General features: G+C 43.4%; 4 protein-coding genes and 1 long non-coding RNA gene across 6 annotated transcripts; 1 reads left to right on the top strand and 4 right to left on the bottom strand.

Annotated features, from left to right (window-relative positions):
- Positions 1–3,290: 3,290 nt before the first annotated feature.
- Positions 3,291–7,517, top strand: syt5a (synaptotagmin Va). Its single transcript, XM_061090381.1, has 9 exons — positions 3,291–3,447; positions 3,711–3,725; positions 4,131–4,312; positions 4,426–4,512; positions 4,721–4,888; positions 4,977–5,144; positions 5,733–5,850; positions 5,930–6,063; positions 6,818–7,517. Exons 1-9 carry the CDS (start codon positions 3,291–3,293, stop codon positions 7,025–7,027), a joined length of 1,239 nt encoding a protein of 412 aa, XP_060946364.1. The 3' UTR covers positions 7,028–7,517.
- An 822-nt stretch (positions 7,518–8,339) lies between these two features.
- tnnt1 (troponin T type 1 (skeletal, slow)) lies at positions 8,340–10,591 on the bottom strand. The gene is made up of 9 exons (XM_061090392.1): positions 10,545–10,591; positions 10,380–10,437; positions 9,997–10,113; positions 9,776–9,853; positions 9,549–9,662; positions 9,353–9,462; positions 8,852–8,942; positions 8,638–8,678; positions 8,340–8,536 (listed from the first exon to the last, which is right to left on the bottom strand). Exons 2-9 carry the CDS (start codon positions 10,431–10,433, stop codon positions 8,491–8,493), a joined length of 651 nt encoding a protein of 216 aa, XP_060946375.1. The 5' UTR covers positions 10,434–10,437; positions 10,545–10,591; the 3' UTR covers positions 8,340–8,490.
- A 5,856-nt stretch (positions 10,592–16,447) lies between these two features.
- pih1d1 (PIH1 domain containing 1) lies at positions 16,448–21,614 on the bottom strand. The gene is made up of 11 exons (XM_061090383.1): positions 21,402–21,614; positions 20,921–21,039; positions 19,630–19,687; positions 19,352–19,540; positions 18,578–18,639; positions 18,049–18,130; positions 17,847–17,943; positions 17,354–17,380; positions 17,059–17,137; positions 16,658–16,801; positions 16,448–16,547 (listed from the first exon to the last, which is right to left on the bottom strand). Exons 2-11 carry the CDS (start codon positions 21,035–21,037, stop codon positions 16,512–16,514), a joined length of 891 nt encoding a protein of 296 aa, XP_060946366.1. The 5' UTR covers positions 21,038–21,039; positions 21,402–21,614; the 3' UTR covers positions 16,448–16,511.
- A 1,454-nt stretch (positions 21,615–23,068) lies between these two features.
- Positions 23,069–28,829, bottom strand: LOC133023371 (uncharacterized). 2 transcript variants are annotated; one of them, XR_009683056.1, is made up of 6 exons: positions 28,793–28,829; positions 27,471–27,635; positions 26,504–26,527; positions 26,177–26,304; positions 25,765–25,860; positions 23,069–25,373 (listed from the first exon to the last, which is right to left on the bottom strand). It is a non-coding gene; the product is annotated as an uncharacterized LOC133023371 (long non-coding RNA). The 2 variants fall into 2 exon arrangements; XR_009683055.1 differs by having other exon boundaries at positions 25,765–25,836.
- Positions 28,830–33,315: 4,486 nt separating this feature from the next.
- cpt1a2b (carnitine palmitoyltransferase 1A2b) lies at positions 33,316–55,349 on the bottom strand. The gene is made up of 19 exons (XM_061090371.1): positions 55,290–55,349; positions 50,621–50,763; positions 50,216–50,355; positions 49,023–49,200; positions 48,822–48,923; positions 48,547–48,684; positions 48,353–48,430; positions 47,778–47,885; positions 47,302–47,389; positions 46,966–47,161; positions 45,099–45,287; positions 43,670–43,775; positions 43,433–43,549; positions 38,730–38,894; positions 38,328–38,456; positions 38,092–38,247; positions 37,240–37,353; positions 37,059–37,151; positions 33,316–36,338 (listed from the first exon to the last, which is right to left on the bottom strand). The coding sequence occupies exons 2-19, from the start codon at positions 50,759–50,761 to the stop codon at positions 36,231–36,233; spliced, it is 2,346 nt and encodes a 781-aa protein (XP_060946354.1). The 5' UTR covers positions 50,762–50,763; positions 55,290–55,349; the 3' UTR covers positions 33,316–36,230.
- Positions 55,350–63,646: the final 8,297 nt, after the last annotated feature.

The following is a 63,646-nucleotide window of genomic DNA, read 5'->3' as shown; positions in this document are numbered from 1 at the left end:
ACAACTTCACCACACGATGGCGACATTTCCTCTTGGCTAACCTGTGGTGACAGAATTCCAGTTTCCGAGCTTTGGAATTAAAATATCTTTATAAAAATCACTACTCAAAACAAAGTATCAAAGACCTTTATGAATAATAATAAATAAAATAACAATCACCAAAGGTCTGACAGAAACTGAAGCATGTCCCCCCCCCCATTTCAAAATAAAACTAGAAAGCTTTAAACCCAGATAAAGTGGTCGTATTAAAGTACATTTGAAGCTTGGATTATAAAGAAGCTACTGACACAACAGGTTGAAATTCAGAGCCTCGTCTCATAATCAGGTAAAATTCAGATGGAACCTCACACAATCAACTTATTGATATTTAACGGCTTGAGGTGGAGATACCAGATTTATCTTTCTTCTGTATAATAAGAAATATCCTTTTAAATAATCCATTTTCATTTATTTATTTAAACACCAAGGACCCAAAGACATGAACTTGGGAAAGATAAGTAGTGCAGATAAAATGTAATTTTGAAGCAGATAAAACAGGGGTATTAAAGAACTGCACTTTTATCAAGATATGATTTGTATTTCATTCACTCACAAGATGGATAGTGAAATAGTTTTGAGGCTGAAAGATTTAAAGTGTTTAAATGAGTGGAATCTTAAAGACTGACTGTCCTGAGGTGTGTGTGTGTGTGTGTGTGTGTGTGTGTGTGTGTGTGTGTGTGTGTGGACACTAAGTGGTTGGCAGTGAGGGATATTATAGAGATTAACACAGGGGGGAGGGGAGAGAGAGAGAGAGAGAGAGAGAGAGAGAGAGAGAGAGAGAGAGAGAGAGAGAGAGTTATCTCTTCAGTCAGTGTTGGTGAATTTGTCTGGAACTCGTTTGGATGCAGATTAATTACCATAAAGCAAAAGAAAGAAGCGACTGATCCAACACGGTGAGTCATGTCTTGTTTTTCAGAGTTTGTAATATTAGTAATTTTACATTTACAACCATGAAAGTTTCTCTTAGTTATCGCTGATAAATTCATGTTTAAATTGACTTAATTAAGTAAAAACGCTGAAAAACCAAAAATAAACTAATTGCAGCAAACATTTGAATTTAACAGGATTTTGAAATTGTGCCGTTAAGAAGCAGCTTCAGTCACAGAGAGCTTCATGTTCATTTAGTGGATTTTATACTCAATGTCGTTCTGTATCTCTTCATTTTAACTCTTCACCTTGAAAGTTTCTCCTGGAGAAAACAGTTATTTTACATATCGTGTGGGGGGGTGTTTTCCTACACGGGCAAAGCTTAGTTCAAGTGGATTATGGGATGCTAGTGCACGTCTGTTTGCACGGAGCGCTCATGTGAATTCACCTTTAACAGGTTCGTGGTGGAGGTTTGATTTCGAGTGTTTACATCGTACGCACCTTCTTCACAAAGCTGCAGATTCTGTAGCTGTAAACAACTCAGTGATACAGTCTCTGACAATAAGTATCATAATGAATCATTGTTGTTTGCTTGACTGATAAATAATGTTTCATATCATATTTCTTTAAAAGATTCCAGTCACTAGTGTGTGTGCATCCTGCAGAGAGTGATGACGTCTGGGTTCAGTTCAGAGCTTTGAGCTTTTAGACAAAATCCTGTGGCCGGCTGTTCACCTCCAATCTGTCTGCATGTGGATCAGAGAAAATGGACTAGTTATAGTTATAGTTGTTCAACTGGTAAAATGCTAAACCAGTGGGACCAAGACTCAAAGGTCCAGAGTAAGATTCAGGTGAAAGGATCTATTGGCAGAAACTGAATATAAAAATATGTGTTTCATGTAAATTGTGTGAATTGTTGTTTTCTTAACCCTAGAATGGGACCTTTATTTTTATATTATATAATAGTTTATATGTATATAGCTTATATTTAAATACTTGATATCTACATCAGGAGCAGCTCCTCTCTACGGAGGCTGCCATGTTTTTTACAGTAGCCTTAATTGGACAGACTAAACTAACGTCTCATCAAACTATAATCTAATATTCAACGCACTTAGCAGCTGTATTTTATTATTTTTTAGTATTATTATTCAGTATGACAGTATTTAATATCTCAGTGAGTGACCCACTCATCGGACAAATTTAATCAGCACCAGTTCTCTGTGTTGTTTTCGAGTCTCTCTCTATAATCCACTGCTTATTCAACGCAGGGGTCAACTGCAGTGAAACTCAGCCTGCCAACTACAGCAGATCTCATTATGGGAATGTGTGGTGTGGTGAGAGGGGGGGGGGGGGGTAGAAGAGGGAGGGGAGGGGGGGAGCGAGGGGGGGGAGGAGACCCGGAGAGGCAAACTGTCCTTTAATTTGTCTAAGCTGAGGATTTCTGGATTACCTTTGGCAATTAATCTTGTTACGTCCCTGCAGCGACAGAGGGTTTTCTGCTGGGGGGGGGGGGAGGGCGGTGTGAAATGCCAGGGTGTAAATCCCAGAGGACGGAGGGACGAGGGACAGACACAGAACCTGCAGCTTTTTATTCACATTTCACGAACCTTTTAACCCTGATTTACCTGAAACTGGCTCATGGAGCGTGGGAGGATAAAGATCTACAATCATATGAGAAGAAACGCTGACACCTGCTGGTCTGGTTGGTAACAGCGACTAACAAAAGGGATAAACGTTAATGATGACCACTTAACAGTAGATAAAAACTTGATTGTTAAAGTACACGGGTAAAGATCAAATCTAAATAAACAGAGGATTTGATTGAGGTTGTTAATGAGTGTTTAGTTTTTTGTTAAATCAGCGAAGGCCAAGTCGTGAGCGCCCGGAGAACCGATCAGAAAACAGTTTAGTTTCTACGTCATCGTGTCCAAACTTCTCTGTTTCTGCTCGTTCAAACTGAAACGCAGCGTCGGAGAGTTTTAAACTGAAAAGGGACGAACAGCTCAGCTGCTGTCAAACTTCAGAGCAAATGACGCGAGACGTTTCTGTGGCAGAGACGAGGTGTTGATGTGTTTTCTTTAATAAAAACGTGTGGACGTAGCTCAGTCAGATACTTGAAGGTGAGGAGTGAATGTGATGGTGGGAGGCAGGAGAGAGAGAGAGGATCAGAGAGATTACAGCAGGTCAAAGGTCAAACTGGAAGAAATATGAAAGGACACATGTGAAGAAGAAGCAGGAACAGGAAGTGTTGAGTTTCACTGTCACTGCTCAACCGGTGGATTATATTCACAACAATGAAGCATCTTTTAAAATCATGCAAGTAAAAATAATCCAAAAGATAAATGATCATATGTGTTTTCCTGTTTTGTCTCAGAGCAGCGATGCGATTGGTCGGCGTGGTGGGAGCCCGGCTCCGCAGGGCGGTCGAGAAGGAGGAGGAGAGGGAGCGGCCGGCGCCCCCCCCGCCCTCACACCACTCCAACAAGCAGTTTGAAAGCATGAAGAGCAAGTTCTTCAATGAGCTCACGCACCTGCCAAGTGAGCGCACACGCACAGACACACATGTAGATGTGACGTGCACATCAGACACACACACACACACCGACAATTCAAACACACAACTGAACCTTCTGCTGATTCACAATGATCCTTCATCTTCTGTTTCATATCGCACCATCGTCCTGTCATCTAACGTCCACCTGTCTTCATTCTGTCCTCCCTCATGTCCTCATGTCCTCATGTCCTCATGTCCTCATGTCCTCATGTCCTCATGTCCTCACGCTCCCACTCTGCTCCTCCAGATCATAAACTCAAGAGTAAGTCCATCTCCATCTACGTTTCTGTTGTGCTTGTTTTGAAGTCATACGTCTACCGTGGCAAGAAAATCCATAAAACTTGTTGAGGTGTAAAATAAAGATTTAAATTATGAGATAAATCCAAATCTGACTTTGAGTTAATGAAACAAACAATGACGAGGCTTCTTATCACAAAACCTTGTGAACTCTTAAGCCAAATAATGTCCAGCATGATATAGCAGATTTTTTTTATCATACAGTTTAAAGTGATTAAACAAGACAAGTCCTCAGTAAACGTGGCGACAGTATTTTTCACAGAAATTCCTCAGAAGTCTAGTTCAGTATTAAAATAAAACCTGTTCAGCCGTATCACAATGTTTTCTATCACCGACTGGCCTCTCTCTCCTCCCCCCCCACTTCCTCCAGTGCCCATGTGGGCAGTGGGAGCCATCGTGGTCGTGGTCCTCGCCCTCATCGCCTGCATGGGATTCTGCATCTACAGGAAGTGCATCAACAAGGGCAGCAAGCCCAAGAAGGTCCGCGAGAGGAAGGGAGGACGAGGGCGCAGAAAGAAGGATAAGGAGGGAGAGGATGGCGATGGGAAGAAGGTGAGGAAGGGGGGGCTGGGTCTGAGAGTTCATATCCTTTAACTTCTTTAACTGAAGCTCCGAGACTCGATGTTATTAAGAATCACAATGCTTCCCCTCTGTGTGTCTTCCAGGAAGGAGAAGAAGGAAAGGAGGAAGAGGAGAAGGAGTCCCTCGGGAAACTGGAGTACTCACTGGACTATAACTTCACTGATAACATGGTACACACAGCTCAACGCCGTATTCAAAGCGTGTCTTACTTTGGATTTGATAAACGGGACCCTTCAGTTTCTCACCCACTCTTCTCTTCTCTTCCTCCTCCTCCTCCTCCTCCTCCTCCTCCTCCTCCTCCTCCTCCTCCTCCTCCTCCTCCTCCTCCTCCTCCTCCTCCTCCTCCTCCTCCTCCTCCTCCTCCTCCTCCTCCTCCAGTTGATCGTGGGCATCCTCCAGGCAGAAGACCTCCCTGCTATGGACATGGGGGGGACCTCAGACCCTTATGTCAAAGTTTACATGCTGCCCGACAAGAAGAAGAAGTTTGAGACCAAAGTTCAGCGTAAGAACTTGTGTCCAGTCTTCAACGAGACCTTTTCCTTCAAGGTGCATAGACACCGACACCAGATGGTTATTTCACTTTGAGGTTTGGAGAAGCATCTGATTTAATGTTTGTTAATTCCGTCCTCTGCAGATTCCCTACACCGAGCTGGGTGGACAGACGCTGGTGCTGCAGGTGTTTGACTTTGACCGTTTTGGTAAACATGACAACATTGGCGAGATCAAGATCCCGATGAACAGCATCGACCTGGCACAGCCCATCCACGAATGGAAAGATCTGGTCGGAGGAGAGAAAGAGGAGGTACATGCCTGTTTTATTATGTCATCCACTAAAATATATGATGAATTAATGTCACAGTCGTTAATCTCAGCAATGTAATGAAGACGTGTTAGACCTCGTTAGAACGGGAAGAAGCTCGGCGTAATGATTCAAAACTACTTCATCCCGACAACACAAGCTGCAATTCAAATGAAAAACTCATAGTACCATCTGCCAAGTTTTATTTTGGTCCATAAGCCTGGAAAAGTTACTCAATGTCTGATGATTCCTGAAAGTCTTCAAGTTATTTTTCATTATTTCCAGGGGAACGCTTAGACTGTGATTTAGGCCCCACCCACATTTTAACAATTATGTCTTTGCTTGCTCGTGGTTGGCCAATGAGGCTGTTGACATATATTTGAATCAAGTTTTTTAAACGGACAAATCTTTAATTTATGTTCCATCTTCATTTACTCAGACCCAGTAACATCTGGTGTTATAGAGTTTATACAGAGAACAGGATTATTCATATACAGTCTGGAGATGCAGAGACTCGTTTTCGAGCAGCGGCCAGATTTCAAACATCTGAATTAACCAAAGCTCGTCTTTGAATATGTTTGTCCCTGACAGATAGAGAAGCTGGGCGATGTCTGTATTTCCCTTCGTTACGTCCCCACCGCCGGGAAGTTAACGGTCAACATCATGGAAGCAAAGAACCTGAAGAAGATGGACGTTGGCGGCCTGTCAGGTGAACGCAACACACTTTACCAACAGGCATCATTCCACTGAAGATCTTTCTCTGCTGACATCATGTCGCTCTGTCTCAGATCCCTTCGTCAAGGTGGTGCTGCAGCTCAACGGCAAACGCCTGAAGAAGAAGAAGACGTCTGTCAAGCAGAACACTCTGAACCCGTACTTCAACGAGAGCTTCAGCTTCGAGATCCCGTTCTCCCAGATCCAGGTTTGAATCGCTCCACTCACGACACAGTATGTTTTCACTTCTGTCCGATCGTTTCTTTGAAAGCAAGATTATGCAAAAGCTACAGATGAGCATGAAACACAGTGGAACGATGCTATGGTTCAGGGGAATCTTGCATGTTGTGCTTTTACGGGAACCGGCATCTTTTCCTCTGACTCGTGGCAAGAAACAGGAAGTACCGTGATGGAAATCTGGAGATACAAGAGGCTGGAAACACCAAAGTTATCCACGTGTATTTAATAAGGGGCTTTCTGCAGAAAGGATCAACACAGGGAAACCACAAGGGTCTCAGAGTGAAGATGCAGGACAGTCAAATACAAGGGTCTTATATAGGAGGACTGAGGGCTGTCTCTTTGAACCAATCCAGACTGGTTCTGTAGGCGCAGGGAGAGAGGTATCTCACACAGACAACTGATTTACATGTGTTTCCTTTGGACATAAGCACACATACATTCAGTTCTTTGGGGGTCTAAAGGGTCTAACAGTTTTCAGTTCATACACAGTTCAGACCCTTAAAACAGTCCAGGTCATAAACTATTTGATAGTTTGTATATGTATGTAGAAAGGTCATAAAAGCCTTTAGACAGAGCTACAAAAACTTACTTTCCAACTACAACCTAGGTTTCACATAATACTTAGTTAATTTTTCCATTACAGTACTTTCCCAAAGTTCCTCCATATTCTCCTGCTTTAACTCCAGTGTCGTCTTCTCTCTCTCTCTCCCGTCCACGCGCAGAAACTCCAGGTGGTGATCACCGTGTACGACTACGACAAGCTGGGCAGCAACGACGCCATCGGCAAGTGCTGGATGGGCTACGGCGCCTCGGGCGTGGGCCTGCGCCACTGGGCGGAGATGCTGGCCAATCCCAGGCGTCCTGTGGCCCAGTGGCACATACTGCAGCCGGAGGAGGAGGTGGATGCCGCTCTGAAGGCTCCGATTCGCTAAACACACTCACACCAACATCTGCAGAGGAGCCGTGTTCTTTCATCTGGAGAGTTTAAGAAAGGATCTGTAATCTTTCACACCTACATTGATGTTGTGTTCTCTTTGTATGACTACGTGTGTGTGTGTGTGCGTGCTTGATATTTGACTGAATGCATGAATCAGATTTATACAAACAACACACATTAAAGTGTTAGTTTGTCCTCCAGCTCAGATACGGACCAAACTCCACTTAGTGTTTGCATTTTAGATTCTTAGAGAGTGAAGTGCTAGAACTTCGTCTACTCTCTGCCAAGACAATAGAAAACTGACACAGATCTGAAGTGTGAATATTCTCATGTTTCCTCTCGTTTACCCTCAGAATCCTGTCGAATCAGTCGAAAAGTGTGTTTTCCTTTGAAATGTGATGCATCTAGTTACATGTGTTTACTCTTTGTGGCTCCGTCCGTGTTTGAATGAGAGGAGATCCTGTCTGGAGCAAATGGAACATTGAAATGTGTGTGTGTGTGTGTGTGTGTGTGTGTGACTGTGTGCGAGTGTGTGTGACTGTGTGCGAGTGTGTGTGTGAGTGTGAGTGAGAGAGAAAAGCTGTTATGACACTTTGTGACCATCCATTAAATAGCTGAATAAATAAAATGTTTCTGAACAATGACAGATGGATGGATTTATATTTGCACACAAGCAGGACACACACACACGCGCGCGCGCACGCACGCACGCACGCACGCACACACACACATTACTTTGTAATTAGAGGAACAGAAACATTGTTGTAAGGATAGTAAATCTTTCACTTTGTAATTATTGACGCCGTTTCTCCAACTGATCCAATCATGAATACAGAAAATATGTTTCTGAACAGTGACAGGAGTTCAGTGTGTGTGTGTGTGGTTAGAGAAAGGCTGGATTAACAGTGTGACCTCTTTAGTCCTTGTGTCACTGGGAGCCAAACATGTGAGGCAGGAATTAGAGAGAGAAGCGTGTGTGAGTGTGAGTGGGGGGGGGGGGAGACGTCTCAGCAACTGTTCACTGATATCATTACATACTTCAGATATCATGATAAACATCAGATATCATTTCATACATCTGATATCATGATAAACATCTGATATCATGATAAACATCAGATATAATTACATACATCAGATATCATGACAAACGGATCCCAGGTTGTGATCCAGAGAGAAGATTCATCTTAGAAACTCAATCTTGATGAAGTTTCCCTTGTTTTTCTATCCGTCCAAATAAAAATGAAACAATAACAAAACCAAGTCAACACTGAGTGCACATCATTTTATTATCAACACATCTAATCAAATCCATTCAGAATCTTTCTCTCGTCCAGGGAGCGTCTGAGCAGCGGCTCTGGAACAAGACGACCACGGAGACCAGAGTCATCCCCCTCTTCCTCTTCCTCTTCCTGTTCCTGTTCCTCTTCCTGTTCCTGTTCCTGTTCCTGTTCCTCTTCACTTCCAGCGACCGCCCACCTTCCCTTTGCCGTGGACCTTTTTACTGTAAGAGGAAGAAAGTAACAAGACGAAGGAGGTGAAGAAAGACGCAACAGGAAAGAGGAGATTTGTATTTTAACCATGTTTCCTGTTGAAGTCACTCACAACTTCTGAGCATGTTGGATCCGGTTGAGGAGCACAATGATCTGCAGGAGGAGAAGAGAACTGTTCAAGCTACATGACCTCAGGGGTCAAGTTAAATTAAGGTTTTATTTGAAAGGTTTTATTCTAAATGCAACAATTATGGCTAAAATCAGGTCATTTTAATTGGGACCCAGACCCCCTGTACTCTCCTGCTTCACTCCTGATATTGTCCTACCTCGTATTTCTGGTGTTTCATGTACTCTATGAAGTCAAACTTCTCCGACTCCAGCTGGTAGATCCAGTCCCACAGCTGCTGGGCCTGTTGCCTTGGAAACACAAAGGAAAAGGTGTCTGTGATTTGTCTCCACAGCGTGAACACAGAAACTCAGAGCGCTGGTTGGAAAGAGCCGACCTGGAACTCTGTGCTGGGTTTGGTTCGGTGTTGATCAGTAAAAACAGAGTTAAGAGTTAAACTGTTTGAGTGGCATAGCTAAAAAGAATAAACTGACTATTTGTATTTCAAATAGATGTATTTTGCTTGATCTCATATCAGTTTTCCAATTTTATCTTCACATTTTCAACCTGTATTTACCTTTTCAACTTTAAAAATACTTTGATGTGGTTTTTATAGTAAAATACATAATTTTCCAGATCACATTTCTAGGTTTTCTGGGTCTTATTTGTTGCAAAAGTGAAACCTTAGTGCTCTAGTAATAAAGTTATTGTTGTGACTCACTTGAGGGCGTCCTCCCTCAGGTTGTCCATGCTCAGCGGCTGCCGTCTCTCAGTCAGAGTCTTCTTCTTGATCTCCAGGCCCGTCAGACGCTTGCCCTTCCTAGTCTCAGCCTGCAGAACAAGGAACACAGTCAATCTCCTGTATCAATCATCCTCATCATCATCATCACTGAGTGGAAGAGCAGCAGGTGTCTGACCTTGGCCAGGAAGCCTCCGAAGTTTGCTCCCATACCAGACAGCACTTTCTTCTTCTTGAGGTCATCATCAGCCTTCCTCCTGGCATCCTCTTCCTCCTTCCTGTGACGCTCCTCCTTACAGATGGAGAGAAGCAGGAATGTCACATTTACGTGTTGAACTGTCGATTTAGAGCATGAGGTGGATGTGCGTGTATGTTTGTGTGTGTGTGTGTGTGTGTGTGTGTTACCGCAATCCTGTTTTGTCGGTCCTTCTCCTTCTCTGTTCGAACCCTCTGGATCTCAGCTCTCTCTGAACGGCGATTCTCCTGTTGGAGAGAAAAGCAAAGGAACCATTGATAAATTAACTGCAGAATTTTAATATCTCACTAAAATAAATCCACTAAACATCCTGGGTCAATTTCTGCATCACATTTCTGTATCCGGGCTGTTTTTGAAGATGTGATCTTACTATTCTGTCTTTAAGGCCGATCAGCTCTTCCTCGTCCTTCTTCCTCTGCTCGAAGTGGACATCGATCAACGTGTGCAGCTCAAGTAGATCCTTCTCCATGCGCTTCCTGTGGATGTCCTGATGCAAACAGACAATTTTCATTTACCACATATCAGGATGAGATCCTTTTAACTACGTTTACAGTTGATTTATTGGATTTGATCTTAACGACTATTTCAATCATTCCAGAATGTTTTCATGGATCTTGTTTTTACTCTTTTCTCGTCTTTTTCATTTTTCAACTCATAAAGCATCGTGCTACTGTGTTTTGAAAGGGTCTGAATGAATAAAGTTAATTATTAAGTAACAGAAAATATGGCTTAAAGTACTTCTTCAAAACTTACATCAAAATCCACCCTATCTCCCTCAGGGATCTTGGGGGCCTGCTGAGGAACCATCGGCCTAAAGAGAGGAAGAAGAGAGGCTGAGCGTCTACAACTGATCACAAATAAGATTATAGGAGAAAGAAACATTACAAATAAAAAATGGAACAGCTTGAAGGAACCTACTTGGGTTTGGGACGCTCCTCCTCTGATGACGAGAGAGAAAGAAAAGATCATGTTTTTGAATAAAAAAGGTTTCTCCTCAGACATGAAAGGTTAAAAAGTCTCTCAACGAGCGGAAACACACAACAAGCACTGAGGTCAAATGAAGCAGCTATTGTAGGTTATGAAAAACACCAAAGCAGCTTCCTAATCAATCCAATCAAAGTTTATTATCTATAAAATAAAGGTGTAGATAATACTGAAGGGTGGAGTTGAGCAGGAGGAGATAATCATGGGTTTTACTCTTCAGGAAACCAAAGAGTGTTTCTCACCTTCCTCCTGAGCATCTTGATCTGCTGCAGCGGCCAAACCAAGAGAGAGAGAACGACGGCAGGATGGAAATAAAAGTTATTAATGATGTGTGACGAGTACACGAGAAAAGGAAGGAAGGAAGGAAGGAAGGAAGGAAGGAAGGAAGGAAGGAAGGAAGGAAGGAAGGAAGGAAGGAAGGAAGGAAGGAAGGAAGGAAGGAAGGAAGGAAGGAAGGAAGGAAGGAAGGAAGGAAGGAAGGAAGGAAGGAAGGAAGGAAGGAAGGAAGGAAGGAAGGAAGGAAGTAAGGAAGGAAGGAAGGAAGGAAGGAAGGAAGGAAGGAAGGAAGGAAGGAAGGAAGGAAGGAAGGAAGGAAGGAAGGAAGGAAGGAAGGAAGGAAGGAAGGAAGGAAGGAAGGAAGGAAGGAAGGAAGGAAGGAAGGAAGGAAGGAAGGAAGGAAGGGAAGTTAAAGACAGAGAACAGTGTGATGAGAGAAGGAGAGAACGATGTGACATGAAGTCAGTTTCATGTGAGTCAGACATTAGAGAAGCTAAATCAAAGACATGTTCACAAATGCTACACTCTTGCTTTGAAAACTATCATTTCCCACCATGCAACGTGCCACACTGTTCACCATCGAACGTGGCCGCAGGGAAATGTAGTTCTTTATTACACAGTGCACACGTGAATCATTTCCTTCGTGCATATTATTTGCAACCTGTTTACACAGGCGGCAAATCAGGCAATGAAAACATTCACATTTCTGACAGAGGCGAGATCGTAGATAGATGCAAAGTCAAAATGCTTCGATAATACATGTGACCTGTATTTATATATATTATCTAACACATATTATATAAAAACATATTATAACCTTACCATGGAACTCCTCTTGCTCCACTGATCAGCAGCACCAGTGTTTTTTAGCCGATGGAAAGAAGAAGAGAGTTGACGGGTCAGTTAACGGTTCTGAACTCACACAGTTATGAAGAAGAAGAAGAAGAAGAGGAGAAACAACTTTATCGTAGCGTAAGTCACGGCTGCTGTTTGTCCCCCCCTCTTTATAAATAAAGATGGACGACATGTCTCTGCCTCCTCCAACTTTCCAGAAATTAGATGTTTCACTAGTTTTTTATGGTATCAAATAACTGATTAAACTTACTGGGGAACTAAGAGCAACCTCCTCCATGTCCGTCCACTAACATGGAGGAGCAGGGGTTTATGACCTGTGTTGCTGTTTACAGTCTGAGATCAACACACACCTTATCCATCTGTCCATTAACCGGATCTGAACCAGTAACCTTGTCAATCACCCACACACACGATCAAACAATCTTCATTCTTGTGACACAACAAGCAGTCGCCCTGTGTGTGTGTGCACGCTTTGCATTCTGGGAGACTCCACATCTTACCTACTCCCTCCTCCTCAAGCTCCTCCACCTCCTCCGGCTTCTCCTCCTGCTCCTCCTCAGCCTCTGGGGACAAACGAGAGGCAGAGAAATAAAAAAAACTGTCTCACGTCTCCTATGAAACTTCACAGATGATGTTTGAGACAGATTTGGACTCAACTCACCGTCTGCCTGCTCCCTGCAGAGAAGACACAGACTCGTTATCAGTTCATCTCACAGTTATTTACACTGAAATAAATCAATGACGCTTCTCTACTCACTCGTATTCTTCTTCTACGTCTGACATGACTGCAACACAGAGAAAAGAATGAATGAAACACAGAACAGACACGTGAAGTAGAAACAAGTCTTTGATTGATGGGATTTTTTAAAAGTGATGAACGGCAATTAATTTATATGACGTGTTAAAGTCTCACGGCCGAGTGTCACACATGCTCGTTTCAGACGCACTCCAACGACCACGTCGCTGAAATATCAAATGTGCTAATCTGAGCACCCAGGGGTGCGTTGGTCTTACAATGTAGTCAGCCACAGTGGTGTTGTGTTGCTGTGTTATTGTGCTGGAATGTGATTGTGCTTTTGAACAACAACAACCTCTGAAGTCAGCAACAGTGTTTGAATCTTTTTATTCTGCTGTTAAACTTGCAAAAGTGGATTTTCACCTGAATGCACTTGAGACCAAGCACTGAAAACAGAGTCTCTAGTGCTTAAGTACCTGAAACAACATGGAAACACAGTTAACTTCTACAAAACTCTGCCTGCAGGACAGCCAAAAAACAGGTCCAGGGAAAGCATGGATCCGAGAAGAGGGACACAGCGTCCTCCACTGACCATCCCTGGAGACCTGGTTCTCTGCGTGTCTTCTAGGAACCGACAGAACCCTGAGGAAGCTGCTGATGAAGCGAACGAGAGGAGGAGGCGGCATGGCGATGAACGAGGCCGGAGGAGGAATCCACAGAGAAGCAGCCGACCATGAAGAGACAAGCAGCAGAACCCTGCAGCCGCTGGTTTTGGATCAGGTGGAAAGACCCCGACTGCCCAACATGTAAGAAACCCACCCAGGTCCAATCAGCCAGGGGTGAACCGGCCTTTCAGATTACAAGACCAAACCACAAGATGATGCTGAGACACACAACTGATCCCTGACACCTGCTGGTGTTTGACAACTCATCCAACTCGTGCAGAAGAAGACACACACTGCTCCTTCTCCTGGCTGCTGAGGATGTTCTCTTAAGTCCTTGTTTAACTGAATACAACATATTAGAGAGTAACATTATAAATCACCCTGAATATAAATAATAAACATATTTTGTCCATATCATGTTTTTAAATACTGTGTGACGCAGGATAAGTGCAGATTCGTCTCTTTTCTAAGAATACGAGTCCTCAGTCTCCTGTGATTAATCTCTTTGGAGACGGAGAAACACACACAAGCATGGAGACATGGTTTTCACTATAAATTGTCTCTGAGCTTCCATTGTCCTGACATAAAGCCGCACACAGACAGACACACACAGGGTGGGGTGCTGACACCCTCCTGGCAGCGCTCACTCGCAGACTGATGATGTGTGAACAGGTGAGAATGCGACGAGGGTTTGACACAGAAGGACCCGAGCAGATCGAGTTCCGTCCTCTTTCTAGTGTCCACCTCTGTCCTCCCTGACCGTTTGTCCCTCTGAACTCTGACAGACCGGGATCAGTCACTTTGAGACACTGATGATGGACGGAGGAATGAGGACATTTCATAGGGAGGGGAGTGAAGCTGGGGATTTAGCAGAAGAATCAAGTTCCAGCAGACAACAGGCAGAGGCCTTAGCAGGGTTAAATTTAGTCAAGGACAGTGTGTGTGTGTGTGTGTGTGTGTACATGGAAATTGAGGCCTTTCTTCGTGATTACTGATGATGATGATGTCATCTTTATTCAAGACTAAAATAAAACATATTGAAGCTCAGCACAACGGTTCTAACTGGGTTACGTAGTGAAAAGAAGAAATCAATGAAAAAATGTTCCCCGACACAAACTTCAGAAATAAGTCAGCGTGATATTATTGGATGTGAAGCAGTGAATCTTCTGCAGGTGAAACACACGGGAAGAAGTTCATTTTACAGAGAGAATTATGGGTAAACCAGGTTCATATTATTCTGATTCAGTTTATCTTTATACGCAGACACCTGTTTAACACCTTTCACTTTCCTCTGGGTGCTAGACTTAGCAGCTCTGACCTCAGGCTGTTTCAATTTATGAATGTAGTTGGCTGCGACACAAAGGAAAGTAAAATATTTCAGTCTATGTATGCTTGAACACACACACACACACACACACACACACACACACACACACACACACACACACACACACACACACACACACACACACACACACACACACACACACACACACACACACACACACACACACACACACACACACACACACAGATCTTCTTTCTGGGGATTTCTCTTTAGGCTACTGTCAGTTACTGTCAGTTACTGTCAGTCATCATCTGTGGCTTCACACAGCAAATGAACCACACAATCAGGACGTGTGTAGGTGCAGCTGTTAATCCACCAGTCCTGCAGCAACAGATGTTTTTACATTGAAACCGTTCTTTATGTTTATGGATGTTGCCTTTGGATTTTTTTCAAATAAAGTATGACATTTCAATTTCTAAACACTAATTATTGCGATTTTTGGTTTGATTTTATTCAAGGTAAACATCCATTTAACAGCAGCATGACATTTACTTCCAGATAATTGAATCTTAATTGAGAGACATAATAATACTGATTATACATTTGATTTCTATAGCAGATTTAAAACCACATGTACGATTTACTTAATGAAAAAGTGCAAAGTCAATAAATTATAGAAAATCCAGATGATACTCATAAAAGAATAAAAATGTATGTGTATGTATAAAACGACACAATTCAAACTGCTTAAGTTTAAAGAGGTTTGGTTGAATTTAAATAATTTAGCATGAAAGGGTTTACTATTATTGGCTGATGACTCTCATGGCAACAACGGAATGTAAACGCAACGAATAATACATGAAAACATAAATACATCATATTCTGCCATCGAAGTTCAAAAACATAATAAATGACAGACAGACACACATACCTGTACGAAGATGTGGTTTCACCAGTCACAAGAGAAGAGGGACAGAGACTGGAAAGAGAATAACTGGTACAGGAAGAGACAGAGTTTTATACAGAGAGGTGTGTGTGTGTCTGTCTGTGTGTGTGTGTGTGTGTCTGGGAGCTATCTGAATGACTATGTGTGTAAGCATGCTGTAAGAATTACCGAGTGTCCAAGTATACAATGCGAGTGTGTGTGTGTGCGAGTGTGTGTGTGTATGCGAGTGTGTGGCTGTCAGGGCCCCGGGCCACAGGCGGATTAAGCCGAGTCAGAAAGACGAGCACCTCGCAGGATTATCGAGAACAGAGGGATGACCTCACTGAACAAATGGGGGGTGCCACAGGGCAGGTGGAGAGGGGGGTGACAAACTGAAGGGGGGGGAGCTGGAGCGATGAAGAGCGACTGCTTGTTTAAAGATGGACGACACGTCTCCAGAACTGAAGCCAAAATATCCTGGCTCATTAAAGATGATTGGATTATTATCACTTAATGTTCCACTTATCTTTCTTCTTTCTATTGGTTCTCACTTGTATTGAAACCAGTGGCGACCGTGTGATGGGACCAGTCACTGGTTAGTCACTGTCAGCTGGAAAACAGCCAATTGGTCCACATGGAAAAATATTTATGCCATTATCACCTCTGGACACTCCCACTTCTCAACACAACAGCCAATAGGGAGAAACGTGAGAGCGGCGGCTGGGGGGGCAGAGCAGATCCAGAAATAGAGAAGTGACGGATTCGCTCGTTTGCTTTTTCCATGAAAGGAGAGATTTCCAGTTCACAGAACAAGTTCCAGAGGCTTAATAACAGATTCAACACGTTCTCCATCGTATGTTTTCTGTTCCGTCTCGGTTTCATCTGCTGTGAACAAACCAGCGACTTGTCTCAAGGTCTTTATCGCCTCTTTCCTCAAACTATACGTGTTACTAATTTAATTAATTTACTAAGTTATCATGAGTTTCACCACAGAAAACTTTGCTGTGAGTCTGATACGTTCTCTGGTTAACATGGATTCAAGTCATGAATCAAATAAAACAGAAGAATTTGATTTTAAAAGAAAAACCTCTCTTTTATTTCATAATTTTTTAACATAGAAAAATAAATAAATAGCTTGACAGAAGTTTCTCCAGTTTCATGATGACACCACCGGCAGAGTGACTGTCAGAATCTGAGGAAAAGAAAAACAGGTGCTGTATCATACAAGTGCTAAAGCCCGTAGTTTGTGTGTGTGTCTGTTGGCTCATGCTGGTGTTGTTGTCACTGTTTGTGTCTTTGTACCTCGGTGCTCTTGTTGTACTGTGCCACACTGTTCTCCTGGTCCACGAGGAAGGGGTGGCAGATGTCCAGATGGAAGAGCGAGGGCCGGGCTGTTAGCACCAGTCGGTCTTCTCCGACGTCCAGAACCAGAGAGCGAGACGACGGCTGCAGGAGACAAAGAGCTAAACTTAGTTTCACAAAACCTTGAGGTTGTTTTGGAGAATAAAGCATGACACAGCAATACAAATATATGGATTTCTTCTAATGTAAAAGTCAGATAAACGTATTAAAACAATAAAATCAGTAAATATCTCCCAAACTGTGGAGCTGTGAAGTTGAGTTATCCAGAAAAATGTCTGCATGTGTTATTGTTCCTATAAGTATTGTTGGCGTGTGTGTGTGTTGCGTTCTGCATATCTCACCACCCCCGGTAGCTGTATTTCGGCGATGAGATACTCGGGGTCACCAGCAGGAGGCTCCACAAGCAAAGTAAAGTCTGGTCTGGGGAAAGAGGTGAGAAATGAATGATGAGGCACCTAGGACACGAAGGACACGAAGGAGGCGAGAGACACAGAGACTGGACCACACCAACAACGGATGAGATTAAAGAAAGAGCAGGAAAGGGAACGGACAGACGCATAATGGGAGGAAAGACAAAAATGTTTGAGCCAATGAACTCTGACTTGACATAAAAATCATACATCAGCAAACATTTACCTTTTGGCCGGAGCAGAGGAGTTCCCACTGTGAGAAGAGATTGAGAGATTAGATCTGATTAGAAACCACCAACTGACAAATCGTTTCAGATTTCGCAACGAACAGACGAAAACAAAAAATCAAAGCCAAAATCTTACGTGACTTCCAACCGGCCTGAAGGAAACTTGAAACGCTGAAAAACTGTCACATTGAATTTATCTGTGGAAGCCGTCGGCGTCTGATTCATCCCACAAAGGTTCTAATTACCTGTTTTCCTATTAGAAACTTTCTACACATCTATAAGCAGGATAAACATTTAATAAACTGTGTATAAAACATCATGTAGCTATGAGGGAATTTCAAATGTTTATTTAGATGTAATGATCTTGTACTAGTCATGTTTTACTATAATGTAATAATTACCATCAGAAGTGTATACACCTGCCTCCACAGGAGGAGTAAGACTTGTGTTCAGATGCATTAATTAAATATAAACGTCATTCTGTTCACGTACTGAGGCGGCAGCTCCTGAATCACCGGCCGGCTCTTTGTGCGGATGTTCTGATCACCGACAGATCCCAAAAACTTCCTGTTCTTCAACACCTTCCAGTCTGCAGAGGGAGGAACATGAACGTCAGCAGCTGCCTTTCATCTGAAGAGGCCGGTTTCCTCCTGAAACATTCATCTCTCGCTGTGTCTCACTTCATCGAACTTACCTCTACTGAGCTCGAGGTTGTATTTGTTCTCCAGACCCTCTATAGACACCAGAATCACAAACTGCTCGAACAGAGGATCCTTCTACAAGACAAACACATATCTACATTATACATTTCATAGTGTCACTTTGTCACAGTTCAGTTATGTTTCTTAAAACTTGCTGGAGGAGTATGTGAAGTACAGGAATTTGAGTTTGTGGGGGTATTTTTGTGAATGTCTCAAGAAAAAATGCATAATAATAATAATATACATGCTATAGATTTTGATTTAATTTAACAAGTATTTTAGAAAGTTAATTGATTTTGTTTTCATTCATTACTGGATGAAAACATAAACCTGCAGCATCTAACGCTGTGTAGCTATGATAATGGTTCAGGCTGTTTTGACATGTCTCTAATAGTAGATGTACCAACACAGAGAAATGGAGCCAGAATTTGTTTCCACCTTGTTGGAGGTCTGTGCTTTCCTCTTTTCCCAAATGACAACACTTACTATTAAATATGAATGAAATACCACGGTCACACACACCTGACACATCTGGAAGAACTCCTGGTTGATGACCACATCGTAAGCTGTGCAGCCCTGAGAGTCTGAGAGAGTGAGAGTGAGAGAGAGAAACAGATCTTATCTTCTCTGTTTTGCTTTGTCATCCACTTGTACTTGGCAAGACATGCAAGACTCCTCCTTCTGAGTAACTCAATCTGCCCTTTGTGTCTGAGGAAGGTTCAATCTCAATACTACGGTTCCCAATTTGACGGACCGGTTCTCTGCAGACGATGTGCAACCGGCTTCGAGCCTTGTCTGTGTCAGAGCTGTCGTCCGATCAGCAGCATTGTGGATTAAAACCCTGTCGTACTTAAGTAGTGACACAATACATTAGGTCGTCTACAAATGCTGATGCTGGCTGTCGACATCAATGGAAGATGTTACAGCTTCAACATCAAGTGTGTCATGTCATCTACCTTTAAGATTTTGTTCCTGCACCACAGGCTACATGTAAATAAAAGTTGTCCATGCAAACAACCTGTGGATTATTTCCAGTTAATGGTTACTCATTTACTGATGTTACTTATGATCCTTAAAGCAGATTTTGAACTAATGATCCATCGCCTTACTTCTCAGTGAAACTCTACCCTTGCAGAATCATTCAACCTGACGAGGCACAACTGTCTCTTTTCTGCTTCACGCTCAAAAGGAAATGAAGCAACAACTACAAGTTCAAACATTGCACATTCACTGAGAGGACAACTCACACTGAATGTGCCTGCCAATATAATAATATACTTGGCTTCAGTTACATACTGTTGTCGACTTCTGTGTGTGGCTCGCCGAGGCTCATGGGAACTCTGTAGCCGCTGGGATCTTCTGATTGGAGGAGCTCCACCAGCTCCTCTCTAGAGATCTCTGGGGGAGGCGGGACCGAGTTTGACTGACAGATGTTGACAAAGACCTTCTGCTTCGCTGGCGCTGAGATGGTTTTCACACACATGCCTGAGAAAGAGAGAGTGAAGTTGATTATCCTCCTTCCTGCATGAGTGCGTGTGTGTGTGTGGGCTGATAAAACTTGTATAGACACTCACCAGGTTGAGGTCGGATTACTTTGGAATCTGGATTTTCAGTCTGCATTTGACCCATCGTCTAAAAACACAAAAACACAAAACACACATCAGGAGGTTTTTCACATATTCAGTTACTCAGAAAGAAAACTAGATAAAACTGAAGAGGTTAAGAGTTAAGATGATGTCCGCACACGAGAGAGAATGCTGTGGGTTCAAACAGGTTTAACTGCACTGAGCTTTAGATGTTTGCAGTTTTATTTACTTTACTCTGGATAATCACAGGAAGTCGTTGCTCCACTGGAATGCAATCTGGCAGCATTTAAAGATTACGTGACTCCAGGAATTCAGCTAAGGAAGTTATTTAAGGAGACTTTTCACAAGATAATGATCAACAGTCTGTTAAGATGCAGACAGCAGTCTAAACAAAAGCAAGAACTGTGTATACAGTATTATTTATTATATAAAAATACATTATATTATATATAAGTTTGTAAAGAAAGATATCACAGCATTCGCTTTTTGATTAATCACTTTACCAAAGATTAAAAAAAACCCTAACCTTTTATAACTTTCATTCATTAAACCAAACTATTTTCACTCAGGATGCATCAAGGCAGAGACCGTGATCAGAAAATAAACAGAACATCACAAGATACAGAAAAATCACGGATAAGATACGGTAAAATTTGCTAAATGGCAAAAGTATAAACCTCGAGAATAATAAACGAATCAACCAAGACAAGAACCGCTGGAGGTAAAATAAAGTCAGATTATTAACTTAAATTGACTTCAGGATAAAACTGAGTTGAGCTTGAGATCGTTCTGGGTATTATTCCTGTGCAAAAGGAGAAAAATCATTCTATAAAAGATAAGTGATATTAATAACAGCAGTTTTGATAAATTGACTCATTTGCTTTGTTTCTAAAAGTGAGACAAGCTGATGACATCACCATTGTTTTCTTTACGGTAAATATGGAGCTAAAGGCAGTTAGCTTAGCAGCAGCTTTAATGGACATTTATTAACAAGTTATACCTTATTGATTGATTCAAAAAGTAACCAGTTCACATTTTAGGTGCCGTACTATTTCTTGACACAGCTCAACACATAACAAGAGTGCTTTTTAAAATGCCAAACTATTCCTTTGGAGCCGGGCTGAGATACTTCTCAAAGAATAAATAACAGATTCCACCTTTTATGAACTAAAACTTGAATTCATGAGCTTTAAATGTGTTGTTGCTGAAGTCTGTCGGTTCGGACCTGGATCTTCTGCTGGTGGATGTGATCCGATGCTCGTGTTAAACTGATGCTCACCTGTAAGAGCAGCCGCTGATACAGGTCGTCCTGCTGCTGCTGCTCCTCCTGCTGCTGCTCCTCCTCCCCCTGCTGCAGCTCCAGCTCCGAGCTGAGGAGGCACGAGTCGGTCGTCATGGCTACGGATGAACCCCAACATTGAAATATGATGTTTAACAACCAGTGATAGACTTATGATGAAATGAGCAACAGTGATGCGAGGGGGTCACAGGTCAACTTCCTGCTGAAGGGTCACAGGTCAACTTCCTCCTAAAGGGTCACAAGTCAACTTACTCCTAAAGGGTCACAGGTCAACTTACTCCAAAAGGGTCATAGGTCAACTTCCTCCTAAAGGGTCACAGGTCAACATGTCACAGCCTTAACGCACACAATGACACACAAGGAGCAGATTGACGTCTTCGGTTTTATAACCCAACTGTGTAGACAAACACACACAGACGAACTTCACAGGATGAGACAGTTGACGTGCATCTAAACTTACCCACACACTTTATGTTAGCTTAGCTTCCTAGCTTTAGCCGATTAGCTGCGCTCTGTGTCTCCTGTGGGACAGTTGTGTACGCCGTGTTGTGTTCAGTGTGTGTTTGATGTGTGTGTTTAGAATGTTGCTCCTCTCACTTGGTCAAAAACACACGGAAACTAAGTTGTTGACCTTTTTTCTGCTCGCACCGCCAAGTACTCCGAATCATTCACTTCCGTGTGTGACGCAGCAATGACGACACTTCCGGTAAATAATCCTTCAGAATAAAAGCGCAGAACTAACCGGCTGGTTTTTAAACTGGAATCATAATTTGGAAAAGTTATGAAAATTGTGTTGATTACTGAATAAAGATCTGACACAGGCGACATATAACGTATGAAAAATAACAGCAACTCATTTAATCATTCAAACTTACACATAAACCACACACGTGAGCAGTGATAAAACAAATCCAGATTCATCTTGTGAAAATCATTGACTATAAAATATTTCACTGTTGATAAAGGTTTTTTAACTTCACTCTGAACCATAGACAGTTTATAATAATAATATAATAATTCTGAAGTAGTGTCAACCTGGGCCCAGATAACACAACATTACATCATTCAATCTGAAACCAGAATGTCAGTCAGAAGAGCTGCTGCTTCGTCCTCTTTATGAAACCACATTTTAATTCACTGGACGGCCACACAGGGGCATATGCTCCAAACTCACACTCTCACCTCATTCATTTGCTACACACAGGCTCATTTAATTTGTCAGCAACACCAAACAATTCCTTCCTGCTTGGAAAAGGCCTGGCTGAGGGCCGAGGAATTCTTGAATCCTGGAGCCAGCTCCTCAGGCCGAACCATGTGCTGCCCTGTCGGGGGGGTGTTATTTGGTTTGGCCAAACCTCTATATAAGTGGCCTTATGTCTCACTGTCAGTTTTGTTCAGTTAGTTGTTTGGTGCAGCTGGATTGAATTTAAAGTTGTAAAGTTTTACAGCAGCATGTAGTTAAAAATGTTTATTGCAACTGGTTCTTACACAACCGTCGTGCTGCCCTGGGGTCGATTTCATCGATGCTTTGATTCAATCATGTCCATGGAATGTAGATATTATCTGTTATTATTCTGAAAGAGTGACGAACTACGAAAATTTTTCTTTGTTTAGACTTGTTCTTGTTCAGATTGAAGATTTGCATTTTAAATAAGTGCCCCATATCAAGCGTTTGAAATAGACATTTTTACTAAAGAACTTAGAATTGAAAACTTGCAGACTCTTCTATATACACCCAGATCCTTTCATTTAAAAAATGATTTTTATTTTTTTACCATATTATAAAGTTGTTTTGTTGTTGAGTTTACGACTTGTTTCAATCAATCACATCTGACTAACCCTAACTGAAAGAACACAGTCATTTTCAATTCCCATTTCTAAGTTTAATATTTTTGAAAAAATCAAGTAAATGCAACTCAGTTATAAGGGAACCTGTCCAGTAACGTATGAAGTAAACATAACTTAATACAAACTCTGGAATTTACTCAACTTTTTCAAGGCAATCAGTTTACAAGATCTTTCTTTCCAGTGCAGCTGAGCATTTAAAAACTAAAATACTTCCCTCAGAAAAAACCCAACTGATTTGACTGATTTAAGGAAGATAAAAGTAAAGACTGCACCAATGAAGCCCTGTAGGTAGTTTTAATGTCAAAGAAGGGAACATTTATTTGTTAAGTCATATCATATAAGCACATTTGAAAGCTACCATGTGTAAGGTTAGGTCGTGAAACGGAACTGGAACATTAAGCTGCATCGACTTTTTCACCTGCGAAGTCTGACTTTCCTAAAAAAAATACATCTACAAACACACACACGTATACAATACATGCATTTCTTCACAGTTTTACAAAACAGACAAACATCACAGTTCAGTTAAATTATTCAAACAGACCAGGAATAGCTTCAGTGTCCTGGTTACAATACACAACATGCCGAGACACATTCAGAGACTTGCTGCGGAACCATCAACTCTCTCTGATCCCAGCAGATTAACCTGCTGCAATCTGAGGAGTGCGGGAAACACTTGATTGAGATTCATATGTGAGATCATTGCTGCAGCTTGAAGGCAGAAAACACAGATAAGTACGATGTATGTCTCCATCACTTCAGTGGCTTTACAGTGACATACATTTGTTCCTGGAGACTAAAACTTAAACTGTCATTATTTGGTCCTCATTAGGAAGATGACGTATATTCTGGTCGGCCGAGAGGTCACCGTGTTGTTGTAGAAGTTGATGATGAAGGGAAGGACCGCGGACCCAGTACTTACAAGTAAAATTATGTTTATTAAACAAAGTAGTACAGGTCAGGACGAGCTCTAGATACTCGGAGAAATCACACAGCCAAATGGTGAAAGTGTGAAGTCTCCCTGCAGGGCAAGAAGTTTTATAGGTTGGAGGTGGGACCCCAAACCTAGAGATAACATTACATCACACAACAGGGTCTTCAGCCTAAATAAGGGCATGTTTAGTATCTTGTAGTGTAAGGCGTCTTCATTGTACAGGTCAAAAGTATTCTCTGGGGGAGAGAGTTAACGCATACATTCCATACCATCTGGGATAGTGTTTAACGAGTGTAAGAGTTTAAGAATCAACACTGAAGATGGTAACATGTCATCGTGGTTTATGACCATGTTCAAAAGAGTTATCAGCTAAAATACACCACAAAGACAAGTCCACATAATGTCATACTTGGACACACACAACACATCAAGGACACTCAGTGGCACAAAGCATTCCCTACTTTCCCCAAATGCCTGGCCACACGGACCGCTTTAAAACAAATGAATAGATTCAGTTGACAGAATACTGGCAGAGTAAGTCAGGTAAATATTTATATCTGTGACATATTCGACAAACATTGAAACTGTGATGAATGATCCTTTTAACTGTCTGTTTTGCTGAAGACCATGTAAAGATAAGACCCTGACACCTGCTCTGAAAAGCATGGCACCACTCATGGGATGTGGCCCAGGTGCCGCCTTGAACTGACCTCTGGATCAATCCATCCATCCAAACCCTAAAAGCAAGTCTAACTCAAACATCCAAAGTGGGTCAAAAGGTGAGGACCAGCCACAACTCTGAAAGTACAATACTGCGGAAGTGGTTGCCTACATTTAACACTAGACCTAGCTTAGCATAGCTTGTTAAAAACCAGTGCATGCAGTGGAAAAACCTGCAACCAGCGGTGCAGTTCACTCCACCTGCAAATGTTTTATTATAAATCTGGACGGTGCAGGATAGAAGCTAATGAACAACCGTCCTGAAAGTGAGAACGCTGAGTCCAGTGCTGACGGACGGTGCACATTTATAATCATAACACTGTGATTTACAGATTAATATCAGGTTATTTCCCACCTCACAGTGGTAAGCAGGGCCAGCTGTAGTTGCCTTGATATCACATCATATTATTTTTAATTCATCTTAAACGTTGCCAGTGTGACTGCAGCTCTGATTCCAATGAAGCTCGACCAAACGACAAACTATCCGGTGAGACTTTAGTCGTCTGAAATGTTTTGAGGGTAATTATAATACAGGTTAGAGTCGTCTTTTGTGCTTCTCACAAACCACAGCTCACAGTCAAAACCTGTTCTGGTCTGAAGCAATCCTCTCGTCCCCTCGTTTGGCTGTGACTGCAGGAGCTCGACTTGCTGAGCGGCTGAGAAGCGACATGCCGCGGCCCGCTCACTCCCCCTCATGTCCGGGGGCAAGGGCTCCAGTCAGAGTTTCTACTCCATGAAAGGCAGTTGCATACCACAGTCACTCAGTCCTGCGTGGAGCTGATCTGTCCTGTGTTACCTCCCGCTGCTCTTTTATAATGACAATATACAAAGTTGTGAGTATGGTGCTTAATGTGACTCTAATCCGTTTCCAGCAGTGCATCTGTTCCTGGTTGTATCAGCTGAGGGGGAGTCGACGTGGGGACAGTCTGGCTTTAGGACAAAGACAGTGACACAAGAGACAGACGTGTCAATCCACTAACAAGACCAGCATTACTACAACAACACTCACAGATCTGTCACTCGCTTATGTGCACTTAAGTTAGCGTCTAGTCACTCGGAACCCTGGAACTGGGTTCTGCTAAACTTGTCCAAGTTGCTACCCTCATATAGAGAGCGTTCAGCGATTCAGGGTGGATTGAATGACTATATATAATTTAATATAACATATAATAAATGCCAGTGCATAGGTTCATGTATGAGCTGAAATTACATCAGCAAAATAAAATGACAAATCACCTAAAAAAGACAATCGACGCTGAGCTCAACAAATCACCAACAGACGATATATTCATCCAACCATAAACCCAAACCCGAAATATACCTTGGTTATTATCGGCATCAGTGGAAGGGGATCTGGATCATCGCAGGTTTCATTCAACACGGAGGATTCATCCTGGAGAGACCAGAGGCTTAGACGCTGCAATGTGAATGTGTAGATGTTTGCACCACAAGCCATTATAAAATATGTAATGTTGTGATTTGAATACATTTCCTTTCACCACCAAATAAACATAAACACCCCTCAAATAAATTGCAACAATATCCACGTCTGACCCTCCATGTTTACATTCCAGGTCGGGAAGCAACGTGTAGTCTGTTGTGTTTCTCAGCCACGACACAGCATGAGTGTCGGACTCTATAATCAGCAAATCCAACAGAATAACAAACTTCCCAAACAAAACTATCTTATAGTGTGAACCCATCTTCTTTTTGGCTGATGTGTCTCAGTTTACCTGATGAGTTGGGTTCTGTGTTCTGTGCTGTGTCCTCCAGCGCTTGCAGAATAAAACAGCCTGCACGAGGTTCAGGGTTCCGGAAATGATTAACATGAATAGCATGATGTACAGCACGTTTGAGGCATCTGGTTAAGGAGAGACAGAGACAATTCACATTAATGTCAGGAAGTACTTTGTTCTATCAGCAAATACAAAGTTAATGAAGGAATATGTCGGACAGAAAGCTCACGATCTAATTAAAAAGTACAAAGTTCCGGGTTCATATAAATGTGCCCTATGGTCGGAGAAGTAAAATGAAAAAGAATAACAAATAAAAAGTCTTACCCCTTGTGCCTGTACTGCTGTTAGCTTTGAAAGAAAGAAAAATCGGTGTCAGTACTTGAGTATAAGATGTTATTTTAATTTCTGTTTACACACAGAGAAACACGGAGCCTCTTTATATCCCTTTGAGTAAAATCTTTCCAATATTTTTCTCTTCTAACGCATTAAAAATATGAATATATATAAAATCAAAAGTTCAATTGGAAAAGTTAAATTAACTGATAAGTGATATATTAGAAAAGACTTTCAAACATTGAGGAATTGTGCTTTGTCTCTTTGTTGGTGATGATTATTTTTCAAACACATTTGCATTAATATACACACACATATATCTCTATATATAGATCTATTCAAATATAGATATATCGGCGAGAAGTGTTCACGTTAATCATAATCATGTGTCTGTGCTGAATCAAAGAACTCATCCGTCTCATCGTCTTTAAAAATGTAGAAAGTCACAATTTACAATCAAGCAAAAATTAAATCATGACAATTGAGGAGGAAACTGTGACTTGATTAGTGATTAGATAAAATTTGCAGCATCTTAACACAAGGCTCATGCAGCTTCATTATTAAAGGGAACAGTCACAGATTCATGCAAATTATGAACAGGTCTGTTCAAAAGATCAGTCACGATAAATATCTGCACAAGTGAGGACAGGGCGTGGGAATATTTTCAGTTGTTTATGTAAATGTCGTTCACAGGAGCCGGCTGTGGTTTTCCATTGTATTCGAATTTGAACCACGATTTCACAATGAGCCGATAAAATGTGGACGTTTTAACATAAGAGACGATAACGTGCAACAGCGATGTAGTTCTTCCTCTCACGTAAGAACTTTCACTCTTCTCTGCATATCAGTTTCTAACAGCTGCCACATGTAGAGAACTGGTTCTGTAAACTGGTGCGGAGAACTGGTGTGGTAAACTGGTCAGTTTCCATGGTAACGATATGAATGAAATGCAGCTTACCGTTTCCTCCATCATGTTTGACTGTGGTTGTTCCTGGTGTTGGTGGCGGTGCTGGTGTTAGTGGTGGTGTTGGTGGTGGTGCCGGTGTTGTGGTAGGTGACAATACTGTAGTTGGTGATGTCGCTGTTGTCGCCTCTGTGATTGGTGCTTTTGTTGTTGTTTGATCTAAAATAATTGCAGGAATCTCAATCGGTGATCAAATCTTTGCAGCCAGTAAAAGCAAAACGTGTTTTAGTTAATCAGTGAGAAACAGAAACAGCCGTGGAATTAATAATTGTAGCACCAGCAGGTAAGCGGGGAAAATGAAAGGCATTCCCGTGTTAGTTTTAGATGGTGATTATGCCATTTGTTCTGGTAAATTGAATCCACTTATTTCCCATGCTTGCTGTCTAACCAATGAAGACTCTTGTGAAAAAAACCTTGCCAACATCAAACTTGTTAAAGCAAGTTTAACAACATAAATTTGTCACAGAATCAAAGTTAATCCGATCATGATTGCTGTGTGCTAGTGCAAGATTGAAAGTTAAAAGATTAAAGTCAGGGTTTCCCCCAGAAAACTTGCTAAGCCTGGTGGTAGGATGGCTAGAAGGCACCCGCGGGGGGGGTTGAGTCGGATTTTGAGCTGGGCACCATTGTTTCTTATACTCTAAACATGTTGCACTTTGTTTAATATGCACACCTAACTTTTTTATTTTGAAAAGGGGTTAAATAGATACTTTGATATCTTTTTGAGTTGCACTGCTGACTTAACTTATAAGCCCTCTTTTTTATTTATTTTTATCACGTTGGAGTTGCTAGTTTAAACCTACAGTTTTGCACTTTAATATTTGAGCCTTTGTTTACATTTTGTTTTGTGCTGCATTAACATAGCAGTCAGGCCTCTTATTTCAGAAACAATGAACCGTAACAGTTTGGTTACCAATAAAAGGTAAGCCTACTACTTCTTTGCTTTCAGTCAGCTACTCAAACAGACAAGCAACAAAATAACAAACAAACAAAATACACAGGCAAGTGTCGGCCTACTTTGAAATAAATTAAACACATCACCTCTGTGACCGGGGCTCAATGAGGAAGTGAAGTGTTGTTGATGTGCGCGAGTGACGGATTTTTTTTTTTTTTTTAAATAAAAAAAACAATCGACGCTTAGCCTGGCGGGGGGGGGGGGGGGGGAAGCCTGGCGGCCCGCCAGGCCTATACAGCACTGGGGGAAACCCTGAAAGTTCACTTGGAGTTACACATGTACAGTTTAAAAAGGGATTATATCCTCATGGTGGTGAAGCGTTAACTTCTTTAACATGTCCAAACAGAAATGCGTCACTTACCAGCAGATATTTGAGGATAAAGTTCGCACACATTTTCTAAAAGGATGAGAAGAACATGGCATGAGTTAAGGTGATGAACTGGAAAGATTCAGAAGATACATATATGTTTAGTTTGAAAACAGCTTGTTCTGCAGCCCAGAAGTTGTCAAAGTAAAAGAACAAACGCAGACGTTGTATTGTGGATGTAGAAAAACGTGACTTGACAAGTTACATGTCAATGTCAGTTACAAGTACTGTACCAAACACACACTTCAACAGGTGGAGTACAAACAGGATACTCACCATATTTACAGCCTGTAATAAGAAAGAAAGAAAAGAAAATTAGGAGTTTGATCATTTAAAAACAGCTGCAGTCCTGAAGAATGTTGTGGTGACGGTAAAAACTTTGCTGAGCATCAAACTACTTCAGGTTGAGGTTTTAAAAAGGCCGAACGTAAAGGGAAGAGTCATAATGAGGCTTGAAATATAATAATATACTCTGAATATCCTATTAGCAACTCATGTAAAAATTGTAGTGACATTATAAGGTCAATAGTGTGAGTCTTGGTTTCCATGGGAACCTGGTTCATACCTTCAGGAACGACACCCTTAGGAGGGTAATTCTGTAATTTGGCCACCAAACACATGAGGTGATAGAAGGAGATATTCCGAGAACTGGGGCCTTCGCATGTTGTCTTATTATCGGGCTGAGGTGGAAACAAGTCAAACACATGCAGGGTTCAATCAGCTTGACTTTCAGTGCAACAAGGGAGGACAGAAGAAACAGAGCATGACAGAAAATAGACTGTACTCACATGGAAGCAGTCATATCGTATGGGACACCATGTATCATTCATTTCACATGCGAGCTGCAGGGTACAGTGGAGTAAGTCCTGCAGTGGGAAAAAGACTCACTTACAACTCAGTCCTTATTTAACAATATGCATTTGCCGTGACACAAAATTATATTTTTGTAAACTGTTTCAATAACTTACTTTGGGATCCTTATTTTGTGCCAGTGGTATAGTGCGTATGAGATCTGTTCCGTTCTTGATTGTGGATGAGAGAAGCAGACAAACAGGAAATGTTATTAATCGTTAAAAGTTGCTCTGTGCGAGTTGTTGAGAAGAATCTGAAGAAATGCTACTCGGACGCCTTCGATGGTCGAGTCAACCACCAAATTAGACGAAGCACAACTCAATACACAAAATGTACGAACCCATTTGTCCAGTTTTAAATAATCGGAGCAGCCTTCCTTTGACAGGTCAATCAGGAAAAACTACCAGAGAAAAATGTGACAGCAGCTTTAAAAGTCTGTTTTTAAAAGGAAAATCAACACAGAACTGTAGACATATACATGAATATGACGTTTTCTTTAATTTGATCCATTTTAAACATTTAAATTCCACTTTTTTAATGTAATTTAAACATTTTATCTTAAAAAATGACAAGAAATTAACTATTTAACTGATGAGCAACAACATTTACTTTCTAATGTCCCCTCTCTATGTTTGTCATATTGGAAAAATACCAAATATTCATTCACTTTCATTGTTTTAACCTTTTAGAGTTTTTAAAACAAATATAATTTTTAAATATATAATTCCAGTTAATTTTTTCGTGCTGATACTTACGATAAGACACAGGGAGGTCACGACTCTCCAGGAGGTCACGACTCTCCGGGGGGTCCCGACTCTTGTCATGCTGCCAGGGGACCGACAGACTCACACTGACAGACAACAGAGGAAGACGTGTTATATTATAAGTAATATCTGATTGTGTTGCTAGCTTCGTCATCGCAGACACCGAAACAAGATCAGTTCAAGAAGACAATTTTTATTATATTAATAATTATATATAATTATAGATTTAAAAAATCCCAACTAACAGAGTAACAACACAATATGTAATCCACATATAGTGAATACTAATCATACAGTAAATACTGAAAAAAACTGTAAATACTCCACGTACTCATCAGACACTACAGTGTATATCCCACTTAGGAATACTGCCTATAAATTATATACTCCGCATACAAACAGACAGGTGATACTACACATATAGTAACTATACAGTCCACTCTGTATTGAATAATACATTCATAAGTCATAATAACTACTTCCAAAAATTATGCAAAGTAAAATGCTCCCATCTCAGTTTTGTAGAATAACCAGCAGGCAACCCTGAGGGTGTGACGTTATTTTGGTGAAAATGTACAGTATTAGAGTGAAGTTATTGAATAATTTGGTAATCTCTCTTTTCGGTGTTGCGCTTTGTAGACGGTCCCTGCGCACTCGTCTCCCAGCCGGTCCATAGAGAGCAATGTCCCGTGTCCAGCTGTCCCCTGTCCATCTCGGAGGACCGGTCAAACCGAGGACACCTGCCCGTGGCCCGTGGTCCACCTTACTGCGGTGGGAAAGAGGCGTGGTTTGTGTCGTAACGACCTTTCGATTATGATTTATTAATCCGGGATTTAATCCGTGAATAAGTTTCCAGCTTCGCGTCTGACCGGAGGTTTACAGTGCACGTGCAGTACAACACCCCACGTGTCCACAGTCCCCAGTGAATGGATGGAAACCACAGAGTCCCTGTTCTGTCGGTGGGTCGTCAGGTGGGGAGACCGCATTTTGTGTGTGTGTATATACATGTGTGTGTGTGTGTGTGTGTGTGTGTGTGTGTGTGTGTCTTGAGTCCCTTTACATACATTCTGTACATGAGTCCCAGAAGCAGCAGGTTAAACATGTGTCTCCTAGAAGGTTGAACCCTGATGACTCCTGGCGCGCGCGTGTGGGTGTGTCTGTGTGTGCGCGTGTGCGTGTCTGTGTGTGTGTCTGTCTGTGCGGGACTTACCTTGTGTCTCTCCTGCTGTGCAAGTCTGCTCTGATCTCAGCTCCTCAGCCGCTCTAATGATACGATTCTTTTTACTTTCACTTTCCTGTCTCCTCCTCCTCTTCTTCCTCCTCCTCCTCCTCTATGATTCTTCTCCAGGTTTGAGTTCTGCTTGTGTTGTTGTCACTACTAGTAACATAAGGTGGTACCTGCAGCCCAGACATGTTCCACATAGATCATATCTGTTAGATAGACAGAGATACAGGGACAGGCTGGTTCAGAACAGTGAGAAGGAGGAGAAGGAGAAGGAGAAGGAGAAGGAGAAGGAGAAGGAGAAGGAGAAGGAGGAGAAGGAGAAGGAGGAAGAGGAGGAGGAGGAGAAGGAGGAGGAGGAGAGAGCACCCACATGTGGTGTTTTCTGTTTGCATCGGTTGGTACTTTCCTTTGCACCAAAGCAGTGAAACTGATTCACTTTCACTTGAGCTTCCTAAATGCAGAGGGGGATATTCCCGAAGTTGAACTGTCTTAGTGTTATACTGTGACCTTGAAGTCACAGCATATAAATACATATACATATATATATAGATAGATAGAGTACTTTATTCATCCCGAAGGGAAATTAAGTTGTCATAGCAGCCGGTATATTTGAATACAATAAAATACAATACAATACAATAGAATAAAATTAAAAATATTGAGGTAGAAAGAATAAAAAACAGAAGCACAAGATAAAAATACAATAAAATAGGTAGATAAGGTGCATTGGCAAGATGATGGTAAAAGTACTGATGATATGATGGTAATGGTATTGTTAGACAGTATATAAGAATAGTACAGTATATATAGTATATAATATAACATAATATATATTTATATATGATAGTAATTATACCAATATAAAAGCAGTATATGGAATAATGGCAGCAACAGTATATATAATAATAGTAATGGTGATATAATAGTAGTAATTATAACATGTACATATAAATAAATATGTGTATATAGACTTATGTAAACAAGAATATACAGAGTATGAATATGAATATAAGTATTTGACTATACAATAGGTGATATAATATACTATGAGTCTAAGAATATGTAGACAGAGTGTGCAAAAGACAATATTATTGTATAAAATGATATATAATATCAATATGGTTTATATTAACACATATCACATATGATGTGAAGTAAGTGTATAAGGAGCGGAGTGTTGTACAGGGTACACAGTGCATATATATACACACACACATGACCTCAGGCCCCAGCAGATCCTCTGGAAAGTTATAGAAATTAAATATTCTTATCTGCACCAGCAGGAATCTGACTGTAGTGTGAAGAAAAAACATTTCACCATGTGCTACAAAACCTTGAAAGAAATGTTTTTTAAAGATAACATCAGCGTTAAATCATAATATTTAAGGTTAAACCTTAACATTTAATCAAAATCTAAATGTTGAATATAAATATTGATTTTATATTTCAATATTAAATGTTAAATCTAAATCTACATTAAAATCTGAATCTGAAACTCAGTCATAAATATAATTTAGAATGAGTGAACAAAAATAATAGAATCCATTCTAAAACAGTGTAAAATGTTTAACAGTTTTTAAATAATAGACAAATGCAGTTTCACTGTCGGGTCAGTAAGATTTTTTTATTTTACAAAACATGCCATCCCCCATCTATAAAATGCACAAAGTCCACAATTTACATTTAAATAAGTTTAACAATGAAAAAAAATCAGTAACAAGAATATTCTGGAGTGTTTAGTGAGTAAACATCACAACTGTTCAAGCATTACAAGTATTAACCTATAGAGTCAAAACAGTAAATAACGTACCAGTAGATAAAAGTATCCCAAAACCAAATGGGTAAGAAAACACAGTGCTAATGTTCAGGTTTAGTTTCGTTCTAAAAGTTAATTGAAACTCAACTGTTGCCTGGTTATGAGAAACACTTTGTCTAAACTGCTGAAAGCCAGAGTTCCATCATCAGATCTGATCCACGAGTTCCTCTCTGCAGCCGCTGGGACTGAGGCTCACGATAGGCTTCACTGGTTCCATGAGTTTCAGGCAGAGTGTAAGGCACCAATAGATATTACTGAGACTTCAAACACGTCTGTGTCACATCAACACATTTACATGAGGCCCCGAAGAAATACATTCTTATGAAATAAATTATCAGAAGCCCTTAATAATGAGACCAAGGGAAAACAGCTTTACAGAACTAATTGGTAATTGGGTGACGAGCGTCTTTTGGCTGGAAAACAGCGTGATGGTGAGTTTTGTTACTCTGGCGTTCAACAGTTTGGGAAACGAGGCACAAGATGACCTGAGACACGGAGAGAAGCCACTGTGGTCTGAGGTCAGCAAAACGTTAAAGACAAGTTTAGAAGAGTAAGAAAACGTGAGCAGACGAAGACGGAAGGTCAACGAAGCCTCGACAAACCTAGAATCTTTCATTGCAAACACTCTAATCCTATTAGAGAGAGGAGCAGAAATCATATTCACTCTGGTTTCATGTGTTACAGTAAATTAGTTCATAGCTTTTCATGGAATAAGGGTCACTTATACTTTGTGCTGGTGAAATAATGTTGAATAACCTTTTGTGTGTGTAAGGAAGCTTTGTCGCTACATTTATTACATGTTTTAAATTGTGTGTAACTTTTGACCTTTTTCGTGGATGTGAACGTTTTGTGAATGCAGCTGTGAAAATGGGAAGAATTTCTAAAATGTACAAAATGTTTCTACAGTAACAAAACATCTTTACAAATGTACCAACAAGTTACAGCTACAAAAACTTGTTTTCACACAAAAGGCGACGTACAAATACAACATTATGTCACAAGGACAAAATATGAGTTTGACCCGAATGTGATTCCAGATTTTTATCACTGCACACGAGAACCTGACGACGGCGATCATCTGACCCGGTCGTACCTTCTCCTCAACACACGCACACAGAAGACACTTCCACAATATTTCCTTTCAGGCTTTCCCTCAGGAGTTGCATTGAATTTAAAGTTGCATTGAAACGGTTTAACTGAATCAACACTTGACTTCAGGCACACGCACGTTTGCAATGTCACTGGACATTTTAAACCTTTGACCTTTAAAGCAGTCGAACTGACTTCACTTCCTCCTATTGTGTGAATGAATATTTGTATTGGTGATTATAAAATGGATTGGCAGGCAGAGCCTCATTAGGAGCAGGTTAGGAAATAAACTTTGCTTTCGATACATTTCTTGGCAGCTGGACAAAACCCAACTAGAGCCCGAGGAAACAGATGTGGAGCTAAAGAAAGCCAACGATGAGGCATGGGACAGACTGAGATCGGTTTCCAGAAAGATGCACGTAACTGGTTCAGTATGTGAGAGTAAGAACATGTTTCCAAACCTTATACAGCAGAAAAACATCTGCACCTCAATAAACCAACTCACTGACATGAGAAGCTAAACAACTGAAGTAGTTTGCACTTCTGTATTTCTTCCTTCCTTCCTTCACATGGCTGTAAGTAAAACTTCAGTATCACATTGAGTCGTCAGCTGATCGAAGACAAAGTAGATCCTGACAAACAGCAAAAGGTGAATCTTGTAAATCTAAAACAAATGTGGCGCAACTCAATTCAAACGAGGAACCAAATGAATGTTGCATAAGACCATATTGTATGAAGCGGAGGAACTATTAGTCAGCATTTGCTTTTCCACTGGGCTGCATTCCAGCAGACACTAACAACCAGACACACATCTGGGGTTTTAACCACTGAATGAGAATAAAAATCTCTAAACCAGTTAACTGGACATTTTCTGTTTGTTTCCCTGTGACACAAACGCACAAAGAAAACCAACCAGAAGTTGATGTGAGAAACAGGAGATTCTCTGATAACATCTGCTTTGTGTGAGAGTTTGCCGCTGATAATGTGGTTTAAACATAAACATGTGATCTCTGCAGTTTGTACATTATTCAGACGCATCCGAGCAGAGAATCTCCGGCTGCGCTGTTCATGTGTGAAAGAGAAGCCGACCTTCTCTGGAGTTCATGTCAGTTTGAGATGTGATCGTCTCACGTCATTCCTTCAGCGTTTCAGATTCGATGAACACAATACTCGTACTCATACTTCATGACCTTGAACTGTTAGTATGCGTCAGTGGGATCAGCTGCAAAGCGTCATTTCACACTGACAGTTTCCTCTTCACTTTTATTGAGATTAAGGAACTCTTGAACCGTTCCACTTATTCTGAGGGAGATTTGTCCTTCACTTCCTTTCCACGTAATATTACAGAAATAAACTAAAGTCTATGTGTTAGTGCTGAATATGAGGCCGTGTCTAAACAGAGAGGAGTGGCCTTTATCTGTAAAAATTCAAATTATAGCTCAGGTGAGGTGTGCCCACATTCCCTTGTTCTTGATAAGATCCTACAACAGATATGTGTCTGTGTGACAAGAGCCTGGAGCTACGTTGGTGTTTCACCTGAAACAACAAGCAACTCTTCTCCCTAAATTCCTTCCCTTCAATCTAAACAATGCTTTCAATTCATGTCCTATGGCGGTTGTGAATTAAAAACAGCTTCCCTATGGTTTCTAGGCTCGTCGTCAGGGGAACACGTGTGAGACGCTGTGTTCACAGGAGCTTCTTGGACTGAGGCTTCGAGGTTTTGGCGTCGGGAGTGAGGAGAACCATGACGTCCTGGAGAGCTTTACTTATCTGAGCTCCGAACCTGTGGGAGTCCTGAAAAGCAGAGAAGCAGAGAGAAGAATTGAGGATGTGGGTAAAAGGAAAGAGCAGAGAAAATCACAGACACAGGGAAGGAAGTGGAGAGAGAGGAGAAGTGGGTAAAGGACTGGATGGATGAGCCAGATAATGATGGACGTTATTAAGAGTTTTAAAAAGTTGTTTAATATCAGAGCGACTTCGTGTCTCTGTCCTGGAAATTCATCTTCTCACTGAATGACAAAACAGTGATAAGCTGATTTATGAACCTGGAGAGAGGGTTAGGGTTAATTAGTGAGGTCGAGAAAGGAAGTGAATCAAACAGCAACGCTATGTCACATCCTGTCGTAACAGCCGAGGTTGACCTACAAATAGAAAGTGATGCAACTCTGTCTCAGGCTTGGAGCCGAGCGATTTCAATCTGTAACAACCAGCGGAAAACTCAAGTAGGGCTAATTGCACCGCTGCTGCTGAGCAATGATTCAGTTAACAGTATCTCTTCATGCATAGTGCCTGTGGCTGGCGACAGTTCACCCATGCGTCTCCAATAGAAAGTGTCAGGTTGAGTTACTGCACAACTTCAGCTTCCCTGGACCAGGAAGCAGCCGGAGTAAATCACTGTGAATCTTTTTCCCTCGAGGGATCAAAGGTGCAGAGCAGCTTCACTCACAGGATTCTCACAGAAAACAATGAACTAGTCTCTTCAGTCACAGCAGCCGGTGTGAGTCCGGTACTCACGGTGTCACTGCAGGAGCGTTTGGACGACACGTGGAAGTTGATCATATCCTCGCCCACGATGATGTAAGAGACGCCATAACCATCATCAGCAACCTGAGGTGAGCACACAGGTCACATGACGTCAGAGCCTCACAGGAAACCCACTCTGCGGTGGAATCACTTCACCTGTCGTGTTACTCACGGGTCCGAAGCCGCCGCCCAGCGACACAAAGTCCGGATGGTTCTTCAGGTCGAACAGCTCCATCTGCTGAACCGGCGTCTGACTGGTGGAGAGACGCCATGGCTCCGACAGAACCTGCAACCAAGACATCGTAGAAGTGGCTGACTTCACATACTTTCCTCATATTGTCAGAATATTATGAGATATCCCATAGTAGTAACTTTATCATTTCTACCTTCTGCCACTTTAGTTTAGTCAGTTTCTCTGTCTGATGTTTCTTATTTTATTCTCATTTATATGGTTATCTACCATTAGTCACTGGTTATAAATTACTGAGTATACATTTAATATCTTTTACTTCATTTACAAAAGTATAGGTTATTACCTTTACTTATATCTTTGTACTTAATTCTTTATTCACTAAATTCTATTCTACATTGTTGATACTGGAGTTGTGGAGCAAGCTGAATATAATAAAGTCGTATTAAATCTTATCTCTTTCTCAAAATCTAACATTCTTGAGGATTCTTCCGCCAGAGAGGAGCTGAAAGGAATCGTTCATGCTACGTGACTTTCACTGTGGCCACGCCGTTGTTGTGCAGTTCACGCTACACAACCTGCTGTCTGGTGATTGGGAGTCTTGCAGTCGGGCGACAAAAAGGTCAGAACCTACACAATCTGTCTCCAGGACAAACCTGCGTCAGGTCCCTGAACTACACGAGAGGCAACACAGGCTTCTGGTGTTCACAGCAGATAACATGATGCAGGAACAGGAAGTGGGACAGAAGGTCAGAGAGAGGCAGCGGATAGGAGGGTTCAAATCGAAGGAGGAGGAGCCTCAGACTCTGAAACAACACTGACGGATGGAAGTACCTCCTTCAGGAACGGGGACTCCACCCCCAGGTACTTGGACACCACGTACAGACAGAAGAGGTGTCGGTCGATCCCGGCTCCGGTCATGGCCATTCGATAGAGGTTCTGGTGTCGCTCTGACGCCAGTTTGAAGAGATGCCTGCACTGCTCCCGTGTCTGAAAAACCAAAAACACACGTCATCCAACACGGTGAGGTTCTGCAGGAACACAGACCTGGGGGGGGGGGTGGACTGTACCTCTCCACGTTCCAGAGCTTTCACAAAGTCAGAGCTTTCGTTGGAGCAGGATCGAACGGTCTCCGTGCGGCCCTCCCGGAACAGACGGGTCATCGACGCCTCATAGGTCAAACAAAAATTCCCACGGTCCTGGAGGAGGGGGGGGGAGGTTTCAGATCTCAGTAGTGTCAGAATCATAAGACTGGTATCATTTAACTCTTAAGAAGTACAGTGAATAAAAGTTAGTGAATAACTTAATAAAAGCTTCCCACACATTTGAAATATACTGAAGCATCCAGATATTACCGTGACGACAGGAATCACTGAACATGAACAGTGTGTGTGTGTGTGTGTGTGTGTGTGTGTGTGTGTGTGTGTGTGTGTGTGTGTGTGTGTGTGTGTGTGTGTGTGTGTGTGTGTTACCCTGTAGTACGCCAGCTGTAGGCTGATCTGTATGAAGCCATCTGGGCTGACGCGCAGCTTCTTGATGCGACCTTTGCCGAAGTCTCTGAACGGGAACACGTGACAGTCCACGTCGTCGGCGATCACTTGAGCCACAGCGAGGGACCTGTGCACCTGATCCTCAACCTGGGGGGTGGGGGGAAGAGAGAGAGAGACAGAGAGAGAGAGAGAGTTAGTTCATAACTGGTACAAAGATGGTTTACATGACATGAAGGTTGGAGGAGACGCACACAGTCTAGAAATTAGTACATAAAGCTTTAAGTACTCAAAAGGCACTTCTGACAAGAATGAGTGTTATAATATGGGAAATATATTTAAGTGTGTATTTACGGACATCAGTATTCATGATTGAAAATCAACAATTGCTATATATTATATCACCCCAATATTAACAGCTGTGTACCACTTCAGGTTGTCCAAAACATATCCTTGTTCTTTCATTCTCATATTCAAACAGACGACATTGCTCTTCAAATATAAAACAGGGATTCCACCCAAACAGAAACGATGCTAATCTTTGCTTTGACATCCTTGTTTATGTAAAGGATTTAAAGGGATGCTGTGCCCAAAATGATATAAAGGAGCCAGGAAATGGTAGAAGAAACAGGAACGAGGAGTTGCAGAGAGGGCTCACACCCTCAGGTCCGGTTCACAGCACACAGCCTGACACAAGCGGCTGGAAGTAGACGAGAGCAGAGTAATGTTTCCGGAGTTGGATTCTGATTTATACAGTTTGTGGAAAGTCCAGAGCTCTTCCACAGCAGCTCTGTCCCACAGGATCCAAAACAAAAGCTCTGAGCCAAGTTCATTCCTTATCAGGGAACATCATCGTGTGGTTTCAACATTCCCTTTCGCTGCAGCGGTTTATCACAGCTCAGAGGTCGTAAAGGACACAGAACGCTACCAACCCACACACGCACACATTAAACCCACACCGTTACACCTCATGCAACATCATCACAACAAACAAGGATTTTTAACCTTTTCAATCCAGAGCAGGACTGATCATTCAAGTTCAGATTCTAAAACTCTCTGGCTCACACTCAGATATGCTCTAAACGCTAGTGCGCAGATATGTTGTTGTATTCTGAGTAGGGATGGGGGCAAAAATTGATTCAGTTACAAATCGCGATTCTTGTGAATGACGATTTTAAATCGATACGCTGCCTCCCAAATCGATTTTTAAAAAAAAAAACATATTTATTGGTTTATACCGGGGGGGATATATGGGGGAGCAACATCACCCCAGAGCATGTTGACCAGCTCTTGTTTTTGCACAAGAATCTAAACATACCCAAGCACTAGCTTTGCATCGCCTACATGCAAACAACAATAGCCTACTTTTTGTTTATTTCAAAGTTTATATTTTAAGTAAACTTTTATTCATTCTATTTAATTTACCTTTTATTTATTGTTTAAAAGTAGCCTAAGTGGCATACATTTCTTAATCTGTCAGTTTGTGTGCAGTTGACAGGGGCTATACAATAATAGGGCACATTTTTATTTATTTTCTCTATTGGCTGCCCGGCAGTCATTAAGTTAATGTTAATATTTGAAATAAAACTGGTAAAGCTCTAAGTGAATTTGACTGTGTTGTATTTGAAGGAATGATTCAACATTTTTCCATGGTCCAGTATTTAAAAAAAAAAAAATTACCAAAAGAAATCCCAGGAAATCGTAATATCGAATCGCAATACTTACAGAATCGCAATACATATCGTATCGCCACCTAAGTATCGTGATAGTATCGTATCGGGAGGTCCCTGCCGATTCCCGTCCTTATTCTGAGCTTGGATCTAACAACTCAATCAATAGACTGTGTGGTGATGACAGATCAAACTGCCCTTCCCTTGTGGGCGTGCGAGCTTTAACCGGGCTCAGGCTGTCTCGCTCTCCACGTGACCCACAGAGCCGGCAGATCCCAGAGCAACAAGACTGTGTTCTTTATGGGATTGCTGACAATTACATTTGCCAGTAAAACACCTGGCATTTATTTAAATCGATTGGGAAATTTTGTTAAAATCTGAAGTCAAACCAGACCAGAAGGAGCCAGAGAAAACGGAGTTTGTTACTCTGGAAGTCGTAAAGATTCTCTTTATGACACCAGAGGAGATTGAAACAATAAAGATGAACTTTCCCCCTCGACTCTGAGGTCACGGCAGGAAGCGGACGATCTGTCAGATCAAATATAGATCTACGATTAAAGACAATATGAAACATGACACTTTACAGTATATAAAACTGTAAAGTGTCAGTGAATCCATTGAGTTTCTCATCACCACACGTTCCTGATTTCACTTCTTCACCACAGTCCATGTGCTTCATTGCTGCACTCAACTATCGTCTCCGGCAATAATCTGTTTAAATGTCTTTTATGAAGAGTGTTATAAAAATATCTATTTACTAATTATGTACTTTAGACACGAGTTTACATAAAATGTGTAATAGTCGAACTGTGATAACAGAAATCATGCTGTCCGCTAAAAGATCTTTCCAGCGTCTCTACAACACAAAACCCCACAGACTAAAGTGCTCATTAAATATTAATGGAGACATAAATCCGTCTCATTTTCCTTTCGCTTTCTGTAAATCAGTCTCTTTCTCTTTCCAAAACACACTCTTTCATTACATTACATTAAGCTGACGCCAAAGCGACTTACAATAAGTGCATCAACCCCGAGGGAACAGACCCAGAACCGGCTTGAGTTAAAGTGCTAGTGATGCTTATTATATTGCGAAAATCATTGATATTGTTTCACCACCCTACCAGAGAATTATTACACACAAGGATTGTCGTAGTATTATCAGGAATTACACATGTTTATCTTATAAAACACTTGAATAATGTCAGAGTTGTGGCTTCTGAAGAAAGAAACATCATTTCACAATCTCATAATGGATGATAATCAAAATCGCTCTTGAGAAAGCGAAGGCATTATTCACTTCAGGACCAATGTGACTGAGCTCAGCTGTTAGAGTGAAGAGGCAGTGCAGATGCAAGATGATGAGAAAGCGAAATGAATCTGCGTGAGAGGAGCAGCGCAGAGAGCAAAGCTGAAGTGTTGCTCAACATGCCGGCTGTTTAACATGACTTTACTCTCAGGCTGGTTCCGTGCCAACGAGTCGGAGCAGCAGCAGCTTCTCTGGGAGCTGAACCGAACTGCTTTGTTTTCCTGGAAATGCCCACAAACCAGGAAGTGAAAACACAGCAGTGTGAGTCATGGGGCTGTGTTTGCTCAGGAGGGGGAGAAGGAGGGAAAGTCCCTGTCGTCCCCTCATCACAGACTGATCATCTGAGGTGTGAGTCACTCAAACAACCTCCACAATCACTCATGAACACACATGCATCCCCTCCAGATAATGGCCGGAGGTTATCTGGACACACACACACACACACACACACACACACACACACACACACACACACACACACACACACACACACACACACACACACACACACACACACACACACACACACACACACACACACACACACACACACACACACACACACACACACACACACACACACACACACACACACACACACACACACACACACACACACACACAAAACTGTTAGAAAACCAACTAGTAGTGGAAAAGGCAGTTTGTTAAAACGGCTCATGTGGAAGTTGATGAGGAACAGAGATAACACTCGGCGACGGGAAGTTGTGCGGAGGTGAGCGATGCTGGAAGAAGAAGATAAGAACGCTTGTTTGATGAAGGTGATCGGTATGCAGGTAGTTTCCCATTCAGAAGAACTCAAACTAAAGCAACGATTAGAGCTGCAGATGTTCTAAGAGAATCAGGAAAAAGAAAATGATCAAGTCTCCTTCAGACTGGATTCAAACCAAAGAGGAGACAGAACCAGAGGATCTCAAGTAAATCATCACTTATTCACCTTAAATCTCTTACTTTAGAAGAAGTTAAAGTTCAGTCTGATCAGTCCTGAGCTCGTAAGTCCTTCCTGTATTTGTATTGCCTGGAGACACACCTCTTATATATACACACAAGAGAGGAAGGGAGGCTAAAGTCTGTAGTCCGTCAATTGTTTAATGATTCCTCCGACCGAAATGTTTGAGGATCCAGAACAGAGGATCCAGACCCCCTGCTGAGTTTCTCCAGGGTCGAAAACCTGCAGCGTGTCAGAATGAGCCGTGTGCAGGACAACAGACACACACTCATGTGACACAACCAGGTGGATGACGTGTAGTGTACAATCACAGATTAGACTCCGTGTGAACATTTTTCGGGATACAGTTAGTTGAACTGGGGATTTTAACTGTTTAACAGTCAATATTAGTTTAATGATTTTGTGCTGTTGCCCACTGTTAAAAAAAACAAAACGTAAACACAAAGCCTGGGTTGGGTAGAAGGTTGTTTCCTGTACAACGGCTCGTGGAATCTGGGCATCAGGAAGCAGGAGGAGACGTAAACCTAGAAAGACGAGTAGATTCCACGGCTGCTGGAGAAGAAGCCGGTGGCGATGAGCTGGAACCAGTTTCCACTGATGAACTTAAAGATCCAGAATCTGCCTGAACGCGCCGCAGACGTTCCTCTAGTGAACGCGTCTGAACCAGAGAATCACTCTCTCTCTCTTTGTGTGTGTACATTTATAACAACGTACGATTACACACACACACACAGGGTGTAGATACCTCTGAGGGAATGTCCCAGTGGAGCCTCTGCGGGTGGGGCAGCGAGCGGTCCACCTCTCCTTTACAGTGGCCGTCCTCAGTGTAGCCCAGCTGGAAGGCATCTGTGGCCAGGGTGTACTGCACAAGAAACACACACACACACATTTACATACAAACATACACAACACACAGTGTTTATGCCACCGTTGCTGGTTCAGGCAGCGTTTGTAAACGACTCATCAGTAGGGACACACCCACCTCCCACAGGTGAGCCACGGTGGGAGCGTCCGCCCACGAGTGCTCCGCGTTCAGGCCACTCTTCCCGTTCTTGTAGATCACGATGGAGAAGGATTTATCAAACCACCTGCAGGACGGAGAGGAAGAAGAACGCTTGTGTTAATCCAAACACTCTTTTTCTGTTTGAATCACATAAAATATCTGCTCGTAAAATATTCACACAAACAGCAGCTGAGGGATGAGGCCTTGTTATGATTCATAAATTGATCCTGAAGGGAAAACCACAAATTTGAATCTCATAAGTTAAGTTAGAGTCTTTGTCATGCAAAAAGAAAAGGGTTGAAAAGTTAAAGAGTGATTTAGCCTCGTCCCCTCGGCTGAGTGGTCTGTTGGTCACGTGACCATGTGAAACTAACTTTTAACGAATCGAGCCGACACAAGGTTTTAATTATCAGCCATAAAGTTGTAACCATCCCAGGTAGACTCACCACAAACCAAAAGATTGTGACATTTCTGTGATATTTTCCTGCAGAAGCCACAAGTCTGAATTATATCAACTGTGTTTTAGGAAAACACGTTTTATTGGCGACGCCAGGAGAAGTACGACATTACCCACAATCCTCAGGTGTGAAAGCGGAGCTCGCTGTTACCATGACAAAGTTTACAACCACGAAAACCAACAAACAATAAGATCGGATTATTTCTCTTTGTGACTTGCTGCGTTTCTTTTTTAGGGGAAAAGCGTCCGAAGGTGAAAATCAAGGTTCAGTTTGAGAAGAAGCAGCTGGACGTTGTTGTAAAGGATCATTCACGATGGATTATGGGATGGGAAGCTCCTTTACTCTTATGTACGCAGTCTAGCACCTTTATCCATTTTCAAATAGTTTGTATTGCTCTGAATCAAATGAAACCCTGACCTTTGACCTGAATCCAGGAATTCAACCACTGCTATGAGAACTTGCTTGGACATCGATGGAGAAATCCAGCTCTGATTTTTGCAGATGATGAAAGACGAAATATACATTTTTTATGAATTAATTATGGAATTCTTATGAAGCCTGCTGTTTTGTGTAATACAAAAAATGTCAATGTGCTATGTTAATGTGTGTGAAGGATTTTAATGGACAGTGGACAAAGAGACACACTCAGGCCACTCAGCAGTGAACATGGACGCTCGTAAAGACTGAGTAGGGACTTGTTGTCCTGACCTATGAGACACAGATTGTGCTGCTGCCAAGAGTCAAAGGTCAGAAAGAGACAGGGGAGGACAGGGGAGGACACTGCAGAACAAGGGAGGGCAGGGGAAGACGGACGCTTGTTCTGCCAGAGTTTAAATATCCCCTGAATGTATTTATCATCCTCTGTGGATTTCAGGATTCAGACGTTTGCAAAAAGCCCCCACCGGGTTCATCCTGCACCCCCAGGCCTCGATGAACTGTGTCTCCCTCACCTGTCGTAACATTTCCCGTGGAGCAGCGACTTGGCGTAGCGGTCCAGGTTCCCCACCGGGTCCTCGCCCTTCATGCCTTGCTCTTCGTCGTCCAGCGTCACGAAGAACGCCGCCCTCTCGATGGCGTCCAGCGAGCGCTTGTTTATGCCGGAGCTGAAGTGCTGCTTCCTGATGTGAGACCAAGGGACCCTGGGAAAGAAGGTGACACATGAATCTGTTAACAGGGTGATCATCAGTCCCAGAACACGGAACTGAGCCCTGATGCGGCCAAACCCCACAAGACGCTTCCCTCTTCTCGCCGTCCGCCGCCGGGAGAACGAGTCTGAGGAGCAGAGGTCATGAAAGAGGAAACAGCAGATGGGCTTCATCAGCAGAGTTCAACTGAGATCAGCCGTCATTTATCAGCTGGATACAAGCTCCTCAGTTTTCATTCCAACAAAGAAGAAAGACTTGAAATGCAAGATTCATAAATCACGTTTCAATCCACTGGAGACATTTGTCATCATGAGCGTCCAGAAAGAGGCGAGACTTTTTACATGTAACCGTTATAATGTGACACAGAAACCTTCAATTTTCACATTCACCAAATTATGATTTTTTTCTTCTCACAAATACACAAAAATAAACAAATTGTTCAAGAAATGGATGTTTAAACTGTGAAACCTTGAGTTTAAGGTGTTTGTTCTCCATGAACTTTCCTTCATTCTGTAAGAAACCAAATCTGATGCAAACATTTAGATTGGCTGTGATCTGGCTGTGATCCTGCACTGAATGGACGCACCATTGCTCGATGCATGTCATGACTGGAATATCACAAATATCTGAGGCAGTGAACTGCATCACATTGTGGTGTCGAGGACTCGGTCCTCACTGGATATAGAATCCGCTATATCACGAGCTGAGATTTCTTCAGTCCAGAGCTGTCGTGAAAGTCAGTGATTAAACCTGATAAATGTCACACTGTCCAGAGGAGCTTTGTGGACAGATTAACTTTATTATAGATCAATGACAGATATGAACATGTCTAACATGGAGGACGAAGTGCTGCCTTATATGGTTTTATTAGGGCGTCGATTTGGCTCGTTTGCTTTCCTCAACAATTAAACAGGCAGAGAGAGGTGGGTCCATCATGTCAACGGCATTTACACTTTTGTAAAGAAAGAATTGTTTGCTGAATCTGACGCATTGGTACGAACTCACCATGAGAGCAAATGTAGGACAAATAACTGTCGTATACGAACATGTTCTTGTCCATCGAGTCAAGACTTGTTTCTTTAATATAGCAGCAACTCATTATTCAGACACTGTGGAATGTCGTGCATCACATTCCCTCAACTCGCTGAGTACAAACATTATCTGAGGAGCTGGTTCGTACCTTTGTAACAGAAATACGTGTTCGCATGTGCTATTAATGATTAGAACAAAGATTCTAAACCTGGAGGTCGTGGGATCTTTTCTGAAGGTCGTCCAATGGTTGTGGAGAAAATAACGTATCAATTAAAAATACATATTTTAGATTGTTTCTAAATAAAAGTGATGTTATTCTAGTGTGTTAGTTGTGCACTTGAGTTAGTAAACTTTTATTCTTTAAAAATTAGCTTCATGCAGCACAGAGAGACTCTTATATTGAAGCATCAGGTTCCTCTCATCCTCATTTGCCCTTAAAGTTGAAAACACTCATAGAAAGTGCGTGAGGCTGGTGTGTGGTCTGGCTACTCTGGTGCTCCCCAGTGGTAAGACACGCACACTGCATCTTGAGTTTATTAAATTATAGAAACACGTCTTATCAATAAACTCAATAGACAGGTTCATCTGGATAACTGGCCTTTACATCGTGCTCGTTTCACACACACTCCACTGTTCCTACCTGTCTCCAGCTGTGAGAGCTCCCAGTTTCTCCTCTCCGGTCTGCGGCGGTGAGGTTTCGTCCAGGATCCTCTGGACCTGGAACTCGATCTCACGTGGGCACAGCAGGCGGCCGGCGCGGTACACCCACAGACGGAAGAATCGGCCTTTGTGGTAAACCGCCACGAACTCGCTGTCCTGCCAGTGCTGCAGCACGTCTGTGGAGGAGAAGACGATTAGAGCAGCGGCTCAGCAGGGGGTTCTGTCCTCAGGTAAATCCTGAACCAGCTCAGAGTCCGAACATCCAAATAAACAATAACATGTGCAGTGAGAGTGTGTGTGTGTGTAGTTGTGTTACCGGTCTCTTCTCCTGGAGTGCGTGTTGTGTTGAACATCCTCTCACACTGAGCGGCACACAGAGGGATGACGGTGCCTGGAACACGACTCTAAACACACAAACATTCATATTTAGTGTTTAATGTAACACTCGTCGTTTTTTTCTGAACTAGAAAGTCAGACCATGATACATGTGAAGTTACACACATGCAAACAGAGAGTTTAAAAAGGTGCATAACATTATTAAAGGCCTCCTAACATTTCCTTATATGCAATATTTTCTTATTTGTACTTTTATAAATGATATCTGCATAATGATCTAGGTGCGTACACACTTGAATTCTATAGCGTAGAAGTGTGTGTGTGTGTGTCACAAGTCGACAATAGTGGATTATATCTGCACTGTGGTGTTTAACAACCGTCCCACCCACAAAACACACACAGACACACACACAATTCAGCTTATAAATCAACCAGCTGATATCGCTGGAGTTTTACCGGTTTGAGTTCCTCCCGGTTGACTTTGCGGCGGTACATCAGCAGAGCAGCGATGGTGTTTCCTGCTCTGGCGGCCTGCAGCGGGGTCGGGGTCACGTAAAGAAAGTCCTGGAGGATCGAACACAGACAGGACGTTAGGCTTCAAACTAAGGATCATTATGACAGTAAGAGGGGGGGGAGGGTTGTAACGATCACTTAATGAATTTAAGCCTCAAGCAGCGTAGAACCAATCAGGTTTAAGGGAAATCTGAAAATGTACTGTGATGTCAGAACAACTTTCTGTGTCGAGGAAAAACGTCACAAGTTTGACTTTGCGCTTCGGATGCGATGAGAAAGATTTGACTTCCCTTGATTGCACACAGAGATTTTGAAGTGAATCTGATTCAAATACGACATGGATAATTCAAGAATTACAGGAAGTTGAGGAGAGAGAGGAGACGAGGAGGCAGAGACACAAGCCGGATCAGAGCTGAAGAATAATCTGAAGTTTTCTCTCTTCTGCTCCAAACGAGTCATGAAACCCAGATTGAGTCTCTCTCTCTCTCGGTTACAGAACAGAGATGGCGGCAGGTTACCATGCCGTAGTAGTTGCTGTTGACCATGAGGGGGCCTCGGCTTCTCAGGTAGATAAACTCCTCCCACCAGTCGCTCACCTGGAGACAGAAACATCAACTTAGTTCCTCATTCAAAGCAAAGGGAGAAAATACTTTATTCAAAACACAGAGACCGATGAACCCCTGTGTTGAAAATGCAGAACATCCACACTTACATAGTTGGTGGCCCACAGAGCTTTAAGCTTCAGGTAGCGCTGGAGGCGGTTTCCCAGACTGGACTCGAACTGGTTCCCGAGTTTAGTCATCCGCTCAAACTCCGGCTCGGTCAGCAGGGGGCGCACCGTCTCCAGGTACTGAGAGGGTCAGGGGACATTACTCATTCAGACCAAAACGTGCATAGTTCAGACATCAAGACAGGTGTGTGTTAGGTGTGTGTGTGTATTAGGTGTGTGCGTGTGTATTAGGTGTGTGTGTGTGTGTGCGCGCTCACCCTGTTCAGTGTGTCTCTGATGGCAGGGACAGGCAGGTGAGGTAGAGACGTCTGGTAACTGTACAGCAGCGGCTTCCTGCTCGATAACAACCTCAGCAGCGTCTGAGAGAAACAGAGAGAGACACAACCTCAGACCTGCACTGCACTCTGGGTAATCTCCTCTCTCCAGAGCGGCCGAAGTTGCGATGGCGAAACCCTTACCACCCAGACTTTGGTGGTGTTGGAGACTCGGCCGTGCTGCTCGAACATCCACTGGTGGTAGGAGAGCAGCAGCTTGAGGCAGAAGCGCAGGGCGAGGATGAGGCTGAGCCACAGCAGCGTGCTGAAGACCAGCGCCGACAGCATGGTCTGCCCCTGAGTGCTCAGAGACACGTTCAGGCTGGACAACACACACAGGTTAGTGATCGATACTTGAGTTCAGCATGTACAGTGTCATATCAATCATTTTTTTTAGGTTTATATAAAAAGCTTATAAATGATAAATGGACTTTATTTGCAGATCGGGTCTCAAATGCCACATTACTACTGTAATCTGTAGATATGCACCACAACAACCAGCAGGGGGCAGCACATTAAGAATAATTCATACTATAATGAACTATAATACAGATGCAGGGGATCAGTAACTCAGTTCATCTATTCCACATCTGTCAAGTCACATTTTGAGAATCACACAAACCAAGAATAAAGAAAAGAAATAGAAAAGCAGAACAGAGAGTAATGTGAGTGAGGAACTAACACAATGTGATCAAATATGTGAATAGAGGGAAGCAATGAATTATATATTAATATATATTTCTCTCTCAGACACGAGCACAAACATCCTGAGATATATATATTTGTATTTGTTATGTTTTTTTAAGTTTTGCCTCATCTTCATCGACCAGTGACTCCTCCAGGGAATCTCCTACTGGTTTCTCACATGAGCCCATTCACACATGGAGCCCCTCCAGAGATTACCCAGAATTGAATGCAGCTGGAGTTTATTATGAGACAGATCACACTGTGATGCTCAGAATCATCAGCTTTGTTCTAAAATCAGACTGTGAAGCTGTGAGTCGAATCTCAATCAGTGAATCACATGGCTGCTGCCGTCAGTTTCCTGTCCTGTGAGGGCTTCAGTCGTCAGGTCGACTGCATCAGAGCGTCTCCTCCACCTCCTGCACCTCAACACCACCTTCATCTCCTGCACCTGCACCTCCTTCACCTCCTGTTGAGGCCCCTGAGAGTAACCCTAACCTCATCAGAGCGTCTCCTCCACCTCCTTCTCCACCTCCTGCACCTCAACACCACCTGTTACATGACGAGCTTCACGTTTCTTCTCTGGTTGTTTATCTACTGTGTCTGTGTGTGTGTCTCTGTGTGTGTCTGTGTGTGTGTGCGTGTGTGTGTACCTGAGCGGCAGGTGTTGCTGTATCTTGGCGATGAGCCCCATGCTGGGATCCGAGCGCATGTACATGGTGGCCAGGATCGCTATGACGACAAAGAGCCAGGAGGAGGGGCTGGCGGGGTACACGCCCTTTATCACCCTGTTCTGTTACCACAGAAGAAGAAACAACATTATTCATCTGAACAGTGAAACCCGAAGAACGTCTGGAGCAGCGTCCGTCCAGCAGGAGGACGACAGTCGAGTCAGGACATGTCAGCAGAGACTCATCATTAGAACCTGCTGAGGACTCACACCCTGTAATGGTGTGAATCCTCCCCCCCAACAATACAATGTCAACTATGAGGAAGTGCAGTACACGCGTGCGTGTGCAGACACACACAAACACATGTAGTGATTCTCTGTCACTCACCCTGATGCGACTGACTCTCTTCTTCCAGGACCGGACCCCCGACAGGTAGATCTGGTTCAGGGCCTGGTAGGACAGCCGCAGGTCGATGCCCTCAGGGGTGATGGTGAACTGGAACGCCACCGCCTGGTGGGCCTCCGCCATCGCTGAGGAGACAAGGGAACCAACGTTTAGACTACAAATCACTGTCGGTCATTTGGGATATTGGTGTGTGTGTGTGCGTGTGCGTCTGTCTGTCTGCACACGTGTGTGTGTGTGTGTGTGTGTGTGTGTGTGTGTGTGTGTGTGTGTGTGTGTGTGTGTGTGTGTGTACTTGTACTGAGGAAATTTGGATCAGTCTTCACCTTTTCAAAGTTTGAGGGTTAAGACTTGCTTTTAGGGTTAGAATCAGGTTTGGATTTGGGACTATAGGGAATGTGTCTCCACTAAGATAGATGTACGTGTGTGTGTGTGTGTGTGTGTGCGTGTGCGTGTGGACTGTGAGGTCCTTCTCTTTTTATAAGCTGACTAACTTTCAGCTGTTGCAGAGGAACGAGGCCTCTGGTTTTATTCTGGTTGATGACACGACTATACAGTAACTTAACCTATAGAAAGAAGGTCAGTCAACATATAACCCCTATGGAGGTGTGTATGTCTGCATGTGTGTGTGTGTGTGTCTGTCTGCACGTGTGTTTGTGTGTGTGTCTGTCTGCACGTGTGTGTGTGCATGTGTGTCATCTCTTCTCTCTGCGCAGCCATGCGACTGATCGCTGCATAGCTCTCACTTCCCACTGCCGCTGTTTAACTGTTTGCCTGCGACAGTGTGAATGGGACGGAGAGAACGAAGGTGGGAGGAGAAGTTTCCTCGTGTTTCACACCAGTTCTCCAATAATAAACCCTAAAACAATCACAACGCCTAAAACCTCAACATGTGAAATGCAGTGGCGTTTCTACATAAGGGGCACTGCCCCACCAGATGGCGCTGGTGTGCAGAAAGCTAAATACTGCATATCTGAACTTTGTGGCAAAAATATATTTTATTTTATATGCAAAAAGCGTGAATGTGTGTGTGAATAAACGAGACTCACAAGCATTATAGTCTTGTTTTGGAGTCATTTGATTCGTGTGTGTTTCTGTCTGTGTGTTTGCTTTGTGAAACGCTTCCCTCTTCTCTCTACCTCTACTTCTCTGCTGTGGGCACAACGGGCAAGCTACAGACCAGTGCCATGGGAGCACCAATCAGCGTGAAGCACACAGGCCACTGTTAACATTGGAAAGTAGTGATTATGCAGATGGGCCCTACAACGTTTCCCAGCAAGCTACTCGACTCCAGCGTCAGCGTCACCCGGAAACAGGCTGACGCTCCGGTTCGACGTCACCTGAGCTAACAGGCTACCTCCGTCAGTGAAGTTCAGCTTGTTCTCCTGGCAGAGAGGCTAAAGACGTGTGAACTCCCGTTTCTGAGGTGAGGTTTGTCAAGTTTAGTATTTGTATTTATCTGTAAAAGTAGTGATTCGGTACCTGCTGTACATGGGTGTTAACGTAGCTCGGCTAGCCCGCAGACATGCCTACAGCAGTAATAGCGATGCTAACGGGACCATAGCCTACGGAGTTATTGACCCGACACGAAGCCACATGATCCGGGCCACCCAGCAGAGAGAAGCGTTAGTTTATAAGGATGAGTGTGTTTGGAGAATAAGCTATGAAATACTAATAATGTGGAAGAACTCCATACAGTACATGCATTATCTTGGTAGTGCACAGTTTAATCCAAACCCATATTCAAAATCAGTAGTTGAATAAATATCCACAGAAAATAAAGATATAAACATTGTGTAACACTTCCTCTACAATAATTCCATATTTTATGTTTCCTATCATTTTATTAGGGATGGACGAGCCTGAAGGACACAGCTGTGCTGACCGTTTTCTGTCTCTTATGGCAAAGAAGAAAAAGAAAACACTGGGTTCTTATCTAAAGTGTATCAAATCAAGAAGCAAAAGATAAACATTGTTCAAATAAGTGTTCATTTGAATATATAATATATAATGAAAATAGAAATAAACTCTTTTATCCATGACACTTAGCAATGACTGCCAACTCTAAACAGTTGCAGGCCTTCTTTAGTTGGGGAGGAAAACACAAAGTGTTGTGCAGATGAAGCTGGTTCATGTCGCCTCATGTTGATAATAATAAATTATGCAAGTTATTTGAGCTATGTGTCTGTCTAATCTTTTTACTTTGTTGCAATCATTTTACTTTAATGCTGTATTATAGGCAACATCTTTGTGTAGGGCTGAGCGCTAAAGCATGTGAAATGTATTTGAAATAGGATTTCTGCTCCCTGCTGGCACTCAAAATGCAGCCCATGGTATATCTCACTGGTCTATATAGGCCTACTGCTTATAATAATCAGCTACCTCTATTTTTGTGACGGTGACATGACGTCATACAAAATTGCCCCACCAGAAATTTCAGGCTAAAATCGCCACTGGTGAAATGTATGTTTGAGGCACGAGCAGCTGTAGAGCGATGATCAGCAGAAACACTGAGATCAGTAGAAGAATCTGTCCTTCCTGCTCTATAACGACGTTTAGAGGACACGTGTGTATGTGTGGTCAGAGATGGTTTTGGTTCAAAATGCTGTTTTCAATCATAGTCGTGCAGATGCAGCTTGTTAACCCCAGTGGGCGAGGTGCAGTGTGTCTGGAATCTGGTTGTTCTCGTCTCTACAAACTTCAAACTCTTTTGAGAAGGAGAAAATAATAAAGGCAGTGAGCTGGGTGGGCGCGGCCCATTCTGCTGAGGACAGGACACGCCCACTGATTCTGCACCATGTTTGAGTTTCTCTCCCAAACACAAGAGTTTCACAGAAGCTTCTCACTTATCTCTCCAGTCTGTGACTCCTACCTTCACATTACTCACTTAAAGATCTGATTCTTAATAAACTAGACACCTGGGGAAAGAGAAATCCAAGTAACTTAAAGACCTTCTCTACTTAAACTGTTTAAATGTCTTTATTATCCTGATGTGAGACAAACTGTTTTAGCATTAATCTCTAGTTCCTCGAACCCTTTATCGTAAGTGGTATTTAAAACCTCAGGTCTGCTGCTGCTTCTAAGATAAGATAAAATAAGAGAAGTGGTTCTCGTCTGTGAAGCTGTAACATGAAGTGATGCAACAGGATGAAGAAGGTTTGACTCGTCTTCACATTACGTGTGTGTGAGGTTTGTTTGCAGAACTTCAAATTAGTTTTTGATTAAAGACAAAGCTGTCAAACGGGTTCGACCTGCCGGGGCGGAGAAGGAGCCAAAGCTGCAAAGCTCAGTGCGAGAGAGAGACAGCGGGGGGACCATGACGACTGCGGGAAGACGTGTGTACACAAACACACACACACACACACACACACTCAGAGGCTTACATAGTTATCCTTGTTACGACTTTGCAAAACTATTCATTGTGAAACAGCCTCAACAAACCTCAACCTGTCCTGAACTAAATCATACATAAACTTAACTTGATCTTAACCATAACAACTAAATCCTAAAACCAGTGAGGAGCCTAAATGTCCTCACACACACCTTCATGACTTCAGGGGACAACACAGAGACTTATATTAACTTCCTGGAGACTTATTCTAACGTTAACCACGGTTACTCCTCCTTGAATCCTCACTGTGTAAACACAACATGGCCTCCACACCTACTCAGTGTAATGTGGGAGAAACCAGTTCAAGCTCAGGTGTACGTACACACTGAACTGGAACCACTGGGACTCATTCATGATATCATCAGAAACACCAGACTCATGATGAGACAAGTTCAGATGTGGGCTGGGAATAAACAGATCTTTTGTTTACACAGTGAAACTCATTTATTTCTGCTAAAGCTGCTTCAGAACTTCTCTGTTTCCTCCTGTGAACCAACGAGAAGAACCACAAACATCTGAACCACAAACATCTGAGCCACGTGACCGGTGTTTGTCTGTGTGTATCTGTGAGTGTGAACTGTGTGTGTCTGTGAGTGTGAACTGTGGCTCCAGTGTTTATCTCTGTCCACAGTTTCATCCACGAAGGAGATTCTCCTCAGTTTCCAGCTCACAACACGAATCCAGGAGAAGTTTTCAGGGATTTACACTGAACCTCGTTGTGTTTGAACTGGGCTAACTGGTTCTTAAACATCCTGAAGTAGAAAACCAGTAAAAAAGCTCCAAGCTTCTAGTAAATCTCACATTTTGACATCACTTCAATATGTATATGATCTTTGTATCATTCTGTTCTGTTTGTTTGTTGTTCTGTAACTTTGTTGAGGACTAAACTTTATTTAAAGGACTTTTTGTTACAAAGTATCTCGAGGACAAACCAGTTCCTCAGTGGGCGCGTGTCGTCACCACGCTGCTCCATCCCCGCACGGGTTCTGCGCGCGTGCACACACGGACACACGCACACACACACATGTATGAAGTTCACACGTGCGTGTTGGAGATGCCTGTTACAGAATCCCTGCTCCTGCTCGTGCACGCGCACACACACACAGCTCCATTCATGCCCAGCACCATCTCCACGCACCGCAACGTGCACGAGCGCCAAACACAAAGCAGAGGATACAATGAAAGTGAAGAAACGTGTGAACGCAGAAGAAGAAGATGAAGAAGAAGGAGAAGAAGAGGAAGAGTAAGAAGAGGAGATGTTACCTGAAGCGATGAAGAGTTTCCTGCTGAGGATTGGGACGCAGCCGTGAGTTCGATCCCCGCCCTGTTGTTCTCAGAAAGCGGCTCTTCCTCTCTGACGACCGGCAGCAGCAGCCCTCTGCACAGATGGGACCACGGAGACAGGAAGTGTCACTACATGCAGAGAGCTGAGGCCCTGCCTACGAGGGCGTCAGGAGGAGGTGATAAATAACGCCTCCAGACATCAGTGATGATTAGTGACATCAGTTCATATAAGGTGATGATTATTAATATGAATGAGTATAAATAGTGAGTGATTTCCTTCATTTTATAAGTTTGTATAAGAGTTTTAACCAACTTCATTGTGAACAGTACAGAGAATATTTGGAGGAAACTATATATTTAAAGAAAATAAAGAAAATATAATTCATGAAAGAAAGTCAGACACACACACACACACACACACACACACACACACACGTGGTGTTGTATCCGTTTTTGGTCAGAGTGAGACCTCTCTCTTCCTTTTGCTCTAGTCTCCGTGCAGGATGCTGCGCGTGACGTCACCGGTGGAGACCGGCCCCCTCTGACACATGGAGGAAATGTTTGGTTCAAATACCAAAACCCAGAAAAGAGGATGTGTGTAGAACCAGCAGGTTTTCAGCTCAGATCCGAGCTGTTCTGACTCAGAGGAGATCTCTGATCTGACTGGTGTCATCACTACACTGTGAACTGTGTGTGTTTTATATAACCTGGTGTCATCACTACATTGGGAACTGTGTGTGTTTTATCTTCAGTCTTGTGAGCAACATCCCTGCAGGTGCTGTTTCCTCCCGGCTTCCTGTTCGCTCTGCAGGAAGCAGGACCAACTTCCAAAGAACCTGCAGCTAAATGAAAACACATTTTTAACACACAAACAAAAGCTTCAACATGATTGTCATTAGGATGGTGACGATCACACACTTCATCTCCCCAGGACACAGTTAATGTGATGTGTTACACACCAGGAGACACATTCAGGTGGATGTGTCCCGGGCAGGTCGAACCCGTTTGTCCGCTTTGTCTCTAATCGAACACCAATTGGAAGTTTTGCGGTGTCACACACGTTTTTAAAATGTGAAGAAGACTCAGTACAGTTCACCAGGAAGTCAGAGGTCAAGGAGCCTGAAGTCAGAGGTCATGGAGCCTGAAGCCAGAGGTCAGGTCGCTGGGGTCGGATAAACTGCAGCACAAGAATTCTGAAAACTCTCGTGCTGGTTTCTGTTGAAGGATGTGTGAGGACAGAGTGAATCTGCAGAGGAGGAGTTCCAGGGACCAGGCGAGCGTCTGAGCTGCGGACCTGGAGCGTGAAGAAGAGGAGGGTGGACCGGTGTGATGAAGCACCATGAGGACGATGAGGATGAGGAGGGTGGTCCGGTGTGATGAAGCACCATGAGCTCGATGAGGATGAGGAGGGTGGTCCGGTGTGATGAAGCACCATGAGGACGATGAGGAGGAGGAGGGTGGACCAGTGTGATGAAGCACCATGAGGACGATGAGGATGAGAAGGGAGGACCGGTGTGATGAAGCACCATGAGGACGATGAGGATGAGGAGGGTGGACCAGTGTGATGAAGCACCATGAGGACGATGAGGAAGGTGGACCGGTGTGATGAAGCACCATGAGGACGATGAGGAAGGTGGACCGGTGTGATGAAGCACCATGAGGACGATGAGGATGAGGAAGGTGGTCCGGTGTGATGAAGCACCATGAGGACGATGAGGAGGGTGGACCAGTGTGATGAAGCACCATGAGGACGATGAGGATGAGGAGGGTAGACCGGTGTGATGAAGCACCATGAGGACGATGAGGATGAGGAGGGTGGACCAGTGTGATGAAGCACAATTAGGACGATGAGGATGAGAAGGGAGGACCGGTGTGATGAAGCACCATGAGGACGATGAGGAAGGTGGACCGGTGTGATGAAGCACCATGAGGACGATGAGGATGAGGAAGGTGGTCCGGTGTGATGAAGCACCATGAGGACGATGAGGAGGGTGGACCAGTGTGATGAAGCACCATGAGGACGATGAGGATCAGGAGGGTAGACCGGTGTGATGAAGCACGATGAGGATGAGGAGGGTGGACCGGTGTGATGAAGCACCATGAGGACGATGAGGATGAGGAAGGTGGTCCGGTGTGATGAAGCACCATCAGGACGATGAGGAGGGTGGACTGGTGTGATGAAGCACCATGAGGATGAGGAGGGTGGACCGGTGTGATGAAGCACCATCAGGACGATGAGGAGGGTGGATTGGTGTGATGAAGCACCATGAGGATGAGGAGGGATGTCAAGTGATGAAGCACTGTGAAGGCTGTGTGAGGACAGAGTGAATCTGCAGAGGAGGAGTTCCAGGGACCAGGCGAGCGTCTGAGCTGCAGACCTGGAGCGTGAAGAAGAGGAGGGTGGACCGGTGTGATGAAGCACCATGAGCTCGATGAGGATGAGGAGGGAGGTCCGATGTGATAAAGCACCATGAGGACGATGAGGAGGGTGGACCGGTGTGATGAAGCACCATGAGGACGAAGAGGATGAGAAGGAAGGACCGGTGTGATGAAGCACCATGAGGACGATGAGGAAGGTGGACCGGTGTGATGAAGCACCATGAGGACGATGAGGATGAGGAAGGTGGTCCGATGTGATGAAGCACCATGAGGACAATGAGGAGGGTGGACCAGTGTGATGAAGCACCATGAGGATGATGAGGATGAGGAGGGTAGACCGGTGTGATGAAGCACCATGAGGACGATGAGGATGAGGAGAGTGGACCGGTGTGATGAAGCACCATGAGGACGATGAGGATGAGGAAGGTGGTCCGGTGTGATGAAGCACCATCAGGACGATGAGGAGGGTGGACTGGTGTGATGAAGCACCATGAGGATGAGGAGGGTGGACCAGTGTGATGAAGCACCATGAGGACGATGAGGAGGGATGTCAAGTGATGAAGCACCATGAGGACGATGAGGAGGGTGGACCGGTGTGATGAAGCACCATGAGGACGATGAGGATGAGAAGGGAGGACTGGTGTGATGAAGCACCATGAGGACGATGAGGAAGGTGGACCGGTGTGATGAAGCACCATGAGGACGATGAGGATGAGGAAGGTGGTCCGGTGTGATGAAGCACCATGAGGACGATGAGGATGAGGATAGTAGGACCGGTGTGATGAAGCACCATGAGGACGATGAGGAAGGTGGACCGGTGTGATGAAGCACCATGAGGACGATGAGGATGAGGAAGGTGGTCCGGTGTGATGAAGCACCATCAGGACGATGAGGAGGGTGGACTGGTGTGATGAAGCACCATGAGGATGAGGAGGATGGACCGGTGTGATGAAGCACCATGAGGACGATGAGGAGGGATGTCAAGTGATGAAGCACCATGAGGACGATGAGGAGGGTGTACCGGTGTGATGAAGCACCATGAGGACGATGAGGATGAGGAAGGTGGTCCGGTGTGATGAAGCACCATCAGGACGATGAGGAGGGTGGTCCGGTGTGATGAAGCACCATCAGGACGATAGGAAAGGTGGTCCGGTGTGATGAAGCACCATGAGGACGATGAGGAGGGTGGACCGGTGTGATCAAGCACCATGAGGACGATGAAGAAGAGGAGGGTGGACCGGTGTGATGAAGCACCATGAGGACGATGAGGAGGAGGAGGGTGGACCGGTGTGATGAAGCACAATGAGGACGATGAGGATGAGGAGGGTGGACCAGTGTGATGAAGCACCATGAGGACGATGAGGAGGGTGGACCGGTGTGATGAAGCACCATGAGGACGATGAGGAGGGTGGACCGGTGTGATGAAGCACCATGAGGACGATGAGGATGGTGGACCGGTGTGATGAAGCACCATGAGGACGATGAGGAGGGTGGACCGGTGTGATGAAGCACCATGAGGACGATGAGGATGAGGAGGGTGGACCGGTGTGATGAAGCACCATGAGGACGATAAGTATGAGGAGGGTAGACCGGTGTGATGAAGCACCATGAGGACGATGAGGATGAGGAGAGTGGACCGGTGTGATGAAGCACCATGAGGACGATGAGGATGAGGAAGGTGGTCCGGTGTGATGAAGCACCATCAGGACGATGAGGAGGGTGGACTGGTGTGATGAAGCACCATGAGGATGAGGAGGGTGGACCAGTGTGATGAAGCACCATGAGGACGATGAGGAGGGATGTCAAGTGATGAAGCACCATGAGGACGATGAGGAGGGTGGACCGGTGTGATGAAGCACCATGAGGACGATGAGGATGAGAAGGGAGGACTGGTGTGATGAAGCACCATGAGGACGATGAGGAAGGTGGACCGGTGTGATGAAGCACCATGAGGACGATGAGGATGAGGAAGGTGGTCCGGTGTGATGAAGCACCATGAGGACGATGAGGATGAGGATAGTAGGACCGGTGTGATGAAGCACCATGAGGACGATGAGGAAGGTGGACCGGTGTGATGAAGCACCATGAGGACGATGAGGATGAGGAAGGTGGTCCGGTGTGATGAAGCACCATCAGGACGATGAGGAGGGTGGACTGGTGTGATGAAGCACCATGAGGATGAGGAGGATGGACCGGTGTGATGAAGCACCATGAGGACGATGAGGAGGGATGTCAAGTGATGAAGCACCATGAGGACGATGAGGAGGGTGTACCGGTGTGATGAAGCACCATGAGGACGATGAGGATGAGGAAGGTGGTCCGGTGTGATGAAGCACCATCAGGACGATGAGGAGGGTGGTCCGGTGTGATGAAGCACCATCAGGACGATAGGAAAGGTGGTCCGGTGTGATGAAGCACCATGAGGACGATGAGGAGGGTGGACCGGTGTGATCAAGCACCATGAGGACGATGAAGAAGAGGAGGGTGGACCGGTGTGATGAAGCACCATGAGGACGATGAGGAGGAGGAGGGTGGACCGGTGTGATGAAGCACAATGAGGACGATGAGGATGAGGAGGGTGGACCAGTGTGATGAAGCACCATGAGGACGATGAGGAGGGTGGACCGGTGTGATGAAGCACCATGAGGACGATGAGGAGGGTGGACCGGTGTGATGAAGCACCATGAGGACGATGAGGATGGTGGACCGGTGTGATGAAGCACCATGAGGACGATGAGGAGGGTGGACCGGTGTGATGAAGCACCATGAGGACGATGAGGATGAGGAGGGTGGACCGGTGTGATGAAGCACCATGAGGACGATAAGTATGAGGAGGGTGGACCGGTGTGATGAAGCACCATGAGGACGATGAGGATGAGGAGGGTGGACCGGTGTGATGAAGCACCATGAGGACGATGAAGAGGAGGCAGCGTGAGTCTGATGTGAAACCTTCAGTCCTGGAGCTCATGTGAATATAAAGTTCTTTATGTTTAATGTATTTACTGATTTTAGTTTTCATCCCAAACTACAAATAATGACACAAACACTTCAGTATATTTCCATTGTTGTTTATTGGTCAGTATTTCTCACAGGCAATAATAATCGTTGTCATAATAGTGCACTTTTCCTTTTTTGTAATTATACTACAGACATTTCTCTTTGTCGTCGTTGTCGTCATTAGCTGTGTTTTCTCGACCCGCCCCCCCCCCCCCACACACACACACCTCCCCCTCCTCCTCCGTCGTCGAGTTGTTCTTTTTTTTTTCTCTTTCTGACATCATGAATTTCTCCCGAGTGGAAACAAAAAAATGAAAATTGAAAATGAATCTTTCTCTATAGTGTGGAGGGAAGGCTCCCGAGGAGAAGCGGTGAATCACGGGCGGGACACGAGAGATTATAGTCGTACAAGAGGAAGAATGATAATGAGGAGCGGAGGTGCTGCGGTGGCTACGATGTGGATAAAAGATAGTGAAGGCTACATAGATATGAATGGCATACAATGGAGACAGGCATACAGTGCATACAAATGTATACAGCTTCTGCGTCGAAGTATACGTTGTATAAAATGTATACAAGGGGAGAGGGGGGGTGTCGATTATATACGTGGGTGAGATATGTGCAGTGGGGATGGGGATGATTACAAGGAGGACGAATGAGGGAGTAGCAAATGTGAAGTGAAAGGGGGAGGAGAGGAGGAGTGAGGGAGGGAGGGGGGGGAGATTCTCCTCCTTCTTTGCCCGGAGCAGCCTCCTCTTCCTCTTCCTCTTCTCTCCGTTCCTCAGACTCTCTCTGAAGCCGGTCGTGGTCGACTCTGACCTCGTGTTAAAAAAAGGACGGTGACATAACTCTCTCCTCCTCACGTGCTTGAGTAACAGTGGAGCCCCCCCGACCTCTGGCCTTTCTGAAGTGGGCGCACGTCACTGCCTGAGGGGCCGGAGGGGCCTCCTCTGAGCGGGGGGGGCTGAACACAAAGCCTCCGATTACATGAGAGGGGGGGGGGAGTAAAAACACATTTACATATAATATGAAAACATTTTCCGACGGTTCTGTGCAAAGAAAAAACAAAAACTGTTCGACAGGTTCAGGCAAATAGTTCCAGTAGAATCAGGATGTTGTGAATATTTAAACCTTGTGTAAACTACGAGTTTCTGTCCTTTCTTGTTAATTCCTTTGGGTCGAACATGTCGATCAGAATATATTTGTGTCAGCGGCTTGTTTGAATAAGAACAGAACATTTCACTGGGAATGAAAATGACAAGAAAGTACGTTAATTATTAAACATTCTGAGCGAGAGGCCTTCAGTCGCTCTAACACCTCAGTGGAGTTTCACCGGCTGTTAGCATGTTAGCTCGTTAAGATACGCTGGCTAGCTGAGACCAAAGTGCTAATGAGGCTGTAGTTTTGTCGTAATTTGCTCATAAACCGACGGTGTATCGGGGAGATTTCCAGAATTAAGTGAAACATTTTGGGGGGAAATTTGAACTTTTACGAGAATAAAATCGTATTATCAGGCTACGCATTATGTTAGAGAGGGAATATCATCGGATCAGTTGGTCCCGTGTGTTAAGATGAAGAAAGTGAAGCATCTCAACGTAGCATTATTACTTTTTTCTTATTAAAGTAAGATTTTATTCTTGTTATATTACGATGTTTTATTCTACAATTTAGACCCGATGCTCCATCAAATAAATCAAACTACAAACAATCAGAGCCGTGGATGTTAATTTGTTGGATGAGTGAAAACTTTGGCCTGTTAGTGGCTGTACTTTTTGAAGCATTCATCATTCAAAGTGATATTTACCTGTCTTCCCCCTCGTCGTCTCTAAGAAATCACACTTTCAACAAACACTTACAAAATAAATAAATAAATAAATACATTTTCAATAAATATATGGATCATTTGAAAAAAGTTTGTGACATTCAGGTTGTTACCGCCGCGCCGGCTGCTGGTGGCAAACACACAAAAACATGATTAAAAAAGAAACTGAAACACAGAAAGACCCGAGCAGAAGTGAGAGGAAGAAGAGAAACAGAAAGTAAAAGATGCAAAACGAGCAAAACGTTCATTCTTCACGTGAGGCTTGTTTTCTTTTTCCCGTCCAGGCGTGTGTGTAGAATTCCTTTGACAGACGACAAACCCAAGTCTTTTTCCTTTCTGGGTTCTCCTCCCTCTTGAGGAAAGTTCATGTGTTCATCTCCCCCTCCCTCTCTCTCTCTCTCTCTCTCAGGCAGGAGGGGCAGCAGGTTTCTGTCGGGGGGGCTTTTCTGGGCCGGCGTCGTTCTGCATCTATTGTTGAACTCAAAGGAACATTGGAAGAGTTTCGGTTGCCTAATAACTGGTCGTCCTGTTTCACCGGCCTCTTTGTTTTAGTCTCCATCCCTTCAGAGTCTGTGATGGATTCATGTTTTCCTCTGGTGAGTTAATCGACGATATGAACATTGAAAGAGCTTCATTCTCTCCGTGCTGCTTCTGAAGTGAAACCTTCCTTTGTGAGGGCGGGAGTTTCTACGTGTCTCAGAATGTAATTACATTCAACAAAGTCGGGAAAAAAACATTCATGTCCTCCTCGTCCTCGTCGTAACACAACACGTTAACTACTGTGTTGATTGAAATGTTCATGTCCTCACGAAGGAAACAGCATCCGGGTAAATAAAACGTACAGATAATACAATTTTTTCGTTTAAATTTCCTGTAAAACAATGATTTGATTTCAGAAACGGAAACAAAACAAGGATTCAACTTGTTTCTCGACAGCAGCCGTCACGTTTTTCTGTCACTAGCTAGTTTAATAACTGAGTAATCACCTCGCTTGGCTGTGATTGGACAGCTGCTCTAAAGGGGAGAGGTTTAGAGAAGGTAAGTCTTTTCAAACTAAAGTGATCTCCCTCCAGACTAAAGGCGCGGTCAAACTTAAGTTGGGTTAACCTTTTGTGAACTCCGTCCCCCGATGTTTCAA

The sequence above is a fragment of the Limanda limanda genome, chromosome 17 (genome assembly GCF_963576545.1).
Source record: "Limanda limanda chromosome 17, fLimLim1.1, whole genome shotgun sequence".
NCBI classification, from domain to species: domain Eukaryota; kingdom Metazoa; phylum Chordata; class Actinopteri; order Pleuronectiformes; family Pleuronectidae; genus Limanda; species Limanda limanda.
This window is presented reverse-complemented; position numbering and strand designations above follow the sequence as displayed.

What these genes read in the sequence shown, in the direction of transcription:
- syt5a (XM_061090381.1), top strand. Translation starts at nt 3,291, where the DNA reads ATGCGATTGGTCGGCGTGGTGGGAGCCCGGCTCCGCAGGGCGGTCGAG. An exon ending in ATAACTTCACTGATAACATG is followed by an intron (nt 4,513 to 4,720) that starts GTACACACAGCT and finishes CTCCTCCTCCAG; the next exon opens with TTGATCGTGGGCATCCTCCA. An exon ending in ACGAGACCTTTTCCTTCAAG is followed by an intron (nt 4,889 to 4,976) that starts GTGCATAGACAC and finishes CGTCCTCTGCAG; the next exon opens with ATTCCCTACACCGAGCTGGG.
- pih1d1 (XM_061090383.1), bottom strand. Translation starts at nt 21,037, where the DNA reads ATGACGACCGACTCGTGCCTCCTCAGCTCGGAGCTGGAGCTGCAGCAG. An exon ending in ATTCAGGAGCTGCCGCCTCA is followed by an intron (nt 17,381 to 17,846) that starts GTACGTGAACAG and finishes CTCTTCTCACAG; the next exon opens with TGGGAACTCCTCTGCTCCGG. An exon ending in TCCTCTGCTCCGGCCAAAAG is followed by an intron (nt 17,138 to 17,353) that starts GTAAATGTTTGC and finishes CTCTTTCCCCAG; the next exon opens with ACCAGACTTTACTTTGCTTG.
- tnnt1 (XM_061090392.1), bottom strand. Translation starts at nt 10,433, where the DNA reads ATGGTTCCTCAGCAGGCCCCCAAGATCCCTGAGGGAGATAGGGTGGAT. An exon ending in TCGGAGGCTTCCTGGCCAAG is followed by an intron (nt 9,463 to 9,548) that starts GTCAGACACCTG and finishes CTTGTTCTGCAG; the next exon opens with GCTGAGACTAGGAAGGGCAA. An exon ending in CTGAGGGAGGACGCCCTCAA is followed by an intron (nt 8,943 to 9,352) that starts GTGAGTCACAAC and finishes TGTGTTTCCAAG; the next exon opens with GCAACAGGCCCAGCAGCTGT.
- cpt1a2b (XM_061090371.1), bottom strand. Translation starts at nt 50,761, where the DNA reads ATGGCGGAGGCCCACCAGGCGGTGGCGTTCCAGTTCACCATCACCCCT. An exon ending in AGAGAGTCAGTCGCATCAGG is followed by an intron (nt 50,356 to 50,620) that starts GTGAGTGACAGA and finishes CTGTGGTAACAG; the next exon opens with AACAGGGTGATAAAGGGCGT. An exon ending in CACGGGAAATGTTACGACAG is followed by an intron (nt 43,776 to 45,098) that starts GTGAGGGAGACA and finishes TCCGTCCTGCAG; the next exon opens with GTGGTTTGATAAATCCTTCT.